Raw genomic sequence first — 71,240 nt, forward strand, 5'->3', positions numbered from 1 at the left:
CAGTGAGAAACTGAGAGAAGCCAGTCTGAACCAGTCAGCTGGGAGAGGAGTTTGAGGCAGAACAGCTGAGTTGAACCAGCCAGCCAGAGCTCAGCGAGAACTAGACGGTAAGTCTAGAACTAGCAGCAAGTCTCAGAGACTGAGCACATTCAAGGCCTAGGTTAGATTGTACGGAGGCTAGAAGCTTCCAGGACTAGGCCTAGGTTAGCAGATGTGGGCAATAAGCCTCCGAGATGACAATTACCTCAGGCAAATAAAAACTCCATTTACAAGGTTATAAAGTTTGAGCAAGCAAGCTCTCTGACCCACTGAATGAAGCCCCAGCCCTGCAGCAAACCTCTTCCCAGCCAGTAGGTCAAAGAAGCAGTCGCACTGCAAAGGAGAAAACATTTCACAAGATGCCTGAAAACAAAGTACAGACCGCAGCTAAAGCAGGACTCAGAGGGCCCTTTATATCTGTGAAGGCCAGTGGCAGGGCAGCAGCCAGGCACGGCGGCGCACACCTGGGATCCCAGCACTCAGGAGGCTGAGGCAAAAGGATTACCAGTTTGAGGCCTTCTTAGGCTACACAGTGAGACCTTGTCTCAGAAACAAAACAAAACAAAACAACTTCAAAGTACTAATATAGACTTATAACTTAAGAAACATGAGTAAGGGCTGGAGGAACAAAAGGCTCAGCAGTTAAGAGCACTGTTGGGTCTTCCAGAAGACCCAGGTGTGCTTTCCAGTACCCAGGGATCTGATTACATGCGTGCGCGTGCGTGCACACACACACACACACACACACACACACAGAGAGAGAGAGAGAGAGAGAGAGAGAGAGAGAGAGAGAGAGAGAGAGACACTTAATTCTAAACACCAAATCTCTTTAAAAAGAGCAAAAGAGTAAGAGCCTAGTAGAGTATTAAGGTGCACGTATGAGTGTACTTTTGAGGGTATTTGCATAACTAATTAAATCAATAAGGTTCTGACCCAGTGAGTTGATTAGTCAAGAGAATTAAAAACCTATGTCCCAACAAAAAGGTGTGTAGAAAAATGCATAAGAACTATGCCCACCTTAGTCCTTTTTTGTTTGTTTTGTTTTGGTTTTTGGTTTTTTTGAAACAAGGTTTCTCTGTATAACAGCTCTGGCTGTCCTCCAACTCTCTCTGTAGACCAGGTTGGCCTCGAACTCACAGAGATCCACCTCCCTCTGGTTTTGTTTTTATTGCTATTACAGAACACCAGAAATGAGGGAACTGATTTGTTTTTGTTTTTCTTATTATTTATACAGTATTCTGTCCTCGTGTGTGGATGGCACCAAATCTCATTATAGATGGCGGTGAGCTACCATGTAGTTGCTGGGAATCAAACTCAGGACCTCTGGAAGAGCAGACAGTGCTCTTAACCTCTGAGCCATCTCCCCAGCCCCTTTTTACTCTTTTTTGTTTGGCTGGGTTTTTTTTTTGTTGTTGTTGGGTTTTTTTGTGTGTGTTGTTTTTTGTTTTTTCAAGACAGGGTTTCTCTGTGTAGCCTTGACTGTCCTGGACTTGCTTTGTAGACCAGGCTGGCCTCAAACTCACAGCAATCCACCTGCCTCTGCCTCCCAAGTGCTGGGATTAAAGGCGTGTGTTACCCCTGCCCAGCTAAGGGAACTGATTTTTTTTAAGAAGGTTTACTTTGGTCCGTGGTTCGGAAGCTAGGAATGGTCAGGGAGTGGCACCAACACGCACTTAGCTTCTAATGAGACTGGGTGTGGGCAAGCCTTGGCACCTTTGGGGTAGTGGCTTCTCCATTCCCACAGCCCAGTGCTGTGAAGGTTCCCACGTCTCAGTGACTGTCAACTGTGTAATTGCTGCTAGGGCACTGTGCCCTAGATTGCCATGTTCTGAAATGTTCGCAGTTGACCCAGGGCACTACCCTCTATGCTTTCCAGAGAAACCTCAAGCAGCACTGCAGCTTCCACCCACAATGTCTGGCAGTCTTATCTAACTTCCTCTGTCCCCAGCAAGCGTTTCCATAGCCCTGACTTTTTTTTTTCTTTTAGGTTTTTCTAGACAGGGTTTCTCTGTGTAACAGTCCTGGCTGTCCTGGACTCGCTTTTGTAGACCAGGCTGGCCTCAAACTCACAGCGATCTGCCTGCCTCTGCCTCCCAAGTGCTGGGATTAAAGATGTGCACCACTATGCCCAGCTCTAACTTTCTTTTTATTGGGGGGGGGGCAGGTAATGTCTCATTGTGTTGCCCTGGCTGGCCTAGAACTCTCTATGTGGATCAGGCTGGCCTTGAACTCACAAAGATCTATCTCTGCCTCTGTCTCCAGAGTGCTGAGATTAAAGGTGTGCGCCACCATGCTCTGCTGATTAACTATTTACTTGATTGAATTTAGAGTCATCTGGCGGCTGGGCTTCTGGGGGCGCCTGTAGGAAATTGCTTTGGTTATGTTAACTCACATGGGACGCCCCATCTTTAATTTTAAAAAATTATCTATTGTACTACATTTGTCTGTGTATGCAGAACAGGGAAAGTCTATGTGCCACAGCACACATGGGTAGAGGTCAGAGGATAACCTTGGGTCGCTCACTTCACTCTTCCATCATGTGGGCCCTAGGGATGTTGAACTCAGGTCATCAGGCTTGGTGGCAAGTGCCTCTACCCCCTGATTATCTGGTGGCTCAGGAAAACTGTTTTCACCATGGAGGGCGCTATGCCGTAGGCTGCGGTCCTGGACTGTATGTGTAGCGGAAGTGAGCCGAGCACCAGCACTCACTCCCCTCTGCTTCTTGACTGTGACTGGGATGTGACCAGTCACCTCACACACACTTTTCACACCATGATTTTCCTGTGGATGCACACTGTGCCTTTAACAGTGAGGGGTACCAAACTCTGTCTCCTGTAAGCGGCTTTTGATCAATCAGACTGTTTTATTATAGGAACAGAAAATAAAGCAACACAGAGAGAGAAAGAGAGACAGACAGACAGACAGACAGACAGACAGACAGACTGACTGACTGACTGACTATTGGAACCAGAGTTGCAAGCTGGGATCCTTCACTCATCCCAGTTTGCCAATTACAGAGATGAATAGTGGTGAAAACCAGAACAAGATTCACTATTCATTCATTGGTGTGTTTGTACGGATCACATGTAAAGGTGCACATGTGTGTGCATTATGTGGAGGCCCAAGGGCAACCTCAACTGTCAGTGCTTTACCACCAACCACTTTAAGTTTTTATTTGTCTATGAGCACATGAATGTAGTGCCATTGGAGGCCAGAAGAGGGCATCAAATCTCTTGGAGCTGGAGGTACAGGTAGTTGTGAGCCTCCTGATGTGGATGCTGGGACCTGAACTTTGGTCCCCTGAAAGAGTATCAAGTGCTCTTAACCACTGAGCCATCTCTCCAGCCCCATCATCCACTTTATTTTTTTTTAACATTTTGTTTATTAATTTACTTATTGTGGGGTGTGTGTGTGTGTGTGTGTGTGTGTGTGTGTGTGTGTGTGTGTGTGTGTCCTTCCACTAAGTGGGTCCAGGGGTCTATTGTCAGGTTTGATGGTAAGTGCCCTCACTGAGCTATGTGGCCAGCCCACTTAAAGAAGCAACATGCAAACTTTATTATTTTTAAAAAAATTTTCTCAGCTAGTATCTCTTTACTAACAGGCTCAAACTTTATTTAACAAAGTTAACAGAGAAAGTCAAAAGCGTTCTTGTGAATGACAACAACGACAAAAAAAAAAAATCAAAAAACAAAAACCCTGAGGCTGGGAAGATAATTCACCGTCTAGAAGACAGCTTCAGTTCCCACATGGTGACTCACAGGCATCTATTACTCCGGCTCCAGGGGAGCTGGTACCCTCTTCTAGTTTAAGACATCAGGTGCCACAGGGTGCACAGATGTATATGTGGTCAAAATGCACACACACCATAAAATTCAAAAAGAAAATATGCATAAGGTATCTGAGGAAACAGGTGACCTGTAGGTGACAGTTATTATTATTGACCATCTCACAGAACAGGTTCTGATCTCTGTTCTGTTGCTGTGACAAAACCAAGAGCTACTGGCTGGTGTCCTCTAAAGAAACAGAACTGAGCCGGGCGGTGGTGGCTCACGCCTTTAATCCCAGCAAACTCGGGAGGCAGGCAAATGACTGTGAGTTCCAGGCCAGCCTGGTCTACAGGGTGAGCCCAGGACAGCCAAGGCTACACAGAGAAACCCTGCTGTGAGAGGGTGTAGACCAGATTTAGGGTTAAATCTCCCTGCTTCAGATAATCTGATCAAGGAAATCCCTCCGGGGAGCATCCAGAAGCCTGGGTTTTAGTTGATCCCGAAATGCGGTTTTAGTAAGGCATGGTTAACTATTAAACTGAAACTATTAAATGAGGAATTCTAGAAATAAAAACTCATAATTTAGCCCGGAGGTGGTGGTGCATGCCTTTAATCCCAGCACTTGGGAGGCAGAGGTAGATGGATCTCTTAGGTTAAGACCAACCTGGTCTACAGAGCAAGTTCCAGGACAGCCGGGGCTACAGAGTGAACCTCTATTGCCACCCTGCCCCCCAAAACCCCAAAGTCATACCTTAAATTTTTTGAAGGCCGCTGAGGTGACTCTTTGGGGAAGGCTCTTGTTGCCCAGCCTGGCAACCTAAGTTTAATCCCTGAGACCCGCATAGTGGAAAAAGAGAAAAACTCCCACAAGTCGTCTTTCTGCATGCACACTTGTTGGGGGTCGGTCTGGTTGCTGCCCAAATGAACAGGCTCACGTACCAAAATGTTTGTAACCTTTGGCTCCGAACTTATTCCTGTTTGACCAATAGGAAGCCATCACACCTGGGCAGGGCAGACGGGGTAGGCGTGGCTAAGGTTCCGAGGGCCCTTTGGGAGGGGGAGCAGAAGAGAAGGCAGGCTGGCGCCATGGGTTAGGTGGAGGAGAAGCACAGCATGATTTGGCTCAGATGACGGTAATTAGCAAGCATCTGGGATTCAGGATGGGAGGTAGCTCAATAGAAATTACTAGAAGCAGATGGCATGGGATTGGGACAGGTATCCCATACTTGCCCCATTATGGGAAGTAGTTTAGAGGATTAATATCAGCCCCTGCCCCAGGTTAACTAAGGCTATTTTAAAATCTAACAGGTGTCTGTGTCTTGATTGATTGCCGGAGGGTTAGAAAATATTGCCGCAATAATCATTATAGGACTAATAATAAACATTATTAGGCTATACTTATAACCTAACTGCAACACTCGCTCTCCACCATAAGGAAAAGGATGTAAAAAGTATTAGAGACAGAGTCTACGAAGCTACGTAGCCCAGGCTGGTAACCTCGCGATCCTTGTCAGCTCTGCTCCTACCCAGTGCTGAGCCTGTAGACGCGACCGAACACACAGCAGTTCCTAAGTGTTTAACTGTGTGGTTCTGAGACGTGTGTCGTCTTGTGCTCTCTATTCTCCCTGCCTCGGATGTCAAAACTGCCCGTGGCCAGCGTGCTGGCTAGGATACTGTCAGCTCGACACAAGCTAGGATCATGTGGGAGAAGGAATCTCAACTGAGAAACTGACTCGATAGGACTGGCCTGTAGGTAAGTCGGTAGGGCACTTTCTTTTCTTTCTTTATTAAAATCTGTTTTATTTTATGTGCGTGATTGTTTTACCTGAATGTATATATGTGCCCCTACATGCTTGTCTGGTGCTTAAGGTGGTCAGGACTACATAGAAAGACCCCAAAAGTTGTTTTTTTGGGGGGCACACAGTATCAACTTTAGTGGGTGTTCTTCCATTCCCACGATCCAGTGCTGGCAAAAGGTTCCTGTTTCCCTATGATCGATGACTGTGGAAACTCATGGGCTCGGAGAGTCTTGTTCTGACTTAGTGCAAATCAACTGTAGGTCAATGCAATTCATGAGTTCCTGAGAAACAGACCTCAGATTGCCTTCCAACCACAACTTCTACACATCTGCATCTCACTTCCCCCGCCTGTTCCCATAACAGGTATTCTGAAGATATTTCCACCGAAAGTATAGACACTTCACTTGGATCTTCTGATGCCTTGACCTCTGCATACATACTTGAACCTACATGAAACATATGCCAAAGGTAAAAGGATGGAGTGACCGTGCTTGCTTCTTGCCCCCTAATTGTATCCCTTCTCCATAACCACCCACCAATGCTTTCTGCATTTACCACCATTCAACCCTTCCTTGGTTCCTCGCATGTGAATGGGTGGACCTGGCGCCAGGCCTTCAGCCCGCACTGGGCGATTCTACGCAGGTGCCATGAAACCGAGTCACATCCCCAGCCTTATTTCTTTCTTTCTTTCTTTTTTTTTTTTTTTTTGGTTTTTTGAGACAGGGTTTCTCTGTGTAGCCTTGGCTGCTCTGGACTCCCTTTATAGACCAGGCTGGCCTCAAAACTCACGGAGATCCACCTGCCTCTGCCTCCCGAGCAATGGGATTAAAGGCGTGCGCCACCACACCCGGTGACTCCCCATCTGGTAAGAGGTGTCCTGCTCTGATAAAAGCGTCAAAGCCACCTCCGGATTGCCAAGGGCTGTTTCCTCTTCACTAGCTAAGGCTCTGGAGGTGTTTACTATAAACAGAAGCCATATCCGGGGATGTCCCCTTTTTGACAGCTCCCAGGGCTTATAAACCCCAGATTCATGAGTCGGGGCCCAATCCTTTTGGTCCGTCCTGTCCCTCCCTTTGGTATTTTGGCTTAGCTTAGACTTCTCTTTTACCCCAAAGCACAAGGCTTAGGATGCACAATAAAGGTTAGCTCCTGGCTTCACCGACTGTCTCTTTTTGGCTCCTGACTCTGCGGACTGCCTTCCACACTTTCCAAGCCACAAGCTGCAACACTATCAAGACTCCCCTCCTGGGTATATTCCAAGGAGTGGAATAGCTGGGTCTTGAGGAAGCCCTGTTCCTAGTTTTCTGAGATAGCACCAGATAGATTTCCAAAGTGGTTGTATAAGTTTGCATTCCCACCAGCAATGAAGGAGTGTTGCCCTTTCTCTACATCCTTGCTAGCAAGTGGTGTCACTTGAGGTTTTGATCTTAGCCATTCTGATGGGTGTAAGAGAAGATGCTCCACCACACAACAAGGACATATGCTCAACCATGTTCATAGCAGCCTTAATCATAATAGCCAGAATGTGGAAACAGCCTAAGTGTCCCTCAGTCGAAGAATGGATTAAAAAAAAAAAACGTGGTACATTTACACTATGGAATACTACTCAGCTATTAAAAACAAGGAAACCCCAAAATTTCTGGACAAATGGATGGAACTAGAAATGATCATAATGAGTGAGTTAACCCAGAAGCAGAAAGACTCACATGGTATATACTCACTTATAACTGGACACTAGCCCAAGAAGCATGTCACATGAAAGTCTTCATTTACCAGGAGATGGGGATAGATGTGAGGACATCCTTTTGGGACTCCAGGTGAGAGAAGTAGGGGAGAATGGGGAAATAGAAGGATCCAGAGGGTCCTAGAAACCTACAAGAAGAGCATCATGACAAGTAGATCTGGGCCCAGGAGTTCTGCTCAAACTACTGCACCAACCAAGGACAATACATGCAATAAATGTCGAACCCTTACTCAGATCTAGCCAATGGACAGGACATTCTCCACAACTGAGTGGAGAGTGAGGACTGACTTTGACATGAACTCTAGTGCCCCATATTTGACCACTTCCCTTTGGTGGGGAGGCCTGGTGGCATCCAGAGAAAGCATAAGCAGGCTACCAAGACGAGACTTGAAAGGCTGTGACACATAATGGAGGAGGAGGTCCCCCTCTGTCACAGACATAGGGGAGGGGAATAGGGTGAAAGCAGGAAGGAGGAAGGAATGGGAAGGTACAAGGGATGGGATAACAATTTAGATGTAATCTGAATAAATTAATTTAAAAAAAAAGACTCCCTTCCTGAATCCGGGCCATGGTGGCGCATGCCTTTAATCCCAGCACTCTGGAGGCAGAGGTAGGTGGATCACTGAGTTTGAGGCCAGCCTGGTCTACAAAGTGAGTCTAGGACAGGCAAGAATACCAAAAAAAAAAAAAAAAAAAAAAAAAAAAAAGACTCCCCACCTGACGCCGCTGGGCTCCTTCCTGCAGAAAGGCGTGAGAGTCTGGATTCTCTGCATCATTTTTGAGACTCCATGGGCTTTGTTATAATCTCGGCTTCCGACTCAACAACCCCGCTCCTGCTCGGTCGGTTCTCTAACGCAGAGCACTAGGGCCTTGGAGCTGTTCACCGAGCAAGCTTCCCTGGAGGAAAGGAGGACAACAGTTTTTAGCCAAGTGTAGAAAAGAGGGCACCCCTGAGACCCATTAATTCTTAGAAAGAGCTGCTTGCAGAACTGGCCTTCGGTTGACGTTGGGAAGTTGGCATCCATACAGTCCTGTAGGCCAACAACTTACTGATAAAGATGCACTGGTCCCACTGCCCCTGGTGCAGTTGTACAGATGATGTTGCCCAAGGATGCTGAGGCTTCCCATCTGAGGGGCAGACACTTGTCCCTCTGCATAGCCCCAAAACCCGCGGGGTCAAGGAACTCTCAGAATTCCTTCTGGGATTTTAGAATTTCAGTGTGGGCCAGGCCCAGGTGTAGCTAGTGAACTGGCCCCAGTAAAAAATGCTGGATTCTTGCCAGGCTTGGCACACGCCTTTAATCCTAGCACTCTGGAGGCAGAGGGCAGAAGCAGGTAGAACTCAAGTAGAGTTCAGGCTAGCCTCTTGCTTTTGGCTCTTTTTTTTTCTGAGACAGGGTCTCTCTGTGTAGCCCTGGCTGTCCTGGACTCACTTTGTAGACCGGGCTGGCTTCGAACTCACAGCGATCTGCCTGCCTCTGCCTCCCGAGTGCTGGGATTAAAGGCGTGTGCCACCATGCCTGGCTAGGCCTCTTCTTTTATGTGGGACTTGAGAATTCCTCCTCTGGGCCTACAAGAATCTCTTCCTTATTCCTCCTCCTCCTGTCCTGTCGGCTTCCTCCTTCCCAAGATTCATCGCTCCTCAAAGCCTGAGAACCTTTGCTCCACCCCTTCCATCTGCCTTGCCCAGGTGTAGGCCTTTTATTCAGCGAATCAGAGAGGTAAGGTGCAGGGCAGCAACAAGATCTTGGGAGCCAGTAATTAGCATCAAATTCGTGGCATTCGGGGACTTCAAGTCTGTAACTTCACACTGAAACATAGGATCATATCTGCAGGGGTGGCATTCTACAGCATGGGACAGCATCTTTATTTGTGGACCCTGCTTTGGCTTTGTGGGGCTTCACCCTCCATTAAAAACAAAACAAAACAAAACAAAACAACAAAAAAAAAAACTAACTAAAAAACCACTCAAGATTGAATTTACAACCACACTGACCCAGAGCTATAGGATGCTGTTGGACCCATCACTGCATATTCCAGGATGTCTAATTTACTTACTTTTATGAGCTTGACAGGAACATCCTCCTCCACACGCCTTCCATGGTGTGGAGGGCCCAGATCCTGCTGCTCTAGAGCCCCGCCTCAGTGCAGAGCAGGGCCCTGAGACAGACACGAGCACCCAATTCTGTTGAACTGGAGCTGGGAAACGGGTTTGCAAGAAGGAGGCCTGGAGTAAAGTCATCTGGGGCCGGAGGCAGGGACATTTGTCAAGACTGCCCCAGTGAACCATTTTTGGCACTCAGAAGAAACAAAAATGTAGTTGGTTGAGAGATTTGCATCTTCACATTAAATACAATAACCTCTTTAAAAGAACATCTGTAACTCGGAATCACCGTAGGAATATTTTCCCCGTGGGAATGGGCGACGACTATTACTACCATAAGAACTCTCTCCGTAGAGCCAGTTGGGAAAGCTTCATCGGCAAGCCACCAATCCCATCACACCTGTCAACCAAGACCTACCCGGGAATTTGCCAATAATTGTTTGCAGTGTAATAATTGCTCTTTGAGACAGGGTCCCACATAGCCCACCATGGCCTCAAACTTAGTATGTAGCTAGAGATGACCTTGAACTCCTGAGCCTCTTGTTTTTGCCTCCCGATTGCTGGCCTTATGGGCGCTCAAGTGTAGAAGAACGTCAAGCAACGGATTCCAGTTGCATTCTGGGGCAGGCAGCATGGGACACTTGGCGACAAAGAGCCACACGCTTGCTGCCCCCCTAATCTCCCAAACTCGGCTCTTCTCTGTCTCTAGAAGCTCTGTTTTCCAGGCCTTTCTGCCAGGCCGTGTGTGGAAGTGTCCTAACCACCTGGTGGCTCTTCCTTGTCCCTTTCTGAAGCTTCCTGGATCCCTGCTAGCTTCCAAAGAGTCCTTTGAACTTGGAGGCACATGGTACCCCCATTAATGTTTATTGCATCCAGGCACGGAGTCAGGAACTCAATAAACAGTCTAGCACTCTTTGCCCTTCTGGGAGGAAGGGTTCCACCTCTGTTTCCCTGGTGACGATGGTTAACACCGTGGCTGGTGGATCTAGGAAGGGGCCCTGCTCGCCCGTGCAGTGTAGACGGCATCACGCTAGGCTGCCGTTACGTACCTATGCGTTTGTTCGTCCAGTGGACGCCAAGGCCTTGCTACGGTTTTGTGTCGGAGGTGGATGCTTCAGGACCAGGCATTGTGCTGAGCACTTGCCATCCCAGCATTTAGGAGGCTGAGCTGGAGGAATCTGAGTCCCAGGCAAGATTGGGTCGTGTGATAAGACCCTGTATCAAAGACGAAGGGGAGAGGCAGGGATGGGAAAGGAGAGGAGGAGAGAAAGGGAAGGAAGAAGAAAGGAGATGAAAAAGGGAAAGGGAGCTTTTCCATTCACCACCTGTGCTGCAGGCACTGCCAAGATGCAGAGGCAGGTTTCCCTGTAATGACCTTCAAGGGGAAGACCAACATGTTTACTGACTTCCTCTGCCTCCTGAGTGCTGAAATAAGTGTAATTTAAAAAGTCATGAGGCGGGCATGGTGGCTCACGCCTTTAATCCCAGCACTCGGGAGGCAGAGGCAGGTGGATCTCTGAGTTCAAGGCCAGCAGCCTGGTCTACAAAGTGAGTCCAGGATAGCCAAGGCTACACAGAGAGACCCTGTCTTAAAAAACTAAAAAAAAAAGAAATCAAACAAAACTAGGTGGGTGAGTCCTGATGCACCCCCCGAAACACACATGCACTTCCATACGTGCAAGTATATACACACACACGCACGTGTAGATACATGCACTTAACAAAATGGCGGAGCATTTCCTTTGGATGTGGCTCCCACATCATTCAAAGGGCGCTCCTCCTGTCTGTAGATGGCTCTGCTCTCCATGGTTGATTTCCTTCTCTATCATTGAACGTGATCTCTCCATATCTCTTCTGTTCTGCTTGGGCCTCCGAGGAGAGATGGAATCATGGTATTGAAATAGAGAAAAGGGTCCCTTAGGGGCTGCAGCTGTCTCTTCAAATATCCCAGCTGCGCCAGCTGGTTAGAGAGAGCCCTGGATTTGCTCGCTCTCTGGGCTTCTTCATGTTCAAAGTGAACCCTTGACAGTCGTCCCTCCCATAGAGAGACCAAAGGGCAAGACACTGCAGAGCCAGCCACCTCTGCCTCCTCCCTGCCTCTCTCTGGGGCCACACCCCTTCCTGGATTGGGCTTGGGGTACATAGGGTAGATCTTCTCTAGAGCAGCTCACTGGGCACCCCTCGATGAGAGAGGAGCCCTCACCATTTCCCTCGAAGTCGGTTTACTGTGGGCCAGCCAGCATCCTGCAGGTGCATGCCAGTGCCTGGATTTCTGCATCCTCCTGGGAAGCCCCTCCCCTCTCCCTCTTCTGAACCTCTGGATCCGAGTAAGTGAAGGAGAGGACCACTTCTCAACTTGGTGTTTAAGCTGTCACGGGGTCACCTCCAAGTAAGTGTTCTCAGGACTTCCCTAGTACCCAGTACCGTGTGTGTGTGTGTGTGTGTGTGTGTGTGTGTGTGTGTGTGTGTGTGTGTATGACTATCTCTCTGATAGCAAGGAAGGAGGATGTCACGAGCCGCTGTGACACCACCAGTGTGTCTTCTTCCATTTTCCCTACCTCAGCCCACCCCACGTCCATGTTCCCAACATCTTTCTGTGACTTTCCCTTACTTCAAACCCCAAATGTCCTTCCCACCTTGGGAGAGAAGGCTGGGACAGGGACCAAAAGGGGTCTGGGGACAGTACCTACCCTGAGCTGGCTGAAGCCTGAGCTCCCGTAGGGTTCCGCCCTTCACGGTAAGACTGCTCTTGGCTGGATGGTTTGGGCATACAAGTGTGTTGTGCTTTCAAATTCTTGGTTTCCTCGATTCCTCACATCCTTGAGACCACTTGAAAGCAGAGCACACTTGCCCGGCCTCTGTTTCCACCTCATTCCTGCCATTTGTTTCTATTGTAGGGTTAGTGTTTGGGTGTTTGTTTGTTTGTTTGTGTTTGGTTTTGCAGGGGGGTTTCAGACAGGGTCCTGGAACTCACTTTGTAGACCAGACTGGCCTTGAACTCACAAAGAGCCGTCTGTGTCTGCCTCCCAAGTGCAGGGATTAAAGGTGTGTGCCACCACTGCCTGGCTTTTTTGAGGGGGAGATAGAGAGACACATAGCCCAGCCTGGCCTCAAATTCAACATGTAGTTGAGGACGACCCTAAACTCCCGATTCTCCTGCCTCCACTACCTAAATGCTGGGGTTACAGGTGTGTACTGCCACACCCAGTTTATGCAGCACCAGAGATGGAGCAGAGCTCAGTGCAGGCTCGTCAAGCACACTACCAACCCAGCTAGATTCCATGCCCTGGTTTGGCCTTTTTTTTTTTTTTGAGACAGTGTCATTCTGCAGCCCAGGTTGTTGTGAAACTCATGGAAATCCTCCTGCCTCAATGCTGCCCACTCCTGCCCCCATCCCCCTATCCCAACCCCTACTGCTGAGATTAAAGGCATGGGCCACTATGCCTGGTTTTACTTTATTTGTTTTTGAGACAGTTTTCCCTCTGAAGCAGAGCCTTACCTAGAGTCCCCTTTACCCCTGCCTCAGCCGCCCACGGGCTACAGTTACAGCACTGCAGACTCACCCTGTCACACTAGGAAGGGACGTCTCTGTTCCTGGTTTGAGCAGCCATTGAAGATCTCCTAACTGATGTCTCCTGTATCCGTTGCCATTCTATGGATGCTACTGAGCACAGACACTGGGCTGCCGTTACACAGGACTGTTGACCCAGTGGCTTCCACAGCAGCATTCACTGTCTCCTAGTGTGTGTGGGAGCTGGAGCACGAGACTGAGGCATGGGAAGGGATGGTCCCTTCCAAGGGCTGAGCAAAGGGCTCTCTCTGTCCAGGCCGGTTTCCTTCTCTATAGACAACCTTTTCTTCCTGTCTTCGCGTCTTTCTTCTATGTCTGAATCTGTCTGTGTTCAAACTTCCTGTTTTTTAAGTAAGAAAACTAGTGATTGGGTTAGTTAGCAAAGGAGTACCTGCCTAGAATCCCCCAGTGAGGGGCTGGGGGTGTGGCTCAGTGGTAGAACACCTGCCTAGAATCCCCCAGTGAGGGGTTCGGGTGTGGCTCAGTGGTAGAGCCCCTACCTAGAATCCCCCAGTGAGGGGCTGGGGTGTGGCTCAGTGGTAGAGCACCTGCCTAGAATCCCCCAGTGAGGGGCTGGGGTGTGGCTCAGTGGTAGAGCACCTGCCTAGAATCCCCCAGTGAGGGGCTGGGGTGTGGCTGAGTGGGAGAGCACCTGCCTAGAATCCCCCAGTGAGGGGCTGGGGTGTGGCTCAGTGGTAGAGCCCCTGCCTAGAATCCCCCAGTGAGGGGCTGGGGTGTGGCTCAGTGGTAGAGCCCCTGCCTAGAATCCCCCAGTGAGGGGCTGGGGTGTGGCTCAGTGGTAGAGCCCCTGCCTAGAATCCCCCAGTGAGGGGCTGGGGTGTGGCTCAGTGGTAGAGCCCCTGCCTAGAATCCCCCAGTGAGGGGCTGGGGACATGGCTCAGTGGTAGAGCATCTGCCTAGAATCCCCCAGTGAGGGGCTGGGGTGTGGCTGAGTGGTAGAGCACCTGTCTAGAATCCCCCAGTGAGGGGCTGGGGACATGGCTCAGTGGTAGAGCACTTGCCTAGAATCCCCCAGTGAGGAGCTGGCGGTATGGCCAATTGCACCTTACAAATGGCACAGCGTGGCTTTCAGGCCTGACTTTTGTCATTTAGTGTGGCGTTCTCAAGGTTTGCGCACAGGGCAGTGTCTATCAGCACCTTATTCCTTTTTGCAGCTGGATAATATTCCACTGCCTAAACGTCACATGTTTCTTCTTCCTGTTCCCTTTTTAGCAATTATGAAAATGCAGCTATGAATATTAGGGTGCACGTTTTGTGTGTGTGTGTGTGTGTGTGTGTGTGTGTGTGTGTGTGTGTGTGTGTGAATGACTCTATGTTTAACTTTGAGGAACTGCTAGTTTCCACAGAGGCCATCACATTTATATTCCACTGGCGTTGAGTGGAAGTTCCCAGTTACTTGACAGCACTTGTTATTTTTCCATTTTTCTTTAATTGTAGTAATCAAACCAAACTGCATGGAGGTTGGTCTTCGACCCGGCTCAGTAGGGTCGCCACCCTCACGCCGTTGCATAAAAGATCTTCTAACCTCTAGAAAATTTGCCCCTTGCAAATCTTCTAGAACTCTGTGGCCATCAAAAACTGTTCACCTATGCCCAGCCCCTAACAATCATGGATGTAGCTCAGATGTAGACCCATTGATGGACCAGTGGCTAAGTAGAGGGGTCAGCAAGGTGGCTCGGCAGGTAAAGATGCTTGCTTATAAGCCGAACCCACATGGTGGAAGGAGACACTTACAAGTTGTCTCTGACGTCACATGCACACTAAGGCATGTGTACAATGAACACCAACACTAAATGACAAATAAGTCAATAAATAAACAAATGTTTAAAAGAAAGCTTAAAGCTGGATGGAGTATGGTACACCTTTAATTCCAGCATTTGGGAAACAGAGGGAGGCAGATAGATCTCTGTGAGCTTAATGCTAGTCTGGTCTACGTAGTGAATTCCAGGACAGCCAGGGCTACCTAGTGAGACTCTGTCTTGAATAAAACAAAAACAAAACCCCTCAAAACCTCAAACAAACAAACAAACAAAATGGCTCCAGTAGACTATAGGGAGGTGGAGACCCATGGTACAGCAGGCCTGCTTGGAGGAAGTGGGTTTCCGGGGGCCTGCCCCTCAACAGCATCTGGCCTTCAGCCCTATGTTCCTCTGCTTCCTAGCTACCATGAAGTGAGCAGCCTTGCTCCACCTCAGGACTCCTCAGCCATGATGTTCCACCTCACCCCAGACCTAAACTCTGGGACCAAGGGGATTCCCTGAATCTGCGAGCAAAAGAAACCTTGCCTTCTTTATATTGTGGGGGTAGGGATTCAAGACAGGGTCTCTCGATGTAGCTCTGGCTGTCCTGGAGCTCACTGTGTAGATCAGGCTGGCTTCGAACTCATGGAGATCTGCTTGCCTCTGCCTTGTGAGTGCTGGGATTACAGGCGTGCATCACCATGCCTCTCAACCTTTTGGTTTTTAAATGTTCTCTCTGCCTCCCTCCTGCCCCTCTCCCTCCCTTCCTCACCCTCCCTTCCTCTCTCTTTCTCTCCTCTCTCTTTCCCTCTTCCTCCCTCCCTCTCCCTCTCTCTCCCTCCCTCCCTCCCCCCTCTCTCTTTCCCTCCCTCCCTCCCTTTCTCTCCCTCCCTCTTCCTCCCTCCCTCTCTAGCCTGGGTTGGTCTGGAATTCACTTTCTAACTCAAGCTGACCTCAGACTCTGATCAGTCAGTCCTCTTGCTTGCGCTGAGTGCTGGGGTTACAGGAGTGAGTCGCCACGCCTGGCTGGGATTGATAAAGAAAAGGAATTTATTTCTTATGGTTCCAGAGCCTGGGAAGTCCAAGGTCAAGGGACAGTTCAGAAGGGTGTTCTTCTTGTGACATATACAGCGGAGGGCAGAAGGGGAAAAAAAAAAAAGGGAGAAGGGGGAAATGGCAGCTCACCCTGTGTTCTGTGTGTCCGTGTGTGCACACATATGTGCATATGCATGTGCAGGCCGGAAGATTACCCCAGCTGTCATGCCTCAGGTGCTGTCATATGTCTCACTCATTCACTCACTCATTTACTTAGTTTTGAGATAAGATCTCTCAGTCCCTGTAGCTTACAATGTAGACTAGGCTAGCTGTCCTGCAAGCCCGCCGGGGTCCTCCTGCCTCCCCGGTTCTGGGGCTTCTGGGGCTACTACTTTGTGCCACCATGCCCACCTTATTTTTTTAGACATGGCCTCACTATGAGGTCCTAGCTGGCCTGGGATTTTTTTTCTATGTAGACGAAATTGGTCTTGAACTCAGAGATCTGCCCGCCTTTGCCTCCTGAGTGCTGGGACTTAAGGTGTGTGTTATTAAGCCCAGAAAGCTAGCTTTTTGTTTGTTTGTTTATCTAAACACGGGTTCTTCAGAGTGAACTTGGGTCTTCACCCTTGTGAGGCAAGCATTTTATCCATCGAACCATCTCCTTAGTCCTAGCCCCATCCTTTATCACAAACCCTCTCCCACAACAGCACTCATGTACCTGTGGAGCAGGGCTCTCGTGACTTAGTGACCCCCATAATGTCCCATCTTATGCGCATGTCTTATTTTCATTTCTGTCACTGTGACAAATACCCCCAACAAAAAGCAACTTTGGAGAGAAAGAATCTACTTGGCTCACAGTTCCAGGTTTCAATCCATCACAGCAGGGAAGTCCAGGCAGCCGGACCTGAAAGCTGCTGGTCACATCACCTCCAGTCAGGAGCCAAGAACAGTGAATACATGTGCGCTTAGTGCTGTCTCTATGCTTATACAGACCAAGGCCCAAAACAAGGATAGCATCTCCACTTACAAGGTTTTGCTTTCTCACACCAGTGAAGGCAACTAAGGAAAAATCCCTTGGGGGTGGGGGTGGGGGAGGGGGATGGAGAGGTGGCTCAGCTGTAAAAAGCACTGTCCACTCTTCCAGAGGTCCTGAGTTCAATTCCTAGAAACCACAGGGTGGCTCACACCCATCTATACTGGGATCTGATGCCCTCTTCTGGCATGCAGATGTACACGCAGATAGAGCATTATATACATAAAATAAATACATACATCTTTTAAAAAGAAAAGAGAAATCTCTCATAGTCCCTCAGGGAGACCCCTTCCCAATCAACTTAACACTGTGTCAAGTTAACACAACAGTTAAGCCAACTATCATAGTGCCTGTGTGTGTGTACAAGTGTATGCGTGTGTGTGTGTGTGTGTGTGTGTGTGTGTGTGTGTGTGTGTTTGGGGGATGCATGTATGTATGTGTGTGTGTGTGTGCATGTGTGTGTGCATGCGTGCGTGGGTGCGTGCGTGCATGGGTGCATGCATGTGTGTGTGTGTAAGCCTGAGTAGGAAGTCAAATGTCCTATCACCCTCTGGTTTATTCCCTTGAGACAGGACCTCTCACAGAACCTGGAGCCCCACCATTCTTTACCTAGGCTAGCTGGCCCGTAAGTAATGGTGGTCCCCCTGCCTCCCTATCACCTCCACCCCCACCCCCAGAAGCTGCCTATGCACAGCCATACCCTCCTTTTTATTCAGGCACTGGGGTTCACACTAGTGCTCTTTAAGCCACCTCCCCAGTGAGGGGGTCTTGCCTCTCAACACTGCGACGGTTGAGCTTAAATGTCGTAGCACGTTAACACCAAGAACAGACTCTAACCTCAGCAGATGAGGATGGGATCCTGAGCAGGGCGTCGCAGATTTCATACCTCTGTCTTCTGTGGCAGTGGTTCTCAACCTTCCTAACTCCGGGACCCTTTAACACGGTTCCTCGTGTAGTAGTGATGCCGCCCCACCCCACCCCCCACCCCCGCTCCAACCATAATTTCGTAACTGCGGTGTTACTACACATCTGTGTATTCTGGTGGTCTTAGGCCACTGTCAGTGAAAGGGTCGTGACCCACAGGTTGAGAACCACTGTTTTAGAGAATGCAGCCAGGTTTTTCTTTTTCTGTTTTTTGTTTTTTGTTTTTTTTTTTGTTTTCTAGTCCCCATCCAAGTCTAGGCCTCCTGGACATCAGCAAGGTTGGCAACAGGCCTTCCCTACCACCTGCTGCCCCCCCACTACAATGGACTGTAAGCCCCTGAAGCAGCGGGCTTAAATAAATATTTTCTCCCTCAAGTTCCTTCAGGCAGCTACCCTGTCCCCAACTCCTCCCCTTCTCACCTGCCCAAGGATCCTGCCACGTTATCAGATCAGCTCCCAGCCCTCGTGAACAGTACTCTGAACTGTGAGCAGTTGCCACAAGATCAAGGTAGAGAGTCCCGCTTATAAGAGACATCCACAACTCATTCCACACACTAGCGCCGCCCTTCCTGACTGTTGCAAATCTCCCTTCCCTTCCACTGATAACGGTGGTGATGATGGATGGAGATGAGCTTTTAAGGAATCTAGCAGTTTCCTAGGCAACCAGGGCTGTGCTCCAACCCCGCCCCTACCCGCCGCAATAAGAGCACCAGCCACTGCCTCTGTGTTCTGAAAGCTCAGGTCTGGGAAGGCCATACTTTTGGCTTCAATTGTGTGAGTTTGCTGACTACATATAACAAGCAGAAGTGACAGGATAAGAGAAGAGAAAGAGAAAACACAAATTATTAAACATTCAGCAGGAACCAACTGGGGAAGCCCACGGAGGCAGGAGTTTCTGAGCAGGAGTCCAGCGAAGAGCAGGACTTCCCATCAAGAGAGGTTTCCAAAGAAAAAAACAATTAGCTGGGCGGGCGTGGTGGCACACACCTTTGATTCCAGCACTCGGGAGGCAGAGGCAGGCGGGTCGCTGCGAGTTCGAGGCCAGCCTGGCCTACAAAGCGAGTCCAGGACAGCCAAGGCTACACAGAGAGAGCCTGTCTCGAAAAATCAAAACAAAAACAAACAAACAAAAAGAACAATTAACAGGAACTCTAGGGGCTAGAGAGATGGCACAGAGGTTAAGAGCACTGGCTGTTCTTCCAAAGGTCCTGAGTTCAATTCCCAGCAACCACATGGTGCCTCACAACCATCTATAATGAGATCTTGTACCCTCTTCTGGCCTGCAGGTATACATGCAGACAGAACACTGTATATAAAATGAATAAATAAATTTTTAAAAATTTAAAAAACAAACCAAAACAGGAACTCTAAAGATGGCTCAGTGATTCACAGCGCGTACCATGTTTGCTGAGGACATGAGCTCATCACCCACAGGACTCCTGTCACTCCAACTGCAGGGGATCTAATACTCTCTCATGGCCTCATATACTCACAGGGCCACACGCCCATCAACACATACTTAATCATTTAGAATTAAAAAGAGAGAGAGAGAGATTGATGCATGAATGCCTGGTGGCCACAGAATCTAGAAGAGCGAGGGCATTGAATCCTCCTGGAGCTGGAATTATAGACAGTTGCAAGCTGCCATGTGGGTGCTGGGGATTGAACCTGCGTCCTCCGGCAGAGCAGCCAGTGCTCTTAACCGCTGAGCCGTCGTCTTTCAGAAACTGACTGGGGAAGCTGAGGCAGCCAGCTGGTGTTCCCTGATGAACTTCCTTCTCATGGCTGAACTTCCTGATGCCGTCTCCCACCTCAGGCACCTTTATATTCATGATATAAACACTAGTGACCTCTGTTGGAAATGGGTCACCTTCCAGCTGTCCTCAAGGCCACAGTGTTGTCACTCTTGGTTGTTTTCTTGTTCTCTTTCCTTCTTGTCACAGAGTTTGTGTGTGTATGTGTGTGTGTGTGTGCGCGCGTGTGCGCGTGTGCGTGCATGCGCGTGCGTCGCTGATGCCCAGACACGGGGCCTTGGAGGACAATGAAACAGAAATGCCTGGGCATGAAATGTGGGGAGGGGAAGTCTTGCTTCTGGAGTCAGCTCTGTAGTGAACTCCAACAGCGCCTGACAGTGTAAGTGTAAGTATAGCGTACCACGTTCTGCTGTTGTGGCAGTACAGTCATAGGCACCAACATCCCTGCTGTGGTTTGAATGTGAAATGGCCCCCAAGGACTCATGTGTTTGAATGTTTGTTCCCTCGATGGTGGCTCTGCTCTGGACCATTGTCATGAAATTTCTGGCATGGAGCCTCTCCTCCCCTCAGCTGGTAGTTATAGGTCATTAAAAGTGTATCCTGAGGGGCTGGAGAGATGGCTTGGAGGTTAAAAGCACTGTTTGCTCTTCCAGAGGTCCTGAGTTCAGTTCCCACAACCATCTATAATGTGATCTGATGCTCTCTTCTGGCCTGCAGGTGTACATGCAGGCAGAGCACTGTATGCATAATAATAAATAAATAAATCTTTATTTTGAAAAAAAAAAAAAGGTGGATCCTGAGAGCTCTGGCCTGGCTCTTTGCTTCTTGGAGGTGCCATGCCCCTGTCAACACAGGTTGGGCCTCTCCTGCCCCTATAACAAAGCCACAACCCAAAATAAACTTTTCTTATGTTGCTTCTGTCAGTGCTGAGAAAAATTAATATCATCTTCTTCCTGGGACATGTCCTGAGATATTTTGAACTAATTTCCTCCTTTCTCCTCTGCTTCCTCCTCCTCTTCTTCTTCTTCTTCCTCCTCTCTCTCTTTCTCTTTCAGTTCAGTTTCACGTACATGTTTGGCAAGTACTCTATCACTAAGCCAGCTTCTGGGCAGGTGCTCTACTGACAAGCCACACTCCCCCCCCCCCAGGTACTCTGTGGTTGAGGTACACCCCAGCCCTCTTTTCTCATTTTATTTTAAGTCAGGGTCATGCTCAGTTGCCCAGGCTGGCCTTGAACTCGTTGTGTAGCAGGACGTTATCCCGGACCTTGTGGTTCTCTTGCCTCAGCCTTTCAAGTGGCTGGGGTGGGGGAGGGGCCTGCGCCACCAGACTCACATCTGACCTTAGAGAAATCTAGAATCATCTGTGTAAACTGCCATCTTAAGCAGAGTGTGGCGGTGCACATCTGAAACCCCGAAGCTGTCCTCTGACCTCCATCACACATTCTCCAAGGTACATGAGCACGCACGCGTGCGCGCGCGCGCGCACACACACACACACACACACACACACACACCCCACACTAATAATAAGTACATTTTTAAAAGTTCCAACAGTACAGCTGACATTTCAACAATTATTAGAAAAAAGGAAAAAAGAAAAACTAAAGCAAACTAAATGAAATAAATTTGAGAATTAAATTAAAAATAAGCTTCAGGGTGCACACTTTTAATCCCTGCACTCAGGAGGCAGAGGCAGGTGGATCTATGTGAGTTCGAGACCAGCTTGGTCTACAAAGCACGTCCAAGACAGCCATGGCTACACAGAGAAACCCTGTCTTGAAAAAAAAAACCAAAAACCAAAAAATAATAAGCTTCCATTTTAGCTGACACAACAAGGCATACTTTAGGTCCAATACAACGGTGTCCGTTCTTTTGATATCCGTGTGGTGCAGTGTTTGACACTGAGACAGATCTGGCCAGCACCCCACTTCTCAAATGGAAACACCCAGACTCACAGTAGTGGGGAGTCTGAGCTGGTCCCGGGGCTGGAGCCGGGGCTCCTACAGCTCTGGGATGCATCTTTCCATTCCTTCCTTTGCCATCTGCCCTCCTGCCCATGCCCCTTCTTCTAGAAGCTTCTCCCGGGGACTGGTACTTTCCCGATACCTGCTGCTTCTTTCTCTTTCTATCTATCTTCCCTTTTCTAGAACTTCCACCTTTGTTGTATAGCAGGAGTGAGCTTGAACTCAGGGTCCTCCTGCCTCAGGCTCCGGGACCGCGTCACACCGGACTTTCAGGTCTCCCCTCCTCTCCTCTCTTCCTCTCCGCTCCCTTCTCCTCTCCTCCTTCCCCTCTCTCCTCTTTCTGCTCTCTTCCTTTTCTCTCACTTCCTCTCCTCTTTCCCCTTCCCTCTCTCTCTTTCGCGCTTTCACTAAACAGCCTTGGCTGAACTGTACCCCTCCATGTAGCTCAGGCTACCCTTGAACTTTCAGTCTCTCTGTTTCAGCGTCCCAAGGCTAGGATTACAGGCATGTGTCCCCCGGTCCCACTTCTCACTCTTTCTTTAAATTCTCCTCCTCTGCCTCTCACTTTCTAGCCCTTCAAAAGAAAGGATACCGGCCTAGTGATAATGCCTTCATAAAAAGTATCCCCCGGCCGGGGGTAGTGGCGCATGCCTTTAATCCAGGACAGCCAAGGCTACACAGAGAAACCCTGTCTCAAAAAAACAAAGAGTCTCCTTTTATAAGATTCCCATTTTCTCCTGGTAAACTATGGATATAGGAGCCATCAATGCATGTGCAAGCATGAGGACCTGAGTTCAAATCCCCAGCACCCGTGTATATTCTGTGCGTGAGTGGTGGCCCATCTACAATCCCAGTTCTTGGGAAGTGAAGACAGTGGGATTGCTGAGGCAGGTTGGCTAGCCAGAGTAGCTGAACCAGTGGGCTCTGGGTACAGTGAGGAACCCTGCCACATTATAAAAGGTGGAGAGTGCTTGAGGAAGGGATTTATTGTCAACCACTGGCCTCCATAGGCACACATGCATGCATGGACATGTGCACACACACACAGAGGTGCACACACACACAGAGGTGCACACACACACACACACACACACCAACAACAACAAACAGGGTTGGGAACCCCCAGCCTAATCCCCTAGATAGACTATAACTATGGAGTGGGTGGCATTTTAAGGCCTTGGAAAACCCCCTAAAGGTGTTAGCGATCTGAGATGCACCACACTAAGCCCTCCCACTGATGACCTTTTGGCAACCCACTCGGATTACAACATTAGGCCCTGGTCATCCCTGCCCTGCCCTGCCATGTACTTCTCTCTCCAGATAACCATGATTTTCCACTTCCTCTTCCTGCCATGTGTTACTGCATCAAGACCCAGATTGACAGTGGGCTCACCTCTCAGAATTGCTAAACAGCAAGGACTTGGGTGGACACTAGAAAATGCAATAATGGCGGGGTGGTGGGGGTGGTGGTGGTGGCGGGGGGTGGGGGGGGGAGATGGCTCAGTGGGTAAACACTTGCTGCCAAGCATGAGGATCTGAGTTCTTCCCCCAGAACCTAGACAGAACCAGTCCCACAAGATTATCCTCTGATCTCCACATGTATGTTATGGCACACAGACTCCCTACCCCCAACAAATGCATGCATCAATTAATCTATATATATATATATATTTTTAAAGCTGGGTTTTAGCAATGTGACCTTATAAGCCCAGCGCTGGAGCAGACAGAGACGGTGATCCCTGAAGTTCATTGGCCAACCAATGAACTTCTAGCCAAATCAATGGCCTCCAGGGTCTATGAGAGATCCTGTCTCAAAAACTAAAAACTAAGGTGGGCTGAGGCTGGAGAGATGGTTCACTTGTGAAGAATGCCTTCTGCTTTTGCAGGGTCTAGTTCAGTTCCCAGTCTCCAAGTTGGACAGTTCACAACCGCCTATAACTCCACCTCCAGGCAATCAGGCACCGTCTTCTGGTTTCTGATGGTACCTATACTTGCATGTGCAAGTATTTAAAATAAAATTAAATCTAAATAAATAAATGTGAAGAGAAATAAGGGAAAGGTATTGAACATCAACCTCTCTGGCTTCCATACCCACGTGCACTTCCTCGAATGTACTCACATGTTTATGTGCATACATGGTATACACATATGTCATATGAGATACATTGACAAAAAGGTAACAAAAGAGATTGTAGGCACTCTAGCTACTGCCCTGTCCATTGATCTCTTGTAGTATACCCAACAAACTATTTTTTCCTATCCAAAAAAAGAAAAAAAGAAAAAGAAAGGGTTTTGTTGTTATTGTTGTTTCAAGACAGGGTTTCTCTGTGTAGCCTTGGCTGTCCTGGACTCACTTTGTAGACCAGGCTGGCCTCGAACTCACAGCAATCCTCCTGCCTCTGTCTCCCAAGTGCTGGGATTAAAGGCATGCGCCACCACCTCCCAGCCATGAAAAATAAAAGTTTTAAGACATTCCTGCAAGTTACTCTTAGACACACACACACAGAAACACACACACAGAAACACACACAGAGATAACTAAATTGATAACCAAGTAAATTATAATAATTTTTTTTAAGCGTAGGTTGGAGAAATGGCTCTTCCAGAGGACCTAAGTTCAGTGCTAAGTTCTAGCACTCGTATCAGAAGTGCTGGGGTTAAAGGCATGTGCCACCACTGCCTGGCATGTTTAAAGTTCTTAAATGGACACTGGCTTGGGTATTTTATCAGGTCCCAGGGTCCTGTTTAGATACCTACCCCTATGTCTTCTCACCATTTTTCCTCCCATTCTCTTCTGAAAACAAGCTGCCATCTCAGGGAGCCTGTTTTTATCCCTCTAAGTGATGGATAGATGAATGGGAAGGCAGAGTCAAGGGTGGATGGGTGGACAGGTAGATCGATGGATGACTGGATGGGTAGATGGATGGATAGATGGGTGGACAGACAGATCGATGGATGACTGGATGGATAGATGGATGGACAGGTAGAGCAATGGATGATGGATGGAGAGATGGATGGATGGTTGGATGGATGGATGGTAGATATATGTTCTGATAGACCAATGGAAGAATGGATGGACAGGTAGATCGATGGATGACTGGATGGATGGAAGGAAGGCAGATAGGGAAGACTCTTCCCATTTGTGCATCTACAAAAACTGAAGCTCAGAAAACCAAGTTACTTACCCAGGATCCCACACGATAAGCAACGGAGCCAAGTCATCCAAAACATTTGCCCTTGGCCTTGGCCTAGGCAGGATGACAGCCTTCTCCCAGCTCTTTCTTGCTGGACTCCCCCTTAAATAATCCCTGACTCAGCTGGACAAGAAATTGGCAATAACTTCTGCCTTTTTGGACCACAGAATACTCATGATTTTCGAGGAAGTCTGTGGGGGAGAGGGAGGGGGGAACAGCAGTGTTTGCATCTCTTGAACTGTCCATATAAAGGCCAGTGGGAAGGAAGTTGGGGTGTCCTTCAGAAAACATCCTCATAGCTTTAGGCCCTTTTTCCTGCACCCCAGCTTTGAGCTCTGAGCAGTGCCGGATCTCCAGGACATGGCAGGACCCGCCACAGTTATCGCCAGCCTTCTTCTGGTAGCCTGCACGTGCTGCGTCTTCCTCACAGGTGAGAATATGGACCCAGCCTGGGGCTGCTGGTAGCAAAAGCTCCTGAGGGCAAGGCGGGTTTGGCATACTGGAAGGTAAAGGAACCGAGAAGCCTGGGGTTGGGGAAGGCCCTAGGGCTCTGACCTCCTGGGGTATAACAGGCTCTGTGAGTGCGGCTAAGAAAGCCTATGGCAGGCTGGGTGCTGATTCTGCTCTTCTCTCTCTCTCTCTCCTTTTAGACTCTGTGACCATTCCTTCTTCTTGCTGCATGTCCTTTGTTGTCAAGAAAATTCCAGAAAACCGAGTGGTTAGCTACCAGTTGGCCAGCGGCAGCATCTGTCCCAAGGCAGGGGTGATGTGAGTATCTAACCCAAGAACTTCCAGGGTCCCTGGGGAAGTTCAGCCCTTGGGCATCTCTGAAGATGGCACTAGACCTCTCTGGACTTCAGATTCCTCACCCATAAGACTAGTAAGAAGCAAGGCAGTGAGGTAGACCAGTTGGTAGAGTGCTTGCTTAGAATATATGAAGCCCTGGATTCCATCTCCAACATCATGTGACAACCAGGACATGATGGTATAGACTATCATTCCAATACTCAGGAGGCTGAGAATATCCACCAAGCACCAAATGGAAGCTAGACATTGTTCATGGAAGGAAATACAGGATATGATATTAGCCTAACGAATCTTCTCAACAATTCCATGAGACAATGCTGGAAAGCTTGCTTGGAATCCCCCGGCAAGGGGCTGGGGTGTGACTCAGTGGTAGAGCACCTGCCTAGAATCCTCCAGTGAGGGGCTGGGGGTGTGGCTCAGTGGTAGAGCACTTGCCTAGAATCCCCCAGTGAGGGGCTGGGGTGTGACTCAGTGGTAGAGCACCTGCCTAGAATCCCCCAGTGAGGGGCTGGGGTTGTGGCTCAGTGGTAGAGCACCTGCCTGGAATCCCCCAGTGAGGGGTTGGGGTGTGGCTCAGTGGTAGAGCACTTGCCTAGAATCCCCCAGTGAGGGGCTGGGGTGTGACTCAGTGGTAGAGCACTTGCCTAGAATCCCCCAGTGAGGGGCTGGGGTGTGGCTCAGTGGTAGAGCAGCTGCCTAGAATCCCCCAGTGAGGGGCTGGGGTGTGGCTCAGTGGTCGAGCACCTGCCTAGAATCCCCCAGGGAGGGGCTGGGGTGTGGCTCAGTGGTAGAGCACCTGCCTAGAATCCCCCAGTGAGGGGCTGGGGTGTGGCTCAGTGGTAGAGCAGCTGCCTAGAATCCCGCAGTGAGGGCTGGGGTGTGGCTCAGTGGTCGAGCACCTGCCTAGAATCCCCCAGGGAGGGGCTGGGGTGTGGCTCAGTGGTAGAGCACCTGCCTAGAATCCCCCAGTGAGGGGCTGGGGGTGTGGCTCAGTGGTAAAGCACCTGCCTAGAATCCCCCAGGGAGGGGCTGGGGTGTGGCTCAGTGGTAGAGCACCTACCTAGAATCCCCCAGTGAGGGGCTGGGGGTGTGGCTCAGTGGTAGAGCACCTACCTAGAATCCCCCAGTGAGGGGCTGGGGGTGTGGCTCAGTGGTAGAGCACCTGCCTAGAATCCCCCAGTGAGGGGCTGGGGGTGTGGCTCAGTGGTAGAGCACCTGCCTAGAATCCCCCAGGGAGGGGCTGGGGTGTGGCTCAGTGGTAGAGCACCTGCCTAGAATCCCCCAGTGAGGGGCTGGGGTGTGGCTCAGTGGTAGAGCACCTGCCTAGAATCCCCCAGTGAGGGGCTAGGATGTGGAAAAGTACAGTACTTTTCTAGCATGCACAAAGCCCTGGGTTTCATCCTCAGCATGGCAAACCCAAAAGCAATCATAGAGAGCACATAGGACTTCTCCCATTTTACTGAAGGCAGTTGAGGCTCAGTAAGACCAGTAGCTCAAGGTCATGTGACCAACCAGGCCTCAAGATTGCACACAGCTTCACAGCCACCTTTAACTTGAGGTAACAGGCATGAAGTCGTGTCTTGAGCAAGGGTGCATAGGAAATGACATGCTAATGTTCCCCCCAGCTGGCATCAGATTGGTTCAGGCATAGAAAGGGGTGTCCCAGGCTCCCCTCTCAACTATAGAATGCCCAATAGCCATGTTTCCATGCATAGTGTGCGCTGGTGACACTTGCCTTTTAAGGTGTGTGCATGTGCATGTTTTGTGTGCCTGCCTGTGGAGGACAGAGGCCCATCTTTGCTGAAATCAAGTATGCTGTGCACCTTCTTCAAAATAAGGGTCTTTTGCTGGGCGTGGTTGCACACGCCTTTAATCCCAGCACTTGAGAGGCAGAGGCAGGTGGATCACTGTGAGTTCAAGGCCAGCCTGGTCTACAAAGTGAGTCCAGGACAGTCAAGATAACATAGAGAAACTCTGTCTCGAAAAACCAAAAAAAAAAAAAAAAAAAAAAAAAAGATGTGCGTGTGTGTGTGTGTGTGTGTGTGTGTGTGTGTGTGTGTGTGTATACACATGCATGGAGGGTCAGAACCTTGTGGGTCCCAGAAATAGAACTCAGGATGTCAAGCTTGGTGACAAGCCCTTTTTATCTGTCGAGCCATCTCTCTGGCCTACTCACCAACCCAGAACTCAGCAAGTAGTCTAGGCTGGCTGGCAAGCCTCAGGGATCCACCTGTCTCTGCCTCCCCAGTGCTGGGATTACAAAATTTGATTTGATTTGTTTTTCAAGGAAGACAGGGTTTCTCTGTGTAGCCTTGCCTGTCCTGGAACTAGCTCTGTAGACCAAGCTGGCCTTGAACTTACAGAGATCCACTTGCCTCTGCCTCCTGAGTGCTGGAATCAATGGCATGCGCCACCACCTCCTGGCCATTCCTAGAATTTTTTTTAAAATGGGTTGAGGATTGAGCTTGGATTCCCACAGTTGCAAGGCAGACATTTTAGCCACTGAACTGTTTGTTCAGCTCAGTTTCCCCATTATAGATAGAGACCAAATCTCTTCCATCACATCCAGCATTATAATTCAAAGGCACAACCTCCTCTGCCTCACAAGGAGGCCATAGAAAGAGTGTGGCATCTCCACACCCCACTGCCCTTCTGTCCCTCGGAATGCACAGGGGCGAACAGCTGAGACTCCTGGTTCCCCACTCTCACTTCCTCATGAGGGGAAAGTTAGTCCCAGGACCTTGCCAGGCCTCAAACTAAAACCCCTGTTGCTCTTCCCTGCAGCTTCATCACCAAGAAGGGCTATAAACTCTGTGGTGACCCCAAGTTGCCATGGGTTCAGAAGTACATACGAAATCTGGATGCCAAGAGAAACCGGACTTCTGCAGGTGCCAGGGCACTGGGCACCAGGTTTTCCATCCAGAGTCGCCGTGGCAACAACACAGAGGTTTAGGCCCTTCTCCTCCGTCCCTGAACTTGGACATGGGTATTGATGCCTGGCCAGGCTGCTTTGGATTCGGCACACCAGCTGGAATGGGGCCTGAGTTCATTTTCCTATTCTTAGCATTCCCTTTAGGGAATGTGTTTATTCTGTGAGAACCCAGGGGAGCTCCAAGCGTGCCAGAGTTCTGGTGTTTCCTGTGTTGAGTGAGAAGGTTCCAGAAAGATGGCATCAGCCATACTGTGTTCTCCTCTTGTGTGGCTCGAAGGCTTCATCAGAGTCCGGGAGCATAAGACCGGAGTACATGCAGGTGTACCTTGCTTGCAGGTGTACCTTGCTTGCAGGTGTACCTTGCTTGCAGGTGTACCTTGCTTGCAGGTGTACCTTGCTTGCAGGTGTACCTACCTTGCTTGCAGGTGTACTTTGCTTGCTGTTGGCTTCCATGAGGTCCTTGTCTTCTGGTGGGGCCTGAGGGTTGTTTGTCTGTCCACATGTGGGTGAAGATCTGTCAAGTTACAGTAGTAACTTCCAAGCATGTTGGGTGGGTGGGTGGGTGGGGGTATTCCAGGAAGGTCCCACATCCAGAACTTTGAACAAATAAAAAACTCAGTTGAAATGGAAGCCTCAATGGCAGTGTTTTTAAACTCATCAGCCTTTGTAAAGAAGGGGATGGAGGGGCCTGGGGTTGTGGCTTAGTTGGTCGTGTGCTTGGCTAGCAGGCACAGGTCATACAGTATCAACCACAGCAATGCAAAATGGTGGTGCATGGTGGTGCATGGTGGTCCATGGTGGTGCATGGTGGTCCATGGTGGTGCATGGTGGTCCATGGTGGTCCATGGTGGTGCATGGTGGTCCATGGTGGTGCATGGTGGTCCATGGTGGTGCATGGTGGTGCATGGTGGTGCATGATGGTCCATGGTGGTGCATGGTGGTCCATGGTGGTGCATGGTGGTCCATGGTGGTGCATGGTGGTCCATGGCGGTCCATGGTAGTGCATGCCTGTGATCCTAGCACTCAGGAGATACAGGCAAGAAGATCAGAAGTTCAAGGTTAGCCAGACATGGTGGCTCATACCTTTAATCCCAGCCCTCAGGAGGCAGAGAAAGGAGGAACTCTGTGAGTTTGAGGCCAGCCTGGTCTATATGGCAAGCTCCAGGACAGCCAGGGCTACATAGAGAAACCTTCTCTCAAACCTCCTTGCCTGAAAAAAAAAAAGACTACAAGGCTATATAGCTACATAGGAAATTTGAGGCCAGCCTGGCTATATGAGACTGTCAAGAAGGGAAAGGCATCTTTAGCTACATAGCTAGTTCAAGGCCAGCCTGGGATACACAGGACTTTGCCATGGAGGAATAAAGGAAGGAAGAAAGAATGGAAGGAAAGATAGAGGGAGGAAATGGGGGAGAAGGGACAAGAAGGGGAGAGGCATACACATATAAATTCAGCAGTTACAAGGCTGAAGCAAGAGAATCATGAGTTCAAGACTAGCCTGGGCTACGTAGCAAGAAATTACCTAAAATAATTATGATGATGATGATGATGATGATGATGATGATGATGATGATGATGATAATTCTAACTTTAAAAGGGATCTAGAGGCCAAGATGGAGGGCCCAGCCAACAGAGTTTAATTCCTTTGTAAGCATCTAATTTCAAGGTGTTCCTCTTGGTGACATCGTTTGCTCCTTGCAGCTTTGAGGGACAAGAAGTTTATATGCTTTTAGTACTGGACTCTTCCCTACACATTGGTGAAGGGAAGACAGGGTGGGAACAGAGGGAAGAAACCAATCCCAGGGTTTTTTCTCCCCTTACTGTGTGAGATACAGTGGGGTACATCAAGAGCATAGATATGGTCACTATTCTTAATAAGCCAAGTAAAACGTGACTTTTCCCATGGAGGTGGCTGTCCCCTGCCTGTTCTCAACTCTTGGAGAACAGGATCGACTACGAGAAAAGCAAGTGTGCTCCAGAGAGGTTCCTGGGCTACATATGCAGGGCGGGGAAGGAATGAGAGCTCCAGGAATTCTGTCATATATGGCCTTTGGCCTTCACTGATACCCTGGAATAAAGATCAAAAGGGCTTGAGATGCAGCTCAGTGATAGAGCACCTGCCTAGAATCCCCCAGTGAGGGGCTGGGATGTGGCTCAGTGGTAGAGCCCCTGCCTAGAACCCCCCAGTGAGGAGCTGGGGCGTGGCTCAATGGTAGAGCACCTGCCTAGAATCCCCCAGTGAGCGGCTGGGGTGTGGCTCAGTGGTAGAGCCCTGCCTAGAACCCCCCAGTGAGGAGCTGGGGCATGGCTCAGTGGTAGAGCACCTGCCTAGAATCCCCCAGTGAGGGGCTGGGGTGTGGCTCAGTGGTAGAGCACCTGCCTAGAATCCCCCAGTGAGGAGATGGGGTGTGGCTCAGTAGTAGAGCACCTGCCTAGAATCCCCCAGTGAGGGGCTGGGGTGTGGCTCAGTGGTAGAGCACCTGCCTACAATCCCCCAGTGAGGGGCTGGGGTGTGGCTCAGTGGTAGAGCACCTGCCTAGAGTCCCCCAGTGAGGGGCTGGGGTGTGGCTCAGTGGTAGAGCACCTGCCTACAATCCCCCAGTGGGGGGCTGGGGTGTGGCTCAGTGGTAGAGCACCTGCCTAGAATCCCCCAGTGAGGGGCTGGGGTCATAAGACACTCAAGAGCTCAACAAAAGTCATGTAGTTGGGACAAAGATGCCGGAAGTTTCTAGGTATCTAGGTCTTTTTGTAAAAGACTCCTTATCCCCATCTCTTAGAAAATTCTGAAAGTTCTGGGGTCCAAAACTGGGGTCCGAGACTACATGCATGTTCACACATACATACATATATACATACATACCTAGATCTTATGGTCCACATTCCCCCACAACATACTGTTTTTAATGATTATTTGAGGATTTCATACAATGCACCTTGATCACACCTGCTTCCCATTCCTCCCAGGGTCACCCTCCCACCCTTGTGCCCTCCTAGCACAGTCCGTCTTTAATATGGCACGTCATCTCTTTCTTTTCCAAAGGCCTAGGGCCGCGCACAGGCACACGTCTCCGCCACTAAGCTCTATCTCCGGCCCCTTCTTATTCTGCCTTTGTAAAATTTACGGTAACATCTCACTAAGTTTCCCACACTGACCTTGAACTTGAGACTCCCCCATTTCCATCTCTGCAAGAAAAGTCGGTGTTCCAGGCCGCGTAACATCTAACCTCTCTGAGCGTCAGTGTTACTCCTCTGCTAAATGAGGATAAGACCTTTTCACTTTTGCTGTTTCCCCAAAAGTACAAAGCTAAAGCGTTCGGATGTGATAGGGGAGGCGGGGCAGGGGGAGGTGGCTCAGGGAGCAGGAGCAGGAGAACAGGCTAGGGGTTCAAAAAGGTCATGGGTCGGCTGGCAAAGCCCTTGTGGAGTTCAATCTCAAGAATTTACACACAAGCCGGGTGTGGTGGTGGCACACGCCTTTAATCCCAGCACTCGGGAGGCAGAGGTTGGTGGATCGCTGTGAGTTCGAGGCCGGCCTGGTCTACAAAGGGAGTCCAGGACAGCCAAGGCTACACAGAGAAACCCTGTCTCAATGTAGAGACAAAACCAATGCCATTTTGTGTGCAGGGCCTGAGAACCTGACACGTCCACCCTCAAACCCTGTAACCTGGAGTTCCTCATGAGTTTCAGACTTGCAGCTAGCAACCTTTCCTAGGAGCTTGCACCTAGGCCAACCAATCAGAGCTACAGGTCACTGTGGGCCCTGGTCCCCCCAGCCAATCAGCTTAAAGGGCAACATTCCTGTACCCCTTAAACCTATCATGTAACATCAAGGCTTGGAAATGGCATGGAAACACTCCCCCCACCCCCCTGCAGTTTTTTCCTTTAAAAACCCTGTTCCCCTACCACTAGGGGCCGCCATCTTCTCTACTCATGGGGGTAGGGAGTTGGGGGGGAGTAGGGGGTGGGGGTGAGGGTGGGGTGGGGGTGGGGCAGTGGAGGGGGGGTGAGGGTAGGGTGGGAGGGAGGGTGGGCCTGATTATCCAGGTTCTGAGCTTGATTAATAAATGAGACTCTGTGTGATTTGCATCTGGCTGGTTCCTGGTGGTCTTTGGGGGTTTTACAACTTGGGCTTTACATAGAAAAACAAAACAAAACAAAACAAAAAAAAGCTGCCTTGGTCCTGGGGTCTGTTCACAGCAATAGAAACCCTAACTAAGACAGGACCTGAGACTAAATTCCACATTCACAAAAAACTCCAGCGTCCACATAAAAAGCCAGGTATGGTTGGGAGTGCCTGCAGCCTGTGTTGGAGCAGAGGGAGGCCGATCTAGCTGAGTAACCAGCTAGACAGAAGGGTGAGCTATGGTTCAGGGAGAGACCGTCTCTCAAGGGAATAAGGTAGAGAAAAAAGAGGAACTCGCTATGTCCTCCTACGGCCTCTACATATTCACATTCTTATCTGTGCGCCACCCATTCATGAGCATGCAACACACACACACACACGCACACGCGCGCGCGCGCACACACACACACACACACACACACTAAGCGGGAGAGCAACTGAGGAAGACACCAGATGTATGGCCCTCACACGTGTGCACTTGTGCATACATGTGCTCACACATGAGCAAATATGTATATACAATAAATAAATAACATAAAAATAAAAAGAAGGCACGATGTGGCTGAAGGCACAGTTCAGCCTAGCAGGCATGGACTGAGGGCCACCCCCTCAGGCTTAGCCCTCACTTCCGAGCGTGCCCTTGATCTGTGTCAGCTGGGTGACAGGGAAGAGTGATTTTCCATCGTCCAGAAGAAAAACAAAGCGTCCCGAGCCAATGAATTGAAAAGGCAGTTCTAAGAAGGAGAAGCACAAACAGTCAGAAAACACATTGGAAAAAAAAAAAGTATCCGGTATCTTTATTTAGCCACCAAGGAACTGAAAATCAAAACACTGAGATTCCATCTCAGCCTCACCAGAGCGGTTCTCCCTGGGGAACAACATGGGGCTGGAGAGACAGCTTAGCTGGCTAAGAGCACTTGCTGCTCTTCTGGAGGACCTCGGTTCTGTTCCCAGTGCCCACTCCAGGTGATGCACAGCCTTCCTCTGGCCTCCACAGGTACCAGGCACAGACGTGGTGTATAGACATACAGGTAGGCAAAACACCCATATACACCACATAAAGTAATAAAATAAAGTTTAAAAGTCGTTTAAATCCACATGTATACATAGAGGGTTTTATTGAGCTGACTGATGTGTGGAGGCCAGAGGACAGCTTGTAGAAGCTGGTTTTTCTCCTTCTACCATGTAGGTCTCAGGGGCCAAACTCAGGTTGTCAGCCTTCGCAGCAAGCCACTTTACTTTCTGAGCCGTGTCACTGGACCCTTGGCTTTAAAAAAAGAATGAAATTATGTCTATTTGGGGATGGATGAAACTGAACATCATTATGGAAAATGAAATCAGCCAGACTCAGGTGAAAAGCTTGTGTGTTTTCTTTCATTCAAAGAATCTATACCTACGTTTAAGCATATATATGTTTGACCCCTATAGGCACATAGGGGGTGGCAGTGTTAGGAGGTGTGGCCTTGATGGAGTGGGGCGTGGCCCTGTTGGAGGAAGGGTGTTACTAGGTGTGGGCTTTGAGGTTTCAGAAGCTCAAGCCAGGCCCAGTGTCACTTTCCCTTCCCGCTGTCTACAGACACAGATGTTGAACTCTCAACTACACACACACACACACACACACACACACACACACACACAATATGCACACATCATGAAAGTAGAAGTGGTGTGTTTGGGGAGAAGCGGGTCAGAATGAGATAAGAGAGTATAACAGAGCAGGGCGTGGTGGCGCACGCCTTTAGTCCCAGCACTCGGAAGGCAGAGGCAGGCAGATCGCTGTAAGTTCGAGGCCAGCCTGGTCTACAAAGTGAGTCCAGGACAGCCAAGGCTACACAGAGAAACCCTGTCTGGAAAAAACCAAACCAAACCAAAATAGAGGGTAACGGGGTGAACGTGGGCAAAGTCTATGACATTCCTGTATGAAAATGTCGTATGAAACCTAGCATTTTGAATGCCAACTGAAAAATAAGTAAAATAACTAGATGAGGCTGGAGAGATGGCTCAGGGATTAAGAGCCTACGCACTCTTGCAGAGGACCTGAGTTCTGTTCCTAGCACCCATGTCAGGTGGTACCACCCGTAACTCCAGCTCCAGAGGACCAGATGCCACACACATGGGTGCCCACAGATATGCAGACATACATACCGGTAAATAAAATAAAGTAATAAGTGTTAAAAATAAAATAAAATTAGGGCTCAGCATATGTATCCCACTATGGATGGAACCATTCCCAGGCTGGTGGTCCTGGGTTCTTTAAGAAAGCAAGCTGAGCTGGGCACGGTGGCACACGCCTTTAATCCCAGCATTCAGTAGGCAGAGGCAAGCAAATCTGTGAGTTCTAGGCCAGCCTGATCTACAGAGTGAGTTCTAGGACAGGCAGGGTTACATAGAGGGGCGCAGCACCAGGCACTCTTTAAGTGCTGAGCCATCTCTCCAGCCCAAAATCTGTCTGTCTTTTTTGTTTTGTTTTGTTTTTTGAGATACGGTTTCTCTGTGTGGCCTTAGCTGTCCTGGACTCGCTTTGTAGACCAGGCTGGCCTCGAACTCACAGAGCTCCACCTGCTTCCAAAGACTTTAAGCAAATAGCATACACCTGTAATCCTAAGGTATGAGTGGCTGAAGAAAGAGGATCTTGAGGGTCAAGTGCAGCCTGAGCTACAAAGTTTAACCATACTCAACAAAGGGTCAGTGTAAGAGCCGGGTGAGGTGGCGCACACCTTTAATCCCAGCTCATGGGAGGCAGAGGCAGGCGAATCTCTGTGAGTTCGAGGCCAGCCTGGTCTACAAAGTAAGTCTAGGACAGCCAAGGTTACACAGAGAAACCCTGTTTCAGGGTTTTGGGGGGTGTCAGTGTATAGATTGGGCTGTCCTTTCCTCTGTGCTGTACTTGTGCTTTGAATGTGAGGTAGCCAACAGACACACAGACACAGACAGACAGACAGACACACACAATCCCACCCCTGCTCATGTATGGTTGGTGGTAGTTTAGGGAGATTTATGAAGACTTTGGGAGGTAGAGCCTAACTGGAGGAAGAAGGTCAATGGAGGGCGGGCCTTCCAGATCACAGTGGGGACCCACTTCCTCTCCTGTCTTTGATTTTTGACACATTACACACCCTATTGCTTTTCCAGAGGACCCAAGTTCAATTCCCAGAATCCACTTCTGGAGGCTCACAGCTTCCTGTAACTCCAGCTCCAGGGGAATCTGGCGCTCTCTTCTGGATGCCATAGGCAACTACACTCACATGTACATACTTACACACAGACATACACATAATTAAAAACAAAACAAAACAGGTGGACGGTGGTGGCACACGCCTTTAATCCCAGCCGAGGCATAGGCAGGTGGATATCTGTGAGTTCAAGGCCAGCCTGGTCTACAACACTAGTCCAGGACAGCCAAGGCTACAAAGGGAAACCCTGTCATGAAAAAACCAAATAAATAAATAAATAAATAAATAAATAAGCTAGGCATGGTGAGACACTCCTTTAATCCCAGCACTCAGGAGGCAGAGGCAGGTAGATCTCTGTGAGTCAGAGGCCAGCCTGGTCAACATAGTAAGTTCTGAGCTAACCAGGGCTACAAAGTGAGACTCTACATAAAAACAATAAAATGAATCCTTAAAGTTCCTGTTTCCAAATACAGGCACATTGAGGGGTCTCAGTGTTTCAACATATGAATTTGGGGGATGAAAACACACTTGCAGCCGGGCGGTGGTGGCGCACGCCTTTAATCCCAGCACTTGGGAGGCAGAGGCAGGCGGATCGCTGTGAGTTCAAGGCCAGCCTGGTCTACAAAGTGAGTCTAGGACAGCCAAGGCTACACAGAGAGACCCTGTCTCGAAAAACCAAAAAAAAAAAAAAAGAAAACACACTTGCGTCTGTAACACATGGGCCATAGGAAGAGAGCCTGGGCACGTGATCTGCTCTATTCCAGTCCCATGACCATGATGACAGAAGAATTTTAGAATGTCATCATGGCAGCAGATGCTCAACTGGCTGGCTAGACCTTGGGAAACATCCCCGATGGGATGTTCTGAGATGTCCATACAAATGTAGTCAGATCCCAGCCAGGAGCCTGGAGGGTATGGCAGGGACTTGGACCATAGGGGAGGGGGCAGCTGGGAACCAAATAGGACCCAGAGGGGCTGAAACAAAGGGTATGCTTGGGACTGGGGGTGTAGCACTAGGCTCTGGGTTGGATCTCCTACACCAAAAAAAGGAGAAGAGTAAAAGAAAAGAGGAAATCCTCAAAGTTGTGGGTACAGTGTTGTGCATGAGTACCGAGAAAGTAGATTCCGGCAGAAGCTCCCTTGCTCGGAGGGAATCCTCATGTTTCATAAAAGAAACACCAGTGATCACTAACCACACAGGGAGGACAGTGATTGACAGAACCACAGCCAAACCAGGGAACTTAGGCACACATGTAATCCCAGCACTTGGGAGGAGTAGGGGGAAGATCATAGTTTAAAGTCAACCCATTAGACAATGAGGTTCTAGTAAGTCAAAGGCTGTACTGGAGAGGTGGCTCAGCAAAGGTATCTGCAGCCAAGCTAGATGACCCGAGTTCAAGTCCCAGGACTGACCTGGGGGGAGAGAACTGACTCTGAAAGTTGTCCTCTGATTCATAGATGCACTCCGTACAATGTTCACACCCTAACCCCGACAACATACACATAAATACACATACACACATATACATATATACTATACATGCACACATACATATATATATGTATATGTATACACACACACACATATATACTATATACACACATGCATATATATGTTTTTTTCAAGACAAAGTTTCTCTGTGCGTAGCCCTGCCTGTCCTGGACTCACTTTGTAGTCCAGGCTGGCCTCAAACTCACAGAGATCTGCCTGCCTCTGCCTCCCAACTGCTGGGATCAAAGGTGTGCACCACCACTGTCCAGCTGGAGGGTACTTTTGAGATGTATCTGTACTGGGTTAAACCGCGTCCTTCAGAGCTCATTGTCCACTCAAACCCCAAGAGAAATGGGACAAACGGAATCTTTGCAGAGGGGATTCTTCAAGCAGAAGAGAAGCCTTGTCTAGGTCCTGGGACCTGGGTCTGCCAGGCAAGTGTCCTCCTCCTGAGCCACATCACCAGGTAACAGGTCTTGACTTGAGTTCCAAGGGTCACCTGGACCACAGTGACTGCAGCAGCCAAGACAAATCCTAAAGAGCAGAATGGAGTCTGGGATCTGGGACCCTGCTCAGCCCCTCACTGGGGTCTTCTAGAGAGTCTCTCTGTGGCCAAGCTCTCTGGGGGCTCTAGGCAAGCATTCCAGCACAATGCCACCTCTCCAGTCTTTTTAATTTGTTTTATTTTGAGACAGAGGCTCACAATGTAGCCCTGGGCCAACATCAGATTTGTGATCCTCCTGACTCAGCGCCCGCCCCCCAGGGCTAAGATTATAGGTGCGCAACACCACACCAACCTGTAGTTTAATCCAATTTGTAGAAGTCGGTTTCTCTGTCTAGCCCTGGCTGCCCTAGAACTCACTTCGTAGACCAGGCTGGCCTCAGAGATTCACCTGCCTCTGCCTCCCGAGTGCTGGGATTACAGGCGGGTGCCCCCATCACCTGGCTGGACTTTTAGAACAATGTAAAAGGGTATGGTTATGCGATAGCTACCCTGAGCTAGGATGGACTACGTGGTGAGTCCCCTTGTCCCTGGAAACAGCCAAAATAGCCCAGATGACTATAAGGGAGGTGGTTCGAAAAGGGTTGAACCTGGGTGTGGAAAGATGGCTCCCAGATTAATAGCAAGAACTGCTCTTACAGAGGACCTGAGTTCAGTTCCCAGCACCCACCCAGCATCTGTAACTCCAGAGATCACTGCTTTCCTCTGGTCTCCACAGGCACCTGCGCTCACAAGTACATCCCACCTCCCCACACACACATGCAAAGAATTAAAATTTAAAAATAAACCTTTTTATTGACTTATTTTTAAAGAGTTGAGGCCAGGCATGTGGTAGTGTACGCCTTTCATTCCAGTACTCGGGAGGCAGAGGCAGGCAGATTTCTGAGTTCCAGAACCAGCCTGGTCTATAGGGCAAGTTCCAGGACAGCCAAGGCTACACAGAGAAACCCCGTCTTGAAAAAAAAAAAACAAGAAGAAGGAGGAGGAGGAGGAGGAAGAGAAGAAGAAAAAGAAGAAGAAGAAGAAGAAGAAGAAGAAGAAGAAGAAGAAGAAGAAGAGGAAGAAGAAGAAGAAGAAGAAGAAGAAGAAGAAGAAGAAGAAGAAGAAAGAGTTAAGTCAAACGATATGTACTGCCCCACCTAAAATAGATTTGGTGGTGAAGATCAGGCCTCAGGATGCTACCGTAGAAGGATCACAAGCTTGAGTCCAGCCTGGGCTACATAGACAAACGATATCTAAAAAGAAAAGTCCAGAAGGTTCACAAAATTATGTTCAGAAGCCCAGCATCCTGTGTGGAACAAGGACTTCTGCTGTGAGGTTACTCAGGTCATTTCTCCAGAATATGACTTCATTTTCTCTGCTTCTATTTTCAGATAAGAAAGCGTTGACTTGGCTGATAAGTACAGACTCTCAGCAGCACCCCTCTGCCTCTTGGGACATATTTGTAAGTTGTCTTTTTCCTTCTCTTAGGGAGCAAATTGTTTTCCAGAAAGCTCCTTTGGGGCCTCGGAGCTTTACTCAATCAGTAAACCATTTGCCTTAGAACATAAGGGCATGAGATAGGTCCCCAGAACCCATGGTTTCTTTTCTTTTTGGAGGGGAAGGGCGAGGAGGTTTGAGACAGGGTTTCTCTGTGTAGCCCTGACTGTCCTGGAACTAACTTTGTAGATCAGGCTGGCCTCGAACACAGAGAACCTGCCTCTGCCTTCTGAGTGCTGGGATTAAAGGTGTGCACCACCACCATGCGGCCAGAAGCTGTTTTCAAAAGAGCCAGCCTTGATGGCATGCATTTGAAACCCCAACACTGGAGAGGTGGAGACTAGCGTATCCTTGGGGCTCACTGGCTAACCAGCCTGGCTTAACTGACAAGCTTTAAACTCCAGTGATATACCTTGCCCCCACCCCCCACAAACAAAACAAAACAAGAAACCTTGAGGGGCTGGAGATCAGCGGCTAAGAGCACTTACTGTCTTCTACAGGACCTGATTTCATTTTTCAGGACCCACATTGGATGACTTACAATCATCTGTAATTCTAATTCCTGGGGGTCCAAGACCCCAACACCCTCTTCTGCTCTCGGTCTCTCTCTCTCTCAGTCTCTCTCTTTCTCTCAGTCTCTCTCTCTCTCTCTCTTCCCCTCTCTCTCTGTCTTTATCTCTCTGTCTCTGTCTCACTGTCTTCTTATCTCTCTGTGTTTGTCTGTCTGTCTCTCTCTCTGTGTCTCTTTGCCTGTGTCTGTCTGTCTGTTTCTCTCTCTCTCTCTCTCTCTCTCTCTCTCTCTCTCTCTCTCTCTCACACACACACACACACACACACACACACACACACACACACACACCTTTGTTTTCAACCATAAATTTCTCTGGAATGTTCTCCAGGCACTGTACAGACTCCCAGAAGACAAGACAGGAGGAATTCAGGAGACATCTATAAAGGACCCAGATCAATGTACCATGAAGACTTTCTCTCTGAGTCCCACTGTTCTCCTGGCCTTCATCCTCGATATCCACCTTGGAGTTACCACACATATGTAGCTGGTCCTCCTCCCCTCTCCCCCTGATGCTCCTCTCCCTGACAGGAGCACCTCCCTGTTTTCAGGTGGGAGCAACTTGTTTAAACCCTGCTGCCTCTATCACAGCCAGAAGATGACCGTGGAACTGTGTGCAGGAGTTCACCAAAAGCAGCTGCTTCTATAAGGACATGATGTGAGTGATGCTATGTCCTGCCGCATCCAGCACATCATTGGGTGGGGCCTGGGTCAGTGGCCGCAGTGACAGACTGGACCATGGGGAGAGGAATCTGGGAAGAAGGTGTCTCAGTTTTGCTTCTTGTCTTTGGGGGGTGGGGGGAACTTTGATCAAAGCAATTTAAGAGAGAAATTCCAGGTTCTAATCTCTTCTGGTTTGCTTTCTGTTGCTATGAAAAATATTTTGACCAAAAGCAACTTGGGGAGGAGAAGGTTTATTTCGGGTCACACTCTATTACTGAGGGAAGTTGGATTTTTTTTTTTTTTTGGTTTTTTGAGACAGGGTTTGTGTGTGTGTGTGTGTGTGTGTGTGTGTGTGTGTGTGTGTGTGTGTGTGTGTGTAGCCCTGGCTGTCCTAGACTCACTTTGTAGACCATGCTGGCTTCGAACTCACAGAGATTGCCATGTGGGTTCTGGGAACTGAACCCGGGTCCTTTGAAAGAACAGCCAGTGCTCTTAACCACTGAGCCATCTCTCCAGCCTCCTTATTTTTGGTCTTTTGAGACAGGGTTTCTCTGTGTAACAGCCTTGCCTGTCCTAGACTTGCTCTGTGGACCAGGCTGCCCTTGAACTCACAGATATCCACCTGCCTCTGCCTCTCAAGGGCTGGGATTAAAGATGTGCACCATCACACCCAGCTAGGAAGTCGGATCTTAATTAAGGCAGGAATGGAAAAAGAGAACACGAAGGGATGTTACATATTGGGCTTGCTCTGTGACCCATGTTCTCTGCTAGCTTTGTACATAGCCCAAGTCCACCAGCCTAGCAATGTGCCTGGGCCCTTCCACGTCGACCATCAAAGAAGACAATTCTTCACAGATGTGGCCACAGGCCAGTCTTGACAATCTTGTTTTTTTGTTTTTTGTTTTTTTGTTTTGTTTTTGTTTTTTGGGTTTTTTTGGTTTTGGTTTCTCTGTGTAGCCTTGGCTGTCCTGGACTCACTTTGTAGACCAGGCTGGCCTCAAACTCATAGCGATCCGCCTGCCTCTGCCTCCCGAGTGCTGGGATTAAAGGCCTGCACCACCACCGCCCGACTATAAATGTAACTTTTAAGAAGATCTGCCTGGCTAGGCATAGTGGTGCACCTTTAAAGCTAACACACAGAAGACAGAGACGGGCAGATCTCTTTGACTTCAAAGCCAGTCTGGTTTATACAGTGAGCTCCAGACTTGCCAGGACTACAAAAGGAGACCCTGTCTCAAAATAATCATGTCCAACCTGGAGAGATGGCTTAGAGATTAAGAGGGCTGACTACTCTTCCAGAGGTCCTGAGTTCAATTCCCAGCAACCACATGGTGGCTCAACACCCTCTACAGTGTAATCTAATGCCCTCTTCTGGCCTGCGGGTGTACATACAGGCAGAGCACTATATACATAATAAATAAATAAATCTTTTAAAAAATCATGACTATGATGATGAGAGATTATAATGATTTAAACAATGAAATAGGAAGATAAACTTTGCCCTCCAGATGTGCACATACAGGCACAAATACCTGCATACATACATGCATACCACATATACACACACACACACACACACACAGGGTCTCTCAATCAAACCTTACCAATAATGCCTTGCTCTGGGAAATCCCTTCTATGCACCTTCTGTGCCTGGAATCCTAGGCAGGCCACCCTGTCCATCTGGACTTAAATGAGCACAACAACAACAGCAGCAATAAAAAAAACTGACCCGCAAAACACAAAGGGTTTTAATAATACCAGTTTCTTAAACCCATGAACATGGGGCATCTTCCATTTGTTTGCACTTTCTTCAATGCCAGTGAGCTCAAAGCCAAGCCAGTGAGCAATGGCTACTCTAACTAGGCCGGAAGGAAGCTGGCTGAGATCCTGAGGTGTTGGAGTTGCCCTGGAAACAGGTATTGAGATTAGGACTTGCATCTAAGGCCTCGGTGGTGGCCCACATCTTTAATCCCAGCATATGTCTGTGAAAAAGCAAACTATGGGAGGTGGAGGCAGAAGGATCAGGAGTTCAAGGCCACACTAGGCCACCTTAGACCCAGGGTCAAAAAACCCAAACCCAAACCAAACCAAACCAAACCAAACGAACATGCCTGGGGATGGCCAGCATGCAGGAAGCCCTGTTCTAGTTCCGAAACAGAACACAATGGATGTGCTGCCTGGTGCGACTAGGGAGGTAGAGGCAGGAGGATCAAGAACTCAGCGCCATGGAGGCTATAGAGACTATTTAGCAATTAAGAATGCTTGCTTTTGGAGAAGAGATCTCAGCATGCGAGAGCATGCGCGCGCGCGCGCGCACACACACACACACACACACACACACACAATCATCCATCACTGCAGTTCCAGGGCAACTGATACCCTCTTCTGACGTCTGCAGGCACCAGGCATACATGTGGCGACCATACAGAGATCATACGAGCAAACCGATCACATAAAGAAACAGGTAAACGGGAAAAAGTTCAAAGTCATCCTCAACTACATACAGAGTTTGAGGCCATCCTGAGCTACATGACACCCTAACTTGAAAACCGAATAGTTGGAAAAAAAAAAACCCCGAACAGGAGGGCCCAGATTCCAGCACCCGCAGCAGGTGGCTTACAGCTACTGTAACTCCAGTTTTTACCAACACCTTCCTCTGGCCTCTGCAGACATCTGCAATCACATACATATTAATGAAAAAAAAATCTTTTAATATTCATGGGACATGGAGAAAACTTATACTCACTAGAAGCTTCTTCTCTATTGGGCTGGCTTTCCTAGCACTGGAATGTGCTGTGCAGCCTCCTGGGGAGGAAAAGTTATCACTGCTCACCCAGCTGTGAATCTGGGTGTTTTTTTTGGTTTGGTTTGGTTTTTTACGAGACAGGGTTTCTCTGTGTAGCCTTGGCTGTCCTGGACTCACTTTGTAGACCAGGCTGGCCTCGAATTCACAGCGATCCACCTGCCTCTGGCTCCCGAGTGCTGGGATTAAAGGCGTGTGCTACCACTGCCTGACAAAGATTTATTTATTTATTATTATGCATACAGTGTTCCACCTGCATGTACACCTGCAGGTCGGAAGAGGGCATCAGATCACATTCTAGATGGTCCTGAGCCACCATGTGGTTGCTGAGAATTGAACTCAGGACCTCTGGAAGAGCAGCCGGTGCTCTTAACCTCTGAGCCATCTCTCCAACTGCCCAGCTGTGAAACTGGTGAACAACAATAACGCTGCCCAGGCAAAGTAAGGTATGCCCGTGGGTGCAATAGTGGCATAGTGGCATAAATGTCGCAAGGCTAACCAATCACCTGCTTGGATTTAAAACCTACTGCACTGTAAGAAACATGTGTCCGGTACTGTTGACCTGGCCCTAGGGGTAAATCTACTCCTGCTAGATGGACATAATATCAAACTGCCTTCTAAATAAACGAAGCCCTCTCTCTACCCCTAGGTTAGCGCAGCTCTCGGGTCTCACCAGAAAAGCATCTTTGTGCAGTGGATGGCAGTTTATGCAGAAACTCACATCTGCTCAAAGCGCAGGGAATAAGCATCAGTGGAGTGCTCAGGCACAAACGGGGCCTTTATATCACACCCTCCTTCCCAGAGGTCAGGAGCCAATGCGGGAGAAGAGGGGTAAGGATTCTAAGAGCCAGAGATCGGGAGGAGCCAGGCTGAAACGGCAGAACCGAGGCAGTCATGAGCCCACGTCACGGCAGCTGCAGTTGCCTGCACACGATCCCTTAAGCACGAAGCCGGGGGGGGGGGGGGGGGGGGTTCAGAGGTCCCTTACCCATAAATGAGCAGCAATGGACGATTGGTAGCTTATTTGGATCGTGGTCAGCGTTGGGTCTCAAGGAAACCTGGGACAACTCTCACTCAGGATTTCCCACCCCACCCCCTATTCTAAACCTCTCCCCCGCAGGGGCTGCGCTTTCACTTCTCCCCACCCCACACCCCCTCCATTTCCCTTTCCTGTGTAAACTTAGCCACTTTGGCTATGTAGTCTCCTGGCCTCTTGGTTCCTGTTTGGCTCTGCTCGTAGCTTTCTCTTGGTCTGTTTGCCCCGCCCCCTTTCTCACTCCTCCCCCTCCCCCCACCCCACTGTTTCTCTCTCATGGCCATGTCCAGTCTGGACTCTTCCAGATGCCTCTGGCTGTTTTCTCCCTCATATCTATAATAAACCTCCTCAACCATACCTTGCAGCCACCGGTCAGGACTGGTAAATATATCACACATAGAATTACAGTGAAAAACTCTTCTGGCTGGTAATGCCCATGGACCCATGTTATAGGATGGATCTGAAATGTCCCCCGTGGGCTGTGTGATCAGCAGCCTCAGAATGTAGCCGCTACGTAGGTCTTCCCCGCCGCCATGATGGACTGTCTTCCCCAGAACTGTAAGCCAAAACAAACCCTTCCTTAACTGGCTTTTGTCCGCAACTTTGCTAAAGCCAGGAGAAAAGTAACTAAAATGACAGAAGCTGGGCAATGAGGCATCCAGTCAGTAAATACAACATGCCCAGAATACAAGAGAGAGAAATATTTGGGGAATTTTGGGCCAATAATTGGTGTTGGGGGCTGGAGAGATGGCTCAATGGTTAAGAATACTGTCTGCTTTTCCAGAGGTCCTGAGTTCAATTCTCAGCTACCACATGATGGCTCACAACCATCTATAATGTGATCTGATGCTTTCTTCTGGTATCCAGATGTTCATGCAAATAGAGTACTCATATACAATAAATAATAAAAATTGAAAAGAAAAAAAAAAGAACTCAGGAAACAGAGGCAGGCGAATCGCTGTTGGTTCAAGGCCAGCCTGGTCTACAAACCAAGTCCAGGACAGCCAGGGCTACACAGAGAAACCCTGTCTCAGAAAAAAAAAAAAAAGAATTGGTGCTGGGCATCATGGTAGAGACTTGAAATCCAAGCACTTGGGCAGTGGAGCCAGAAGAATCAGAAGTTCAAGGTCATTGTCAGCCACATAGTGAATTTGAACCGAGCTTGGCTCTATGAGACCCCCAACCCCCCAACCCAAACCCAAGGATCAGCTGAATGTGGCTTAGCTCCCTGGAGAAACAAACGGATCTTCCTTTCTGCCGCCCCCCCCTCCTTGCTCCATTTGGTAATGACATTGTCTCCTCCATTAGGAATCCATTAGTTCAGCTGGGTCTGGCTCGAGGAGTCCATTAAGGCTCCCCTGGGCGTAGCCAGGCGTCGATCCAGTGCATTAGAGCAGAGACAGGGCTGGCTCAGCAGCTGCCTTCCCAGGCTGAGGTCTGTTGTTGCCTCATCTATTTTCAACTAGCAAACCCAGGGGGCTCGGTTGAGGGAGTCTCTACATCAGCACAGCCCCGTTTCCACAGTCTGTGTGCTGTGAAAGAAATGCTGCTGCCGCGGATAAGCAGCTTCCTATGTCTTCCTTTGTTTTCCGTGGTTTTTTGAAACAAAGTTTGACTATGTACCTCCGGCTGACGCAGAATTCATCATACAGACCAGGCTGGCCTCCAACTTACTAAAACCCTCCTGCCTCTACTCCCCTAGTCCAGAGGTTTCAGGTGTATACCCCCATCCCTAGTTCATGTGGGGACACTAGGCAATCGCGTACTAGCTGAGCTAATGAGCTAACGAGATCTTGTGCCCTCTTCCGGCATGCAGGCGTTACAAGCAGGCAGAGCACTCTATACGTATATAAACACATCTAAAGTAAATAAATACATCTAAAATAAAAAATAAATAAATGTTTAAAAAAACCAAAGGTGGCGCACACCTTTAATCCCAGCACTTGGGAGACAGAGGTTGGTGGAGCTCAGTGAGTTCAAGGTCAACCTGGTCTACATATTGAGTTCCAGGCTAGACAGAGCTACATAGAGAGTCTCTCTTTCTCTCCGCCTTGCCCGCCTCCCCCCCACCCCACCCCACAAACACACACCAAGAAAACCTGGATCTCCACAAGACTAGACTTGTCAAGAGTCATTGGTGGAGAGAACTTACCGGGAGCCCTCTCCTGTGTTAAACCATTGGCTGCTGCTGGATTCTAGGGGAGGTTTAAACGAGGTGGGAAAACAGGTTCTGAGTGCGCTGCACTATTTATTCTAAGGACTGGGATCCCAGGGATGGATTAAAAAGAGAAAGGACCCAGGGCTGGTGATGCACACCTTGACTCCCGGCACCCAGGAAGCAGAGGCAGGCAGTTCTAATATCATGTTCCAGGCCAGCCAGGCCACACACTGAGGGCCTGTCTCCAAATGAGGGAAGGGACTTGGTACGGCATTTCATGTCTGAAATCCCAGCCCATGGCAAGTAGAGGCAGAAGGATGAATTCAAGCTCATCCTTGGTTAGCCCGTTTGAGGCCAGCCTGGGCTACATGAAGCCTGACCCCAAAACATACAAATAAACAAACAAATGAGAAAATAAGCTAAGCGCAAGCATTCCTCTCTGTCTCCTGCCGTAGACCTTAATGCGGCCAGCTGCCTCAGACCCCTGATGCTCCCCCATGACAGACTGTACCCCTTCAAACTGTGAGCCAAACCTTGATGGCTGCTTTTGGCTGTAACTTGGCTACACCTGCAATTAACTGAAAACCCAAGTTGCTAGGCATACCTGTGAGGGGTTTTCAGTAAATTGGATCATTTGAAATAGGAAGGCCCACCTTAAATCCAGGTCCACTTAAGGTCAGAAAACCCACCCTCAAGCTGGGCCACACCTTCTTGAGGCAGCTTATGTAAAGGACAAGGAGGAAAGAAACGCTCGCTTTTCGCCTGCTTGCCCTGCTCTCTTGATTTGTTGGCACTAGAGCCTACTGCTTCTGGATTCCAGCGTATAGTGTAGCTGAGAGAGCAAGCCTCGTGGACTGAGCAAGTGTGTGTGTGTGTGTGTGTGTGTGTGTGTGTGTGTGTGTGTGCGTGTATGTACATATATATTCATTTTATCATTTGAGACCTCCCCAGACCCTCTGGACTAATTTGCTCTTGTCAAGTATTTTGTTACAAGAGAAAAAGTTACAAATAAAGGAATATAGAAGGCATTCAAGGCTTGATGAGGCCTTTAATCCCTGCACTCTCGGGAGGAAGAGGCAGGCAAATCTCTGAATTTGAGGCTAGCCTGGTCAACAAAGCGAGTCCAGGACAGGCAAGGCTACACAGAGAGACCCTGTCTTGAAAAATTAAAAAAAAAAAAAAGCTATATTAGGTCCTATGTATGGACTCCCCGTCCTGGTGTTAGTGGCTTCCTAAGAAGAGCCAAGAGATTTGAGCTCACATGCTCACATCGTGTGCTGCTATGCACTGTGTTGTAACTGACCGAGAACACCCTCTTCAGCGCCGGCACTTTATAGCGGACCTCCCAGCCTCTGCATTTATGAGGAATAGGCTTTGCTTTATCTGTTTCCCGGCCTCTGGCATTCTGCTATACGACCAGAAAACAAGCTAAGATAGATCCATCCATCCTAACTTTATTTCCTACAATCCACCAGGTGACTGAGGTGGAGATGGCTAAACACCCATTTCACAGATGAGAAAGTTGAGGGTCATGGATGTTAAATACACACACTTTTTTGGGGGGTTGGGGAGGGTGTGGTTTTGAGACAGGGTTTCTCCTGGCTGTCCTGCACTCACTTTGTAGACCAGGCTGGCCTTGAACTCACAGTGATCCGCCTGCCTCTGCCTCCCCAAGTGCTGGGATTAAAGGCGTGCGCCACCATGCCCTGCCTTGGGGTGCTTGTTTTATGGAACACCCGCGTCTAAGTCACTGTTCTGTTGCTGGGAAGAGACACCATGGCTATGGCAACTTTCATAAAAGAGAGCAGTTAAACTGGGGCTTGCTTACAGTTCAGAGGATGCCATCACGCCCAGCCCAGAGACATGATGCCAGCAGTGGGCCCCAGGTCAGCCCATTCCACAGCCTGTGCTGCCCCCACTTACGTAGCCTCACTCATCTGAGCCATGGCTAGCTGCACAGGGCACTTATCTCTGGGAAAGTTCCAGACTCAACATCTTCCTTGTCTGCTACCAAAAGCCTGAAGCGTTTTTGTTTGTTTGTTTGTTTGTTTGTTTTTCGAGAGAGGGTCTCTCTGTGTTAGCCTTGGCTGTCCTGGACTAGCTTTATAGACCAGGCTGGCCTCAAACTCACAGTGATCCACCTGCCTCTGCCTCCCAAGGGCTGGGATTAAAGGCGTGTGCCACCACCGCCCGGCACCTGAAGCTCTTTTTTTAAAAAAATATTTTATTTATTGATATTTATTTTATGTATATGATTGCTCTATCTTCATGTACATCTGCAGGCCAGAAGAGGGCATCAGATCCCAATATAGATGATTATGAGTCACCCATATGGTTGCTGGGAATTGAACTCAGGACCTCTGGAAAAGCAGATGGTGCTCTTAACCACTGAGCCATCTCTCCAGCCCCACCTGAAGCTCTTTTAAGAGAAGACAAATCCAATCAAGTGTGGTAGTGCACATCCATGAAGCTGAGGCAGGAGGACAGCGAGTTCAAAAGCACCTTAGGCCACAGAGTGCTCCGTAAAGGCAGAGAAAAAGAACGCTGGCATCTTTCTAGTCCTCCACCCTTGACGACACCAGAAGTAGCTATCTACTGCCACCTACTGGTCACTTTTTATAAAACCTGTTAATCTGTGTGGTGTGGCTGCTTTTGCCTGCAATCCCAGCATTCAGGAGGATGAGGCAGGGGGAATCCTGTGTTTGAAGCCAGTTTGGACTATACATCTAATTCCAGGCCAACCTTGGATACGTAGGAAGATCCTGCCAAAAAGTATGGAAAGAAAGAAGTAGGAAAAGAAGAAATGGAAACGTAAAACAATATTTGTTTGAGATAGGGTCTTATTCTTTTGCCTAGCCTGGCCTGGCACTTACGATGCTCTTGATTCCACATTCTGGCAAGTAGAATATAGGCATGTGTCATCACGACTAGTGAACATTCCACCGCAGACACCAATGCCACAGCATTATTAGCTTCTATGTAAGAGCCCTGCAGGCAACATGTCCTACCATTGAGCCATGCCCCCAACCCCTCACTGCGGGATTCTAGGCAGGTGCTCTACCACTGAGCCACACCCCAGCCCCTCACTGGGGGATTCTAGGCAGGTGCTCTACCACTGAGCCACACCCCAGCCCCTCACTGGGGGATTCTAGGCAGATGCTCTACCACTGAGCCACACCCCAGCCCCTCACTGGGGGATTCTAGGCAGGTGCTCTACCACTGAGCCACACCCCAGCCCCTCACTGGGGGATTCTAGGCAGATGCTCTACCACTGAGCCACACCCCAACCCCTCACTGGGGGATTCTAGGCAGGTGATCTACCACTGAGCCACACCCCAACCCCTCACTGGGGGATTCTAGGCAGGTGCTCTACCACTGAGCCACACCCCAACCCCTCACTGGGGGATTCTAGGCAGATGCTCTACCACTGAGCCACACCCCAACCCCTCACTGGGGGATTCTAGGCAGGTGCTCTACCACTGAGCCACACCCCAACCCCTCACTGGGGGATTCTAGGCAGATGCTCTACCACTGAGCCACACCCCAGCCCCTCACTGGGGGGTTCTAGGCAGGTGCTCTACCACTGAGCCACACCCCAGCCCCTCACTGGAGGATTCTAGGCAGGTGCTCTACCACTGAGCCACACCCCAGCCCCTCACTGGGGGATTCTAGGCAGGTGCTCTACCACTGAGCCACACCCCAGCCCCTCACTGGGGGATTCTAGGCAGGTGCTCTACCACTGAGCCACACCCCAGCCCCTCACTGGTGGATTCTAGGCAGGTGCTCTACCACTGAGCCACACCCCAGCCCCTCACTGGGGGATTTTAGGCAGGTGCTCTACCACTGAGCCACGCCCCCAAACCTTCACTGGGGGAATTCTAGGAATTTCTCCAGCTCTGAGTTACATCACCATGCCTCTTTTTATGTTTAAACTGAGGGTTCCACTAAGTTGCTCAGGATGGCTTTGAACTTACTCTCTACCCCAGGTCTTTGACTCTATTATCTCTCGTCTCAGCTGTATGAGTACCTGGACCATTGGGACATATTTCTTGATTTTTTTTTCCTAATTTTTTTTTAAAATTACATTTGGGCTGGAGAGATGGCTCAGTGGTTAAGGGCACTGACTACTCTTCCAGAGGTCATGAGTTCAATTCCCAGCAACCACATGGTGGCTCACAACCATCTATAATGTGATCTGATGCATACTGTTTACATAATAAATAAATCCTTAAAAAATTACATTTATTGGCTAGATATAGTAGCTCATACCTTTAATTCCAGCTCTAGGGAGGCAGAGGCCAGCACATCTCGGAATTCAAGGCCAGCCTGGTCTACAGAAAGAGTTCCAGGACACCTAAGGCTACACCAAGAAACCCTGTCTTGAGCATACCACCCCCCCAGCCACTTGTTTGTTAGGAGACAGAGGATGTTCAAAAAAGGCCCAAGCTCTGCAAATGCAGAAGACAGAGGCCATATAAACAACCCATAAGGGGTTGGCCTCTCCAAGGAACAGCGAATGCTTGTGGGTTTTAGCACAGTTGTCCGCTCACTGGGATGCTGAATGTGTCTGTGTCTGGACACAGGCTGTCTGTCCTGGGGTTGGGGGAGGGGGAGACACTGCAGGTTAGCCAGTGTTGTCTAATCGTTGTTAACCGTTCTGTGAGGTTCCTTTTCATGATCATTTCTGCTTAAGCTATTTCACCTTTCGTTTTGAAATCCTTCCCTTTTACGGAGAAAATGTGACCGCTGTGAAGATGCTTGTAAGGAAAGCCCCTTCCCTCCCTTTTCCTTTAAGTGACAAATCTGGGTGACTGAGGGTGTGAAGTTTTCTTTTCACTTTGTTTCTGATGAACATTTGTCTTTCAGAATAGGGTTGTGTGATAACTTTTAAAAGAAAAACAAAACTTTTCTTGGTTTAAAAAAAAAAAAAAGAAAGAGTTGGCCTCTTGCCAGGCAGTGGTGGCGTATGCCTTTAATCCCAGCATTTGGGTGGCAGAGGCAGGTGGATCTCTGTGAGTTCGAGGCCGGCCTGGGCTACAGAGCGAGTTCCAGGACAGCCAGGGTACACAGACAGAAACCCTGTCTCAAAAAAAGAAAAAAAAAAAAGAGGTGGCCTTTTACGACCCAGTGCCATTTAAATTCTGCCCCTCCCCTGCTCCCTGGCCCACTCCCTTTCCCGTGCCTCTGTTTTTTGGTAAACCGTCTCTACTTCTCCTGTTCTCCATGTGACCTGGGTTAGTTGTTTTGGGATGCAAGGCGCCAGCTATTTCAGCAGGTGCTTTGCAGATCCTAACCCACACCTGTGAATATCCTCAAAGCAGATGTTAAATACATCCAGACTATTTGGGACACACATTGCCCGTTATGTTGTATTAACACAGGTGCCCAGGGAGGTCAGAAAAGGGCGGTCAGAGGACATGTGCATCTGGGGACTCGAACTCACACTGCCAAGCTGAGTGACCAGTTCCTTTTGCCTGCTGAGCCATCTCACTGGCCCTGACTTATTATTTCTGACTGGTCTCATGTAGCTGAGGCTGGTCTGGAGCTTGCTATGTAGCCAAGGATGATGACCTTGAACTTCTGAGCTTCCTGCCTCTATCTTCCGAATGCTGGGATGGCAGGCGACGTACCACGGAACGCTGCCGGGTTTATGCAGTGCTGGGGGTGGGGTGGGGGTGGAACTCAGGGCTTCTTGCACACTTAGACAACAAGCACGCTGCCAAGTGAGCTGCACGTGTCTCCCCCTGCCCCTCCCCCCCCCCCCCCAGTTCCTCCTTTTTGACCTACTCGGTTTCAGAGGAAAACTAACTCTCTTGAATCTTTTCCTACCCGGTGCCTCCAAACCACAAATTCCTCTTTCCTACTCTGGTTTACTTTAGTAAGAGCTAGGCTGGTCCCTTAATCCCTGTTTAAAGGGCTGGTGTTTATTGATGCCATAAAATCTGGACAAGGAGGACTAAATCCATCTTTAGCTGATCCCAGAGCGAGAGACAAGTGTGGAAGTCGGAATGGCCACACCGGGGGTCAGAGTGTTAGTAGCACTGCCTGTCCCGCTGGCTGGCCGTTGTTCGCTGAAACCATTCCCCCGGGTACTGGGAGTAGTAGCTCAGTTGGCTAAGTACTCTTCTTATAAGCACAAGGACTTGAATGGAGTCCTTGAATCCACATGAGACACACACCCCTACCCCAACCATACATGCACCACCACGCCCACCCTCACCACCACCACCACCCTCACCACCACCACCCACCACCCCCTCACAACCACTACCACCACCACCACTACCAAGACAAAACAGATATAGCGGTTCCTGCTTATAATCCAGGAAGCAGAGGTGGGGGTATCCCTAGGGCTTCCTGGCACACTTAGTGAGCTCAAAGCCAGAAAGAGACCCTGTCTCAAAAAAACACAAGATAGGGGTTGAGAGCTGGAGTTCAGTTCGGCAGTTTCAGCAGTTCCCAGAGGACCCAAGTTTGACGGTTCCTATGTGAGGTGGCTCACAACCATCTCTAACTCCGAGACATCTGACAACTCTGTCTGGCTTCGGCAGGCAGCTGCACATGTGTCACGCACAGACAACCTCCAAAACACGGTGCCCAAACCCATTTGTGCATTCTTTCCCACCAGAGTGAAGTTTACAGACTACCTCCTTCCTATACAAATACAGTTAGTCTCAAGCTAATGCCCCCATCACCCCGGACCCCCTACTGGCGTTCCTCCCACCTTCCCTTGGCACAAGCTTACTCATGGGACGCACAGGACTCGCTAAGTACCAGAGCTTGCCTTCTCTTCTGTTCTAGATCTTCACTGCCTCACCAGCTGTGCTGGCTAGTTTTATGTCAACCTGACCCAAGCTCGAGAGGAGGGAGCCTCAATTGAGAAAATGCGTCCGTAAGATGTAACTGTAAGGTATTTTCTTAATTAGTGACTGGCGGGGGGGGGGGGGGTGTGGGAGGGGGAGGGGGGAGGGGAGGGCCCAGCTCGTTGTGGGTGGGGCTCCTGGTCCTGGTTTCTACTAGAAGGCAGGCCCAGCAAGCTGTGAGGAGACAGGCAGTAAGCAGCACTCCTCCATGGCCTCTGCATCAGTTCCTACCTCCTGGTTCCTGTCTTGGCTTCCTTCAATGGTGGACTACAATGTGGAATTGTAGGCTGAATAAACCCTTTTCTCTCCAACTTGCTTTTGGTCATGGTGTGCCACCACAGCAATAGAAACCCTAACTAAGACACTGGCCTATTGTTGACACTACCTCCTCAGATCCTTCATTTCCATCTAGGCGGGGTAACTTGGTGCTCAAAATGCTATTGTGTAGTACATCAAAAGCCTTCAGTGGCTCCCCGGTGCTTTCGAATGCTTACTCCTCCTCCCCACCCCACTCCGGCCCCCGATGGGGTTTCTCTGTGTAGCCTTGACTGTCCTGGACTTGCTGTGTAGACCACACTGGCCTCGAACTCACAGAGTTCCGCCTGCCTCTGCCTCCCTGAGTGCTAGGGTTACAGGTGTGTGCAACTATGCTTGCTTCCTCCTTCTTTTCTTTCTTTTTTTTTTTTTTTCTGACACAGGGTTTCTCTGTGTGTAGCCTTGACTGTCCTGGACTCCCTTTGTAGACCAGGCTGGTCTCAAACTCACAGCGACCCACCTGCCTCTGCCTCCCGAGTGCTGGGATTAAAGGAGTGCGCCACCAGGCCCGGCTCTGCTTTCTCCCTCTTTTATGCCTCTATCAAATGTGGATTTTGACTCAAGCTTCCTAATTTCAGAGAAATCATTGGCATTTTCAGATTAAACTCCTCTTTCGTTGACAGCACAGTGGCTAAACCAATTGCTGTAGATCGAGTGTGTGCATATCACCAGGGTTAGGATCCTGTGCAAGCTGGGTTGGTGGGCTGTCTGAAATTCAGAACTCAGGAGGAGGAGCTTGGGGACACTAGAGCAAGCTGGCTGGTGCGGCTAGCCTATCAATAAGCTCTGGCTTTCACAAGAGCCCCTACCTCCTTGCAAAACACAAGAGTGATGGAGAAAGATCCCTGGCGTCAGCCTCTGGCTTCAATGTGCGCATGTGTGCGTTCATGCACGCAGGTACCCATGCACATGTGAGTGCACAAGCAAACACACACACACACACACCTTTTTCATTGTGGGAGGCTGGCGGATCTGTGGGCCATGGGCATACAGGTGTATGCCTGTAATCTAAGAGACTGAGGCAGGATTTCTGGGAGTTCAGGGCCAGTCTAGACTACTCAGTGAAACACGGTCCTTTTTTGCTGTTGTTGTTGTTTTGTTTTGTTTGAGACGGGGTTTTTCTGTGCGCAGCCTGGATGTTCTGGAGCTCACTCTGTAGACCAGTCTGGCCTTGAACTCAGACATCCACCTGCCTCTGCCTTTGAGTGCTGTGGGCCACCACCACCAACCGTCTTGAAACACTGTCTTTTTTGTTTGTTTTGCTTTGTTGTTGTTTCCTGAGACAGGGTGTAATAGTCCTGGCAATCCAGGAACTCTCTTTGTAGACCAGGCTGGCCTTGAACTCACAGAGCTCCACCTGCCTCTGCCTCTCGGGTGCTGGGATTAAAGGCCCCCCCCCTCCCCGCCACCACCTGGCTTACTGTCTTTAAAGAGCCTCACTGGTGAGTTAGCTCAGTGTATAAATTGCTACTTAGCCTGACCATCCAAGTCGGATCCCTGGGACCCACATGGTAGAAAACAGAATCCGATTTGCTTTTTGACATCCACAGGTCATGCACTTCAGCGTGAACAGAGTCCCACACATACACACAGGTACATACATACACACACATTACGAAAAGCTAAGCATAGCTGTCCATGCCTCTAAATCCTAACACTTAAGAGGAAGAGTCCAGAGGATCAGGGATTCAAGGGACTCAACTACATAATGAGTTCAGTGCTGCCATTAATGAATTAAAACGTTGCCTAATTAGCACAAGTGAGACCCTGGGTTCTACTGCATAAACAGATGGATAGAATCACCAGGTTGTTTAATGCTTAACAATTCTATGAGGAATATGTAACTTTTTTTTCTTTGAGTCCTAGCCTGTGGGTGCCCTTGGCTGAAATCGGAGCAGGATGGGAGCAGTGGGCCCCACCATAGCATCTGTGTGTGTGGCGGAGGGGGGGGGGGTCGGGGAGGGGAGCGGGGTCCGAGGAGGGGACAGGGGTGGGGTGGGGGGCGCGGTTTCTACCAAGGTAAGATGTGGATGGTGCGCAGTTTGGAAAGCTCTGCGGAGATACAGTCCAGTACTTGGAGACCCAGGTCTGCGATCCTCCAGAAAGGGCAGAGATAAGATGGACCGGGAAGAGATTGCTACTTGCCAAAGCCCGGCTCACTGACGCGGAGCTCCCCTGGCAAGCCGGGTAAGAGTTACGCGGGCATATTTCCCGGGTTCGGCTTATCCATGCCACAGGTGGCGCCTCCGGGACCGCTGCTGATAGCGCTCAGATACCCGCTGGAGTGAGGGGCCTAAGAGGTGGTGCTTCGAAGTAGGGTGGAGTCAGCAAGGGCTGGTCCAGGCAGCTAGGCCCTGCCCCATTATGATGACGGACAAGCCTTCACACCAATCATGGTGCTGTTTTGGTCCTGTGGGGAGGAGGGGAGACGACAAGGAGGAGGGAGGAATGTAGCGTGGAGCCAGCGAGAGAAGGTTAGGGTAGCTCTCCAGGCTCAGCCCGGCTGTGATGACAGATAAGTATTCAGACCAATCACAGTGCGCTCAGGGGCCCGGGAGGCGGTGCACCAGGCATGGGGAGGAGCCTCAGAGGGCAGGTTGGGACAGCAGCCCTCCAGGTCCTGCCTACTAATGATAATGGACAAATCTTCAGACCAGTCATAGCATGCCGACTGCCCCGAGGCGGGCCAGCCGGCGAAGTGAGCTGAGCGCCTCCGAAGTGGGAGGAGGCACGTGGGGAAAAGCCTCTTGGAGAGATGGGGTGGGTCCTGAGGGAGATGGACGGCACTGTCAACCAATGGAAGACGGAATCTGTGCCCGTTAGCGCCGGATCCCCGCGGGTAGGGCGGGGCAGGAGGCACCGCGGGGATCCCGGGGCGGCCCGAGGGCCCCTGACTCTGTTCACTCAGGCAACATGGATCGGATGGCCAACTCTATGAAGCAGGTACCCAACCCGCTGCCCAAAGTGTTGAGCCGGCGCGGGGTCGGTGCTGGCCTGGAGGCTGCGGAGCGCGAGAGCTTCGAGCGGACTCAGGTGAGGATTGGGAACCCCCGGGGCATCCCTGGGCACCTGGAGCGATGCAGGATGTTGGAGAGACTTAGAAAGCAATGAGGATCTTGCAGGCTCTGGAGGGGATTAGGCATGGTGGTGTGATCAGAATCCTCTTGAGGTACGGAACTAGTCCCACAGAGGTCCGGGACCTTGGCATCTCTGCTGGCCTGGGGATCTGGGTGCACCCCAGGGACCTGCAGATCCGTGCGGCTGAGAGGTCGGACCTGGCGTGCTCCATCAGCGGTCCCAAGGGAGGCATCAAAAAGGGACTGGTGGAAGGGTGTACTCCTGGGTAGGAGAAGCACTTGGGATTCTCCTGGTTTTTGAAAGTATGGGGACACCGACTTAGGGGTGTGAAGGATGGATCTCGATCACTTCACGTTTGTATTGACTTCTCCCTCACTCCTCTGCATCCTGTTCTTCTGTGCTTCTTACTTGTCTCTCAGCGGCCCCGTCTGTTGGCCTTAGGCTGGGCCGAAGGGGTCTGCGTGATGTGAAGGAATGTAGGAAATGCGAAGTGTGGCCCAACTTGGAAAGTGACGAGGCCAGGGGTGATTGGAGGAATGGGGAGGTGGGCAGTCTGGGGCCGGAATTGAGGCACTTGGACTGTCAGACCCTTCCTTGCGTGTCTGGCGGGATATTAGCTGTCCAGTGACACTCAGAATCCTGATTTGAGGCTTTGTTTTCACCCTCCAAAATATGCCTGACAGCTACTAAGCAGACCGACCGCCTTATTTGTCTGGTCTGACCAGGGCAGATGGCCAAAATTCCATCGTGGTTATCAACAAAAAGCCACTATCGGCTTTTAACTCAAGCTTTTATGCTTGCTGTATTGATTGGACTAAATCGAGCTGTGAGGCGCTGGGGTAGGGGGTGTAGTCATCAATTCATCTGTATGTAAAATCCACTTCTGAGAGTGCAACCTTTCGGATCCCACTGCCGAGGCTGTAGATTTCCTTGTTCTTCTCTGGTTCTCCGAGCACTCCTTTGAAGATCCAGTTGACTTCTTCTGCCAGAGGCAGAAGAGACAGAGAGGGCCCGTGTGTTCTGTAAACGGACTGTGCACAGAAAGCAGAAAGCCTTTTTACAGACCCCATGGGACTTTAATCCACCTCTTGTTTCTGAAACCTCCGGGAGCCACTTCTTATTTCTGAAGGAAAGTAGGGTAGTTGTACCCCGAAAGGGGAAGGAGAGACTGCCATTCACTCACCTCTCAATGTCCAACAGAGTTTGTGTGTGTTTTAATTTCTCATATCTTCTGAACTGACCCCCCTTTTTTTACAAAGGGAAATTTGTGTTTAACTTTGGGCATTCCTGCAAAAAGAGTTTTCATACCCCCTCCCACACCTTCTCTCTCTCTCTCTCTCTCTCTCTCTCTCTCTCTCTCTCTCTCTCTCTCTCCACAAACACACACACACACACACACACACACAGAAAGAAGAAAACAAACTGGAGCTATTTTATAGCATCCTGTCCTTTGACAACCTTTGATAACGTAAAACAAGAGCAATAAGCTAGACCTAAGAGTTTGAGTTTGGGGCCATTGGAGATAACTGACGGGTAAAGGCTCCTGCGGTCAGTCTGGCCACCAGGGAGGGAACCATCTTGTCCAAGTTGTCCTCTGACCTCCATTCTCACACTGTGCCATGAGAAGCCCCCCATACACATATACCAAAAATTTAATATAGAGTGGTGGAAATTAGGCATTTGAATGTTTTCAGCCACAGCTAACATTTTCCCTAGTTGTCCAGGGGACACTCATCAAGGAGAGTGGTAGATCAGTGTCTCATTTTACCTTCTGTAGAAAATTTGTGAGTAGCCAGATTTGGGGTGTGTGTGTATGTGTGTTGAGGTCTATACCACAACAGAGTTTTCCAGTTGTTAAAACTCCCCCCCCCCTTTTTTTTTTTGCTTTATTAGACAGGATTTCTCTGTGTAGCCTTGGCTATCCAAAAACTCTATTTGTAGACCAGGCTGGCCTCGAACTCTCAAAGATCTACCTGTCTCTGCCTCCCAAGTGCTTTTGCTGTTGTTGTTGTTCTGAGGATCTTACTATGTAGCCCTGGCTGTCCTAGAATTTGCAATGTAGACCAGGTTGGCCTTGAACTTTCATCAGTCTCCCTGCCTCTGCTTCCCTTGTGCTGAGATTACAGGCATGAGCCACCACAATCCAACTCAGCTGTTGAAATTCTTTAGAGCTGGCAGGCATGGTGGGACACTCCGGCAATCCCAGCACTCAGAAGGCAGAGGCAAGAGGATCCTCGCAAGGCTGAAGATAGTGTGGTCTAAATAGCAGATTCCAGGCTAACCGTGGCTGTGCATAAGTGAGACCCTAGCTCAAAACATTTCAATAACCCCCAAACCAAAAACATCGGTATCTTAAAGAGACCAAGAGGAACAGCAAAGGTATTATAATAATAAGTGTAGCTAATTATGATTTTGGAGGCCCTCTAAATACAGGACTTTATTTGCTATCTTTTAATCTTCTCAAGAGCTGATGGAGTGGTTAGAAGCCCCATTTTACTCAGAGGAAATGAAGGCCTACTGAGGTTAAATAGCTTGCCGGGTAACGCAGCTGGAAGTGGTCCTAACCTTGACCCACTGCCTTGTGCTGCTGCCTTTCAGTCCTGGACGGATCTGGAAGACATCTGAGTTGCGTCCACTCCTTTTGGTTTTGAGCCAGGGTCTCTTGTGGTTCAGCCAGTCTCAGACAAGGACGATCTTGAACTCCTGATTCTCCTACCTCCACTTCTGGGTGCTGGGCTTGCAGGAGTGGCCCACCACGCCCGCCAGCTCTAAAGAATTTCATGCCTACTTTATGAGGTGCTGGGCAGAGAACCCAGAGCGTCATGCACGCTGGGCGAGCACTCCACAAACTGAGCCGTATCGCCAGCCCATAGGAGACCTTTTAGTTTTGGGGCCAAGTGTGATTTGATGCATGGAGCCATGTGCCCTCAAGGGAGTGGTCTAACTTTCCTAATCCTCAATTTTCTAACTGTAAAATAAAAGTAATATAGGGCTGGGGAGATGGCTCAGTGCACAAGCATGAGGACATGAGTTCATATCCCCAGAACGCAACAACAAAACAAAACAAAACGGGTGCAACTCCTGTTGTAGCTGAATCAGTGAGATTCAAGTTCAGTGAACTGTCTCAAAATAATAATAATAATAATAATAATAATAATAATAATAATAATAATAATAATAATAATAATAATAAAATAATAATAATAATAATAATGTGGAAAGCAATAGAGGAAAATGCCCCCTCTGGCCTCTACATGCACACGCGCGCGCGCGCGCACACACACACACACACACACACACACACACCAGGAATCCTTTGCAGTCTGTTGTCCATGGGCCATATACTCCAGTAAGTCTGGGGCACCAGGCCATAGTGTGTTATCACATTTATGCTAGCCCACATCTTAGCTTCCTGTGTCACCTCTTGGGGGGGGGATGGCTGTGAGTGTCATTTTCCATCGGGGGACCCTTGTAGAAGGTAGGTGCCTGAAGGACAGACATAACCAAAGGAGTCAGAGATGAGAGAGATGGTGGTTTGTATCTGTACTGCCACGTACTCGGGAAGGTGAGGCAGGAGGATTGAATGAAGCCAGGAGTTTATGGCCAATGTGGGCAACGGATTGAGACCCTATCTAAAAAACCCAAAACAAGTAGGGTATTCTCACTGCTGTGATAAGTATCTGGCCAAAGCAACTGAAGGGAGAAAGGTACAGTTCATCAAGACGGGAAGTCACAACAGCGGGAGCGCGAGGCGGCTGGTCACATTGCAGCCACAGTCAGGAAGCGGAGAGACGGATGCTGGTGCTCAGCTCTGTTTTTATGTGGTCCAGAACCCTAGCCTAGGGAATGGTGCTGCCCACATTCAGGCTGGGTCTCGCTCCTCTGCTCAGGCAAATTCTGAGAACACTGGCATAGCCAAGCCCACCGGCATGTCTCCTAGATGATTCTAAGAGTCTCAAGTTCTACTGAGGGACTCCCTCTTCCTAGATGCTTATAAATATCATGGTGACAATTGAGATTAGCCACGGGGTCGGGGTGTGGGGGCTGCGCTAGAGAAATTGCACTCCATCTTCTGAGAGAGGGCTAGATCTTGGACTGCTTACAACCTTCTGTGACTATAGCTCCAGGGGTCCTAGTGACCTCTTCTGACACCCTTAGGCACTGTGCTTACATCTCATACACAGAGACGCACAAACATACACATAACTAAGGAATCAAAATCTTGAAAAAAAGATTCACCGTTAGAGCTGGTGTCCATAGCAAACGCTTCCGATCCCAGCTGCTCAGGTGACTGAGGCCTGGAGTCAAGGGATCCAGGCTAGCCTGGGCTACAGGAAAGACTCAAAAAAAAAAAAAGCAGCAAGGTAGTCAGTCGGTGATGTGCTTGTCCAACAAACACGAGAAACTGAGTTCAACCTTCTATAAGCCAAGTAAAAGAAATCTAGTGTAATTCTAGTGTTTGGGTGGGAGGCAGAGAGAGACAGATCCCAAGGGCTTACTGGCCGGCCAGCCTAGTCTACTCTATAAGTTCCAGGCCAGTTAGAGACTCTGTCTGGAACAAAAAAAAGGTGAGCAGTTCCTGAGGGACCACACCTGAGGTGCCCCCTGGCTTTCTCATGCACATACACAGATGGTGTGCCTGCTCATCGACACACACATGTGCACACAGACACCAGGAAAGAAATGTATTCAAAATGTAATAAGTCACCTCGGGCTATGTATACTAGGTATGTATGAAACAACTAAATTTTGTGTTTAGATTCAACCCTGGCTCCTAAAATATCTCAGATGTCTATAATATGAAAAACTGTTCAAAACCTGAAAGTGTTCTTGTCCCAAGGGAAAATGCTGGTTTCCTTTTTTTCTGGTGCTAGAGGTGGAACCCTACAACTGAACCACGCCTCCCCCTCACTGGGGGATTCTAGGCAGGTGCTCTACCACTGAACCACGCCTCCCCCTCACTGGGGGATTCTAGGCAGGTGCTCTACCACTGAGCCACACCCCAGCCCCTCACTGGGGGATTCTAGGCAGGTGCTCTACCACTGAGCCACATCCCAGCCCCTCACTGGGGGATTCTAGGCAGGTGCTCTACCACTGAGCCACACCCCAGCCCCTCACTGGGGGATTCTAGGCAGGTGCTCTACCACTGAGCCACACCCCAACCCCTCACTGGAGGATTCTAGGCAGGTGCTCTACCACTGAGCCACATCCCAGCCCCTCACTGGGGGATCCTAGGCAGGTGCTCTACCACTGAGCCACACCCCCAGCCCCTCACTGGGGGATTCTAGGCAGGGGCTTCACCACTGAGCCACAGCCCTAGACATTCTGAACATTTGGATAAGGGATGCCTCACATCTAGGTAGCCTGAGCTGGTTCTTCTGAGAGAGAAAAGGTCTGACTGTGCTACTGTGCTGCTTTCAAAATGAGAGCTGGAAGCCGTCTTTGAAGAGCCTTCTTGCTGTCAAATGTCTCAGCTTATGAAGCTGTAAGCAGGCCTCCACACTCAAAAAATAACGTTTCTTTTTCTCATTTTCTTCTTTCCTCTTCATTTTTGGAGACAAGCCTTCATGTAGCCTGGGCTCGCCTCACAATCTCAATCCTCCTGCCTCCACCTCCCAAGTTGTGGGATCACAGGCATATGTGGTGCTGGTCTTTTTTTATTTTTCGAGACAGGGTCTCTCTGTATTAATCTTGGCTGTCGTGGACTCACTTTATAGACCAGGCTGGCCTCGAACTCACGGAGATCCGCCTGCCTCTGCCTCCCAAGTGCTGGGATTAAAGGCGTGAGCCACCACCGCTCTGCTTAATAAGTATATGTCTAGTGTGTGTGTGTGTGTGTGTGTGTGTGTGTGTGTGTGTGTACACTCCAGCAACAGTGCTTGTATGGAGGTCAGAGGACAACTTGGAATCAGTTCTCTCCTCCAAGTATATGGGTCCTAAGGATTGACCTCGGATTGTCAGGTTTGGCTCTAGCTTTACCGGTTGATTCCTCTTGATCCTTAACATATATATTTCTAGCAAGCTCTAAAATGCTCTATTGGATGTTTCTCTGTCTGGGGAGTAGGGACCAGGGCTTAGAGGCATAGGACTCTTAGAACCCTTGGGATTACACTTTAGGAAGCCATAGGACCCAAAGCACAGATTCCATGACCCTCTTGGGCCCCCCTAAAGGTTCTTTGCTTGGCCAGTCTTTCAAGGCAGCGACCAGGGCTGCCTTGCATACCCCAGTCATTGGTTTGCATAGTCCCTTAGGTGCAGTGTGGAGGAGATGTGGGTGTGGCACGGCTCAGCCCGGTGCAGTGGGCTGGTGGCCAGTCTGTCTGCCGCTGCTTCCAGAAGCTCCGATGGCCTGGAATACTGCCCACCTAGCATAGGGAATTTGTCAGTCCCACCTCCCGACAGGGTGGAGGCTGCTTCCTGTTTTTCCTGACTGGGCAGGCAGGGAGGAACCCCGTCCCTAGTACAGGCAGCTCAGTCTGATACTAGTGAGGGGAGAGAGACCCTGTGGTTCAGACAGCGGGAGAGAGAGGCATGTGTTTCTTGGATGGACTCACAGCTGCTCCCTCTGCTCATGCGATGGTGAGACAGGCCAGGAAGCCAGGGTGCGCCATGAAAGTCACCAGCTCTGCTTGTGACTCAGTGGTGGCTAACATTGACTCCAAAGCCACATTTCCATAGAAGCTCTTTGGGCCACTGACTTAAATAAAGTGCATCGTATAACCCATGGTTGTGGCCTTTTTCCCAGTACAGTATGAGAGGCTAAGAGATTTGCCCAAGAGTGCACAGGAAAGCTCTGAACCTGATCGTGTATGTTACTTGTTTTATTTTGTTTGAAACAATATCTCCCTTACTGCCCAGGTTAGCCTCCAACTTTCCATGTAGCTGACAATAACCTTGAACTCCTTGTATCCTACTACCTCCACCTTCTCAACAGCATGCCTGTCTTTACATTTTTCAAAAAAAATTAATTTGCATGCATGCATGTATGCACATGTAGAGGTCAAAGGTCAGTTCTTACCTTCTACCATGTAGGTTCTGGGATCTAGCTCAGGTCATTAGGCATGACAGTGATCACCTTCCACTGAGCCATCTCCCCTCCTCCGCCTCATAAAATCTTTCTCTCTCTCTCTCTTTCTCTCTCTCTCTCTCTCTCTCTCTTTCTTTTTATTTATTTATTTATTTATTTATTTATTTATTTATGTGTGTGAAGAAGCTGAAGAAAACTTAGAGGAGTCTGTTCTCTCTTTCCCCCATGTGGGTCCCAGGGATTGAGCTCAGGCTTGGCAGCAAGCACCTTTTTCACTGAGCCACCTTGCCTGCCTCTCCCCACCTTGTTTTTCAAGACAAGGTCTCTGACTAGGTGGTCAGTGAGCCCCCATAAAAATCCATCTGTGGGTAACAATTGAGATGTAATATGAATAAATTAATAATAATAATAATAAAAAAGAATCCATCTGTGGGGGCTCAGAGGTTAAGAGCACTGTCTGCTCTTCCAGAGGTCCTGAGTTCAATTTCAAGCAGCCACATAGTGGCTCACAACCATCTATAATGTGATCTGATGCCCTCTTCTGGCCTGCAGGTGTACATGCAGGCAGAGCACTGTATACATAATAAATAAATAAATCTTTAAAATAAATAAATAAATAGAAAGAATCCATCTGTGGGCTGGAGAGATGGCTCAGAGGTTAAGAGCACTGTCTGCTCTTCCAGAAGTCCTGAGTTCAATTCCCAGCAACCACATGGTGCCTCACAACATCCATAATGAGATCTGATGCCCTCTTCTGTCATATAGGCACATACCTAGGCAGAGCACTGTGTACATAATAAATAAATAAATCTTTAAAAAAGAAAAAAAAGAAAAAAAAGAATCTGTCTGCCTGGCTCTACCCCTCTCTATCGCAGGAATTACAAGCATATGCCGTCACTCTTGGTTGAATTTAAGTATTCATGCTTGCAGAGCTAAGCGCTTTACTCACTGAACCTATCTTCCCAGCCCTGTCCTTGACTTCTGCATTAGCCCAGGCTAACATACAGTGTGACCCAGGTGACCTTGACTTTCAGGCGCTGGAATCGCAGTGTACTGCCATACACAGCTGTATTTCTGTTATATCTCAGCGTGCAAAAGATTAAAACAACAATAACAACAACAACTGAAAAGAGAACTCCGCCCAGGGAGAAGGGAGCTGTGTGTAGGGATGCCCTTTGTCCACACCTGTTTCAAGTTCTGTCTCAGGCCCAGCCTCCCCAAAAGCGTTCTCCAAAGCATCCGGGAACAGGGAGCCAATGACCCATGAGTCACGTACCTGCCTGCGGCTTCCCGGTACTGCCATAGCTGGGAGCCAGGAAGCAGAGAGACCGTCATTAACCCGCACTTTGCGTGTGGTCTTCGGCTTCTATTCATTCTTCTGTCTACCTTCCACAGATGCCGAGGGGGTCCCTAAGTTTCTCCTTTATCTTTTTAGTGTGGTGGCCCAGCACTTAGCAGAGAGCTTTAGCCACTTAAGCACCGGTGTTGGTAAAACGCACAAGGCTCAAGCGGTGGCATTTTCGAAAGGAGGAGACGAGACCACAGAAGTGTCTAAGGAAAATGCAAGGCCTGGGCGGTGGATTCCTTCAGCCCGGATGAATGGCTCACGCTCCCAAGAGGAGCCCTGGCTGGAGAGGCCAGAGCTGTGGATGAGCATCTGGGAGATGTCACCTGGGAACGCACACAGGGGTGCTTTGAGTTTCTGGCTTCTATTCATTTGTGTCTTCTGTCTACCTTCTTTTTTTTTTTTTTTAAAGATTTATTATTTATTATTACGTATACAGAGCTCTGCCTGCATGTACATCTGCAGGCCAGAGGAGGGTATCAGATCACATTAGAGATGGCTGTGAGCCACCATGTGGCTGCTGGGGATTGAACTCAGGACCTCTGGGAGAGCAGACAGTGCTCTTAACCTCTGAGCCATCTCTCCAGCCCAGTAATAGGTGGCTTATGTTGTTGAGTTTGTGGCTGTTGGTTAGTGATGGAAACTGAACAAGGTTGGGACAACAAAATGACGCTGGGCCCCACGTGGTAGGAGAGAACCCCACTCCCAAATGTTATCCTCTGACTAGCATGTGTGCCCCACCCAAATACACAAACAAATGGTATTATAAGGTGAGGTGGGGGTGGGGAACAAAGCTAGGGCGTAAGCCATGTTCCCAGGCAAGACTCACAGTGACTCTCAAGTTCGACTTCACAGACAGACAAACCACCTTGAGGGACTCCAGGGGACCCCAGGGGACCCCAGGGGACCCCAGGGGACCCCAGGGGACCAACGCTATTTCATGTGAGCTTATCCTGGCCACAGATCAGACCCTGGAATTCCTCACTTGGCACCCGTTCCCAGAAGTTTATCCTGAAAGGACAATTCAGTGGTCCATTCGGAACATTTTTCCCCTGCTGGGCCACCACATTCTTTGACACAATTCCAGGTCAGAGGATCACAGGTCTAATTTACTTAGCATTTAAAGGGGGGGAAAATCTCTTAATGAAGTTGTGCTATTTTTTTTTTTTAAAGTGGGTGGGAAACCCCAGTGTCGTGATAAAAGTAGGATGGAGTGTCTGCGAAGAAGAAAGCAGGCTCGGAGACAGGAAGCGGATCCAAGACTGAGAGCCCCCAGGCATGTCCTGTTGTGCCCTGACACTTACCCAGGCTTGTGGTGGAGGTCTGGAATGTTCGGGTGTTTGTAGGCTTAACTACAGAGGAAGCATGCACTTGGACAGCGCCGCCTGAGCCGGAGAGCTGGCTCAGTGTGTCCAGACCTGACTGCCTGAGTTTGATCTTGGAACCAATGTTGAGGAAAGAGAACGTCAACACTCGGACGTTGTCCTCTGGCATACACACATATATACATGTATGTATGTATATGCATGTATGTGTACACATATATACATACACACATATGTATGTATACATATATATACACACACACATATACACACTGACACACAGACACACACATATACCACACACATCCCTCACACATCATACACACCACACAAACAGCCACACATACACTATACACAACCATACACACTGCAACAAGACCATGCACAAACACTACACACGCACCACACACATACCATACATAACCATACACACTACCACACATACACACATGACACACACGTTCACACCACACACACACATCATATACACCACATGTACTACCACACCACACCACAACCACACACACCACATGCACATATCACACACACACACACACACACACACACACACACACACGCTTGTGTGTCCCCTTAGAGAAATGCATGCAGAACTCCTCCTGACCAGGCCTCTTCAGAAGTGCAAGGTTGTGAAAGACCTTGAGAGGCCGAAGAGCTGTCAGGTGGGAGGATGCTCATATAAGGTACAATTATCTTGGGTTGCATTTTGGAGCAGAAAGAGCACGGGGCTGGACAGATGGTGAGATGGGAAGCAGTGAGGAGTACGCCTCACAGCTTGAAAGCCAGGTGAGGGTCGCGCGTGGTCTGGCCGACTGATGTGCACGTACAGAAGAGGATGGTTAATGTGGAAGGGGAGCTGGGTAAACCCCATGCTATTTCGGCGACTCCTTTGAAGAGCTAAGGGGATCTCAAACCAAGGTGCTCAGCAGAATAAACCAGATGGCGTGATCCTACCAAGTCCTCAGTGAGGGCTGAGTGGACTTGTGGCCCCTTCCCACCATGGACTCTTTCCCCCTGCAACAGCAGAGCCCCACGTGGTCAGAGGCACCAGACAGGGCGCAGCTCCGATCTCCTCTCCACCCGCCTCCTGTCTTTAGCAGGTGCCTCACACGAGCTCAGGATGTCTCGGAACCCCCGACCCTCCCGCCTCCACCTTCCAAATGCTGAGGTTTCAACCGTGCGCCGCCACCACACCCACATCACGTGACCACGAGGAGTGCCACTCTGGGCCCTGCTTTGTTCCCGATTTCTTTCTTCTTTTTCTTCTTGGGTCAGGGTCTCACTATAGCGTCTAGGTTGGCCTCAAACTCACACAGAGACTCTCTTGCCTCAGGTACCTGGGCACTGGGATTACAAACAAGCGTTACCATGTCTAGTTTACAGCTCTGTGTCGCTCCTGCCCCTCGTGGCGATGTAGAATGTTGCGTGGACACATGGGCTTGTTGAGTGGACCGAAGAGGGGTAGCCACAGCTGTAGCCCATGCAGAGTGTTGTCCTCTGTCTCCTAGTGCTGACGCCTTCCCCTCGTGTGTCCCCAGATTCCCTTGGCCTCCCCTAGGGCGCCCAGGGAGCCTTTGTCTGCTTTGTGACATAGAGCTTTAGGCCACGGGGTCGCGCGCGCACAGGTCACGGGATCGCGCGCGCGCACAGGACTGCTGAAGAGATGCATTCTGTTAAGGGATAATTAGCATTACTAAGGGGTGGTAAAGATGTGTTTTTGTTAAGGAGTGACTGAGAGGACGAGAGGGTGGGTCTGATGAACGCATGGGGGGGCAGCCGAATGGCGGACTGGGCGGGTGAGTTAACTCAGAAGTGGGGTGATAGAATAAATGATTAGTGGCCGGATGATGGATGAATAAAGGAATGGTTAAGTGAAGAAGTTGTTGAGTGAACCGAGGAGTTAATGGGCGAATAAGTGAGAGTAAGTACACGAGTGCTTGACCAAGTCAGTTGATGGTTGTGCAAATGGGTAAAAGCAAGCGCGGATGAGTCAGTGAGCGGTGCTTGAGGGACTGAGTGATAGAGTGAGTTAGTGAGCAGCGCTTGAGTGGCTAAATGAGGACCCTGAGCGAATGAATGAAAATCAATGTTTAGCACACAGACGGTGAGTGACGGAAGGGACCGAGTAAATGAGCAAGTGGACAAGCGAAGGGCTGCCCGACGACTCATGAGTGGCTAGTGTGTAAGTGAGCGAGGGATTGAGCGAATGAATGAATGGGCGATTGGATGGATGAGTGACTGATGAATGACTCGTGTGTAAATGAGTGAGAAAATGAACCAGTGAGTACGTGGCCGAGGGACTGTGTGAATGAGTAGTGAACAGATGCACGCTTGGCTGAATGCATGCATGAATGAATGAATGAATGAATGAATGAATGAAGGAGTAAGTACACTTACTTCCTGTTTGCTAGAGGGCTGTCCTCTACTTGGCTTCTCACCCAGGTAGCCCCGCCCCCAGCAAACGGTTCTCCGGCATGACTATGAAAAGTCTCGGAGCGCTTTGTTATTTTTTCTCTTGGACAGCTAGCTAGAAGAAGCCGGTCGCGCCTGTTTGTGTACCGCCGCCCCGCTCCAACATCTCTGGCTTCCGAGCTGCCTGCCAGGGCTCCGGAGTCCTCCTGGCCTCTCTCCTGTCGCTGAGAACTTCTTGCCACAGGAAATCGGGCTGATTTTGAGGGCCAAATAGTCTCTAAATATAGCCTGCCTGCGCAGATATTTAAAGAGCGGTGCCGACGGTGTTCTGTCTGCACGGGGGGGGGGGGGCGGAGGGGGGGCGGGGGGGAGAAGGGCCAGGCAGCTTTACGATCCCTTGTGAAGGAGAGCGGAGTCATACCAGGTTTTCTTGGGAGCTGAGCCAGGACCAGGTGTCAAGGTTTTAATTACAGATGTTCCAGGTGCTTCTCAAAGACCTGTCACCAGCCCGGGGCTTGAAGTTTAGATTTCTGTTTCCAGGCAGTCATCTCTCAGTTTAAAAAAACAAAAAAACAAAAAAACAAAACCTCAGGAGCTGGGCATGGGTGTGGCTGCGTGCAGCCATCTCCGAATGCAAAGCCTGATGCGGGAGGATCAAGAGTTCAAGGCTAGTCCGAGCTATGGAGGCTACTCCATCTCCAACAAAAGAAAAGCCCTAAGACAGCAACCCCCCACTCCTGTCCTGTGACACACGATGGATGACACAGGCATCCTTTCTGTCATACTCAGAGGAGCCGTGCTTTGGGAGGTGTCACCGACAACCTCAGGACCCCCAGGCACCGCATGGGGGAGCCTGCCTTGAACAAGCCCTGTCTCCCTTTCTCCCTTCCCTCTGACTCCCCCGCCCCCACTCTGGTTGACAAGGAGCAGGTGATGAGAGAGATGGGGCCCTGAAATCTTTCTAGGCAAAAAGCAAACTGCCAAGTGCAGAAAGTAAGAAACAAACAGCTCATGCCTCTGAAGGGGGGTGGGAGGGACTGGCCATGAAATCCCGCTCGTGCGTGGGTTCCTGGGCCTCCCTCTCTGCAGACAGCCGCTGCCTGCCCCTTCTCCGGGCTCCATCTTGGGCAGTTGGGTGGGCAGAGTGACCATAAGAAAATCTTACCCTTTTGGGTTAATGTAGTTTTTCTATCTCAAGTGTTCTAGACTAAAAATAGAACTATTGGGGGGCGGGGTTAAACTTCTTTGAGGGGCTGGATTTATGTTTCTTTCCGGGAAAAATAAAGATAAAAACAAGTACCTTTTTCTGTACTAACGGCTAACAGTGAACATTTCTAGTCTCTGTGTGTTTGTAGTTTATGTTTTACCATCTCTCTCTCTCTGTGATAATCAAGAGACTGGCATATGTTGCTTTTCTCACTGATGTGAGAAAATGCCTGGCAAAAGCAACTTAAGAAAGGAGGGGCAGAAAAGAAAAGAAAGAAGAAAAAAGAAAGGAGGGGCCAGGCGTGGTGGCACACGCCTTTAATCCTAACACTCGGGAGGCAGAGGCAGGTGGATCTTTGTGAATTCAAGGCCAGCCTGGTCTACAGAGTGAGTTCTAGCACAGCCAGAGATACAGAGTAGAGATCCTGTTTCAAAGAAAAAGAAGAGGAAGAGGAAGAAAAAGGAGGAGAAGAGGAAGATGAAAAAAAGAGAGAAGCCAGCTGTGGTCGTGCACACCTTTAACCCCAGCACTCGGAAGGCAGAGGCAGGCTGATGTCTGTGAGTTTGAGGACAGCCTGGTCTACAGGGCAAATTTAGGACAGCCAAGACTAGACAGAGAAACCCTGTCTTGGGGGGGGGGGGGAAGAAGAAAGAAAAGAAAAAAGAAAATGAGAGAAAGGAAGGAAGGAAGGAAGGGTTTTGGCTCACTGTTCTAAGGTACAGCCCACCCCATGCCCCACACACACACCGTGGGGAAGACATGGCAGCAGGAGGGTGAGGAACACTGCACAGTTAGGAAGCAGAGAGAGACCAATGCTGCACTCAGGTCACTTCTTTTTATGCAGTCCAAACAGACCCCTAGCCTAGGGAATGGTGCCGCCCACAGTTAGGTGGGGTCTTGTCACTTCATTTAACCCAGTCTAAAGACATCCTCATAGATGTGCCAAGAGGTTTGGCTCTTAGATGATTCTAGAGCCTGTCAAATTGACAGTCAATATAAACCACCACAGCATATTCCCAACCCCCCCCCCAGTGCCCCCTCCCCCCCCCCCACAAGACAGGGTTTCTGTGTAGCTTTGGCTGTCCTGTACTTGCTTTGTAGACCAGGCTGGCCTCGAACTCACAGCTATCTGCCTGCCTCTGCCTCCTGAACACTGGGATTAAAGGCGTGCAGTACAATACCCAGCTGATTGTTGATATATTAAGAACCTATTCAAGGAATAAA

The 71,240-nt window shown here is 49.5% G+C and overlaps 1 protein-coding gene across 3 annotated transcripts; it reads left to right on the forward strand.

Moving 5' to 3' along the window:
* Window positions 1-11,528: 11,528 nt before the first annotated feature.
* Window positions 11,529-28,965, forward strand: LOC311587626 (C-C motif chemokine 24-like). 3 transcript variants are annotated; one of them, XM_084764680.1, is made up of 4 exons: window positions 11,529-11,842; window positions 25,017-25,120; window positions 25,341-25,458; window positions 28,282-28,965. In XM_084764680.1, the coding sequence occupies exons 2-4, from the start codon at window positions 25,051-25,053 to the stop codon at window positions 28,448-28,450; spliced, it is 357 nt and encodes a 118-aa protein (XP_084620806.1). In that variant the 5' UTR covers window positions 11,529-11,842; window positions 25,017-25,050; the 3' UTR covers window positions 28,451-28,965. The 3 variants fall into 3 exon arrangements, 2 of the variants coding, with proteins under 2 accessions (XP_084620806.1, XP_084620807.1); XM_084764681.1 differs by having other exon boundaries at window positions 11,529-11,780; XR_014775917.1 differs by lacking the exon at window positions 11,529-11,842 and having other exon boundaries at window positions 24,920-25,120; window positions 28,282-28,748; window positions 28,800-28,965.
* The last annotated feature ends 42,275 nt before the right edge of the window (window positions 28,966-71,240 follow it).

This window comes from Acomys minous, assembly GCF_964271855.1.
Source record: "Acomys minous genome assembly, chromosome: 16".
Classification (NCBI taxonomy): Eukaryota; Metazoa; Chordata; class Mammalia; order Rodentia; family Muridae; genus Acomys; species Acomys minous.

What these genes read in the sequence shown, in the direction of transcription:
- LOC311587626 (XM_084764680.1), top strand. Translation starts at nt 25,051, where the DNA reads ATGGCAGGACCCGCCACAGTTATCGCCAGCCTTCTTCTGGTAGCCTGC. An exon ending in GTGCTGCGTCTTCCTCACAG is followed by an intron (nt 25,121 to 25,340) that starts GTGAGAATATGG and finishes CTCTCCTTTTAG; the next exon opens with ACTCTGTGACCATTCCTTCT. An exon ending in TGTCCCAAGGCAGGGGTGAT is followed by an intron (nt 25,459 to 28,281) that starts GTGAGTATCTAA and finishes TCTTCCCTGCAG; the next exon opens with CTTCATCACCAAGAAGGGCT.